We start from the raw sequence: 60945 nt of genomic DNA, 5'->3' as shown, positions 1-60945 counted from the left end.
ATAAAGAAATAAAAACACATCTTTTTCCTGAAAAATATTTTTATGACCTGTAAACAAACCAGAACTTTGTTCCTCATCAGTTCAGTTCAGTTCATTTCAGTCGCTCGGTCGTGTCCGACTCTTTGCAACCCCATGAATTGCAGCACACCAGGCCTCACTGTCCATCACCAACTCCCAGAGGTCACTCAAATTCATGTCCATCAAGTCGGTGATGCCATGCAGCCATCTCATCCTCTGTCTTCCCCTTCTCCTCCTGCCCCTAATCCTTCCCAGCATCGGAGTCTTTTCCAGTGAGTCAATCTTCGCCTGAGGTGGTCAAAGTATTGGAATTTCAGCTTTAGCATCAGTCCTTCCAAAGAACACCCAGGACTGATCTCCTTCAGAATGGACTGGTTGGATCTCCTTGCAGTCCAAGGGACTCTCAAGAGTCTTCTCCAACATCACAGTTCAAAAGCATCAATTTTTCAGCAGTCAGCTTTCTTCACAGTCCAAACTCACATCCATATATGACCACTGGAAAAACCAGAGCCTTGACTAGACGGACCTTTGTTGGCAAAGTAAGGTCTCTGCTTTTGAATATGCTATCTAGGTTGGTCATAACTTTCCTTCCAGGAGTAAGGGTCTTTTAATTTCATGGCTGCAGTCACCATCTGCAGTGATTTTGGAGTCCAAAAAATAAAGTCTGACACTGTTTCTACTGTTTCCCCCTCTATTTCCCATGAAATGATGAGACCAGATTCCATGGTCTTCGTTTTCTGAATGTTGAGCTTTAAGCCAACTTTTTCACTCTCCTCTTAAAGAAATTCAAAAAAGCAAAATGGCTGTCTGGGGAGGCCTTACAAATAGCTGTGAAAAGAAGAGAAATGAAAAGCAAAGGAGAAAATGAAAGATATAAGCATCTGAATGCAGAGTTCCAAAGAATAGCAAGAAGAGATAAGAAAGCCTTCCTCAGTGATCAGTGCAAAGAAATAGAGGAAAACAACAGAATGGGAAAGACTAGAGATCTCTTCAAGAAAATTAGAGATAACAAGGGAACATTTCATGTAAAGATGGGCTCAATAAAGGACAGAAATGGTATGGACCTAACAGAAGCAGAAGATACTAAGAAGAGGTGGCAAGAATACACAGAAAACTATACAAAAAAGAACTTCATGACCAAGATAATCAGGATGGTGTGATAACTCACCTAGAGCCAGACATCCTGGAATGTGAAGTCAAGTGGGCCTTAGAAAGCATCACTATGAACAAAGCTAGTGGAGGTGATGGAATTCCAGTTGAGCTATTTCAAATTCTGGAAGATGATTCTGTGAAAGTGCTGACTCAATATGCCAGCAAATTTGGAAAACTCAGCAGTGGCCACGGGACTGGAAAAGGTCAATTTTCATTCCAATCCCAAAGAAAGGCAATGCCAAAGAATGCTCAAACTACCGCACAATTGCACTCATCTCACATGCTAGTGAAGTAATGCTCAAAATTCTCCAAGCCAGGCTTCAGCAATACATGAACCATGATCTTCCAGATGTTCAAGCTGGTTTTAGAAAAAACAGAGGAACCAGAGATCTAATTGCCAACATCTGATGGATCATGAAAAAAGGCAAGAAAGTTCCAGGAAAAACATCTATTTCTGTTTTATTAACTATGCCAAAGCCTTTGACTGTGTGGATCACAATAAACTGTGGAAAATTCTTCAAGAGATGGTCATACCAGGCCACCTGACCTGTCTCTTGAGAAACCTGTATGCAGGTCAGGAAGCAACAGTTAGAACTGGACATGGAACAACAGACTGGTTCCAAATAGGAAAAGGAGTATGTCAAGGCTGTATATTGTCACCCAGCTTATTTAACTTCTATGCAGAGTACATCATGAGAAACGCTGGGCTGGAAGAAGCACATGCTGGAATGAAGAGTGCCGAGAGAAATATCAATAACCTCAGATATGCAGATGATACCACCCTTATGGCAGAAAGTGAGTAGGTTAGGATTGATACTTGGGTTTTTTAAATGTCTTAATATTTCGCCATTTAGTTACTTTGTAATTTGAGAAATCTAGATTTGAACAATCATTAAATAATGATAAAATGGATAAATACACTACCATTTAGTTTTCAACAAATATTCTTGCTCATACAATGCCAAATTATAGAGTAAATCTTATAATAGGCAAACTATATTTCATTTGGCTTTATTTACCATCAAATACTTGTACTATATTCACTAAAAAGCAAATTTATAAATACAAAAATGGATTTCTTTTATAGAAAAATAATCATAGTACCAAGCCATTTAAACATTCAGATTGCATCGAATTTGAAGATGAGGGAATTTGAACATTGGAAAATTTGTTGCTAATGAGGCAGATAACACCAATAGCTGTAGATAAAACCCCACAAAATTTAACATCAAAAAAATGAATTAAATATTTCCCAAAACTGGAGACAAAAACATTATGTTCTGCATAATAAATATTTTTGACCCACTTTCATTTTGAGAAGATCATGGCATCTGGTCCATCACTTCATGGGAAATAGATGGGGAAACAGTGGGAACAGTGTCAGACTTTATTTTTCTGGGCTCCAAAATCATGTCAGATGGTGAGTGCAGCCATGAAATTAAAAGACGCTGACTCCTTGGAAGGAAAGTTATGACCAACCTAGATAGCACATTCAAAAGTAGAGACCTTACTTTGCCAACAAAGGTCCGTCTAGTCAAGGCTATGGTTTTTCCTGTGGTCATGTATGGATGTGAGAGTTGGACTGTGAAGAAGGCTGAGTGCCGAAGAATTGATGCTTTTGAACTGTGGTGTTGGAGAAGATTCTTGGGAGTCCCTTTGACTGCAAGGAGATCCAACCAGTCCATTCTGAAGGAGATCAGCCCTGGGCTTTCTTTGGAAGGAATGATGGTAAAGCTGAAACTCCAGTACTTTGGCCACCTCATGCGAAGTGTTGACTCACTGGAAAAGACTCTGATGCTGGGAGGGATTGGGGGCAAGGGGAGAAGGGGACGACAGGATGAGATGGCTGGATGGCATCACTGACTCAATGGACATGAATCTGAGTGAACTCCGGGAGTTGGTGATGGACAGGGAGGCCTGGCATGCTGAGATTCACGGGGTTGCAAAGAGTTGGACATGACTGAGCGACTGATCTGATCTGATCTGATCTGTCTTCACCTGTAGAATAACATGAACATTGCTACTGCTGCTGCTAAGTCGCTACAATTGTGTCTGACACTGTGCGACCCCATAGACGGCAGCTCACCAGGCTTCCCCATCCCTAGGAGTCTCCAGGCAAGAACACTGGAGTGGGTAATGTGAACATTAGCTATTACTTAACATGTACCCCAGAGAAGGCAATGGCACCCCACTCCAGTACTCTTGCCTGGAAAATCCCATGGACGGAGGAGCCTGGTAGGCAGCAGTCCATGGGGTCGATAAGAGGCGGACACGACTGAGCGACTTCACTTTCACTTTTCACTTTCATGCATTGGGGAGGGAAATGGCAACCCACTCCAGTGTTCTTGCCTAGAGAATCCCAGGGATGAGGGAGCCTGGTGGGCTGCCATCTATATGGTCGCACAGCATCGGACACGACTGACTCGACTTCACAGCAGCAACATGTACCACAAGGTAAATTATTTCCTGCAACAGTCAGAACCTCCCAAATTCTACATTGCTCATCCATAGCAAGTTCCCCTGTATCTATCTTTGTTCAACAGTGTGACAGCAGAAGCATGGATTACATGCCCACACTGACTGATAACACCTATGTCTATGCCTTGAGATTTCACCAATTGGAGCACAAGCTTGGTCAGAAACACATGTAGGGTCAGCTCTCTCAACTGGCCTTTCACCTCTGCTTTTAGAGTAGCAGGTCCATGTTGGTATGTATGACTGGTTTCAGAGACATTATATCAGAAAAAGATAGCCAATGATCCAATAGCATTCAATATTCCCACACAGAAAGTTTCCACTGGTTTCACTATTTCATTTACTTCACACCCTTCAGACAAGAATCATAGAGAACTAAAACGCCAAATTTTATGAAGATTTCGTAGATCAAACCATTTGTGAACTTTAAGAGCCAACATAAACTTGAAAAATAAGGGCGAACTTTCAGACTCTCATGCAGGTGGGAAATAATTAAATTCAAAAACCCTAAAAATAAATTACCTGACATCATTTCTAGATATAAATTCAAAATATCAAACTGTGGGTAAATATAAGCCTATATTTTTAAGAAACATCCTAAGGATATCTAACCTGATTGATACAGTACAGTAAATATATCCAATATTGGGTTGACTGATTTGAATAACAACAGATTTCCACTTCTTTCTTGTGTTCTCCTTATTTTTCATTTCATTTCATTTTATTTTTTTATTTTATTTTTAACTTTACAATATTGTATTGATTTTGCCATATATCAACATGAATCCGTCACAGGTATGCACGTGTTCCCCATCCTGAACCCTCCTCCCTCCTCCCTCCTGTACCATCCCTCCAAGTCATCCCGGTGTCTTGTGTTCTCTTTAATTTATCTGAAGAAACAGATATTGGCATTCAATAAAATATGACAGCTGTAATTGAAAATCTTAAAATGTTTGAAAGTTGCCCTTTAAATGCATCAAAATCAAAATGATCTATTCCGTTAGCCATAGCAACAATTATAAAAGCAATTATTTAAAAATCATTACATGTTTAAATATAATGAGAATGTCTGAGCCCTATTTTACCTCAGAAATAAGTGCTAGTTAGGCAGAAACAAAAACAATAAAAAAGAATTGGATTTTGGCTCTTGTTGTTTGTTTGTTTGTTTTTCCTCTTACGAACTACATAGATCTGTGCACCTAAAGGCAAACAGTGCTCCAGTGCTTTATAATTTTTCTGCAAAATGCATAGCAATAAGAATTGAACAGGGAGGCCTGGCGTGCTGCAACTCATGGGGTGGCAAAGAGTCGGACACGACTGAGCGACTGAACTGAACTGAACTGAACGATTGAAATTACTTCTATGTCAGCTACACCATTTGTAGTCTTTTCAAAAGCACTTTTAAATGGCTTGGGATTCCTTCTTCTCCGAATCCCTATGCAAAAGTGTTTTTCTCCTTTTAAATAAAGGTAGTGCATTTTGGGGGGCTTTCCTGATAGCTCAGCTGCTAAGCAGGTAAAGAATCCACCAGCAATGCAGAAGATCCCAGTTGGATTCCTGTGTCAGGAAGATAACGTGAAGAAGGGATAGTCTACCTACTGCAGTATTATTAGGCTGGTGGTTCAGATGGTAAAGAATCTACCTGCAGTACGGGAGACCTGGGTTTGATCCCCTGGAGGAGGTCATGGCAACCCACTCCAGTATTCTTGCATGGAAAATCCTCATGGACAGAGGAGGCTGGCAGGCTACAGTCTATATGCTTAACCTCTTACCCACCAGGGAAGCTGTGGGGTTGCAAAGAGTTAGAACACAATTGAGGAACTAAGCATAGCACAATTTTTAGATCTTCTAGTGTGTCAGTTCAGTTGCTCACTCGTGTCTGACTCTTTGTGATCTCATGGACTGCAGCATGCCAGGCCTCCCTGTCCATCACAAACTCCCAGAGTTTACTCAAACTCATGTCCATTGAGTCAGTGATGCCATCTAACCGTCTCATTCTCGGTCGTCCCCTTCTCCTCCCACCTTCAATCTTTCCCAGCATCTGGGTCTTTTCAAGTGAGTCAGTTCTTGGCATCAGGTGGCCAAAATATTGGAGCTTCAGCTTCAGCATCAGTCCTACCAATGAATATTCAGGACTGGTTTCCTTTAGGATGGACTGATTGGATCTCCTTGCTGTCCAAGGGAGTCTCAAGAGTCTTCTCCAATAGCACAGTTCAAAAGCATCAATTCTTTGGCTCTCAGCTTTCTTTATAGTCCAAATCTCAGATCCATACAGGACTCCTGGAAAAACCATACGTTTGACTGGATAGACCTTTGTTGGCAAAGTAATGTCTCTGCTTTTTAATATGCTGTCTAGGTTGGTCATAACTTTCCTTCCAAGGAGCAAGCGACTTTAATTTCATGGCTGCAGTCACGATCTGCAGTGATTTTGGAGCCCCCCTAAAAAAGCCTGTCACTGTTTCCATTGTTTCCCCATCTGTTTGCCATGAAGCGATGGGACCGGATGCCATGATCTTAGTTTTCTGAATGTTGAGCTTTAAGCCAACTTTTTCACTCTCCTCTTTCACTTTTTTCAAGAGGCTTTTTAGTTCCTCTTCACTTTCTGCCATAAGTGGGTGTCGTCTGCATATCTCAGGTTATTGATATTTCTCCCAGCAATCTTGATTTCAGCTTGTGCTTCATCCAGGCCAGCGTTTCTCATGATGTACTTTGCATATAAGTTAAATAAGTAGGGTGACAATATACAGCCTGACATACTCCTCTCCTGATTTGAAACCAGTCTGTTTTTCCATGTCCAGTTCTAAATGCAGCTTCTTGACCTGCCTATAGATTTCTCAGGAGGCAGGTCGGGTGGTCTGGTGTTCCCATCTCTTTCTGAATTTTCCACAGTTTGTTGTGATCCGCACAGCCAAAGGCTTTGGCATAGTCAATAAAGCAGAAGTAAATGCTTTTCTGGAGGTCTCTTGCTTTTAAAAAAATATATATAAATTTATTTATTTTAATTGGAGGTTAATTACTTTACAATATTGTATTGGTTTTGCCATACATCAACATGAATCCGCCATAGGTATACACGTGTTCCCCATCCTGAACCCCACTCCCTCCTTCCCCGTACCATCCCTCTGGGTCGTCTCTGCACCAGCCCCAAGCATCCAGTATCATGTATTGAACCTGGACTGGTGACTCGTTTCATATATGATATTATATATGTTTCAATGCCATTTATAATAGCCAGGACATGGAAGCAACCTAGATGTCCATCAGCAGAAGAATGGATAAGAAAGATGTGGTACATATACACAATGGAGTATTACTCAGCCATTAAAAAGAATACATTTGAATCAGTTCTAATGAGGTAGATGAAACTGGAGCCTATTATACAGAGTGAACTAAGCCAGAAAGAAAAACACCAATACAGTATACTAACACATATATGTGGAATTTAGAAAGATGGTAACGATAACCCTGTACGTCAGACAGCAAAAGAGACACAGGTGTATAGAACAGTCTTTTGGTCTTTTGCTTTTTTGATGATCCAATGGATGTTGGAAACTTGATCTCTGCTTCCTCTGCCTTTCCTAAAGCCAGCTTGAACATCTGGAAGTTCTCAGTTCACGTACCATTGAAGCCTGGCTTGGAGAATTTTGAGCATTACTTTGCTAGCAAATGAGATGAGTGCAATTGTGCGGTAGTTTGAACAGTCCTTGGCATTGCCTTTCTTTGGGATTGGAATGAAACCTGACCTTTTCTAGTCCTGTGGCCACTGCTGAATTTTCCAAAATTGCTGGCATATTGAGTTCAGCACTTTCACAGCATCATCTTTCAGGGTTTGCAATAGCTCAACTGGAATTCCATCACTTCCACTAGCTTTGTTCATAGTGATGCTTTCTAAGGCCCACTTGACTTCACATTCCAAGATGTCTGGCTCTAGGCAAGTGATCTGGGTGCTTATCTGAGTCATGCAGATCTTTTTTATATAGTTCTTCTGTGTATTCTTGCCACCTCTTCTTAATACCTTCTGCTTCTGTTAGGCCCATACCATTTCTGTCCTTTATTGTACCCATCTTTGCATGAAATGTTCCCTTGGTACCTCTAATCTTCTTGAAGAGATCTCTACTCTTTCCCATTCTATTGTTTTCCTCTATTCTTTGCACTGGTCACTGAGGAAGGCTTTCTTATCTCTCCTTGCTATTCTTTGGAACTCTGCATTTAGATGAATACCTTTTTCCTTTTCTCTTTTGCCTTTAGCTTCTCTTCTTTTCTCAGCTATTTGTCAGGCCTCCTCAGAAAACCGTCTTGCCTCTTTGCATTTCTTTTTCTTGGGATGACCTTGACCACTGCCTCCTATACAGTGTCACAAAGCTCCATCCATAGTTCTTCAGGCACTCTCTTTATCAGATCTAATGGATCTTACAGTATACGGTAAAACTTTCTCAGAGGCATTTAAAAATGGAAAATGTAAATAACACAATTAGAGGTCCAGTTGTCCTTTTAATTGGAGCTCAAAGTCTCCTATTTTCTGGAGGTGGGTGATAAGCTAAACTCTCTTCAACTCGCCTAAGTGTGAGGATTTCCTGTTCAAACCTGAAGTGACACATTGACGACAAATCAATATTTTCCATTCTAGCTTCACTCTGAGCCTTCACAGGGCAGCCTGTGAAGGTCACAGACATTGCTTATCTTGACTGGGTTGTAAGTTTTTAAATTTCTCCTTTGGTTACCAGCTATAGCAGGTCTCTTTTTAGAAATTAACCTGATCTGCACACTAAAGAATGCACAACTTCCTGGCCAACAGAAGGTATGTGTCCCTCCTCTCCTGTCTCTCTGCTAGACCGTCTCACGTAGTGGGAACTAACAAATGTTAGAGGGGATGCAACTGAGCTATAGTAAATATACAACAAAATCAAAGTAGAACATTGTTTTCTTTTTTAATAATTTGGTATAAACAATAACCATAAAATACCAAATATTGGGTGATTTCTCCAAGTATTCAAATTATTGTCTGTAGAACGCTAGTCAAGTGAATACACACATGCATATTTGGGTGTGGATATAATATTAAGTGAACTTTATTGACCTCATGATAGGGAACAATTAGTTTTGGATTTTATAATCAGTAGATGGTAAGCTTTTTTGTATAATAATACATTTATACATATTTTGCTCAACATCTATAAACAGATTCTTGGAAAGGAATTCATTATATAGCAAAAGGCCAAACATAATTTCTCCTATATGTTTTAGGTTGAATTAAAAAACCCTAATTTTTTAATAAAATTAAAGATGAAGTAACTTCTTTTTTTTAATATATTTTATTTCATATTTTAACTTTACAATATTGTATTGGTTTTGCCATATATCTAAAGGCTAATTTAAACTTAATTGTCATATTAAAGTATTTTTTAAAAATCAAACATTGCATAAATGATATGTTATACTAATTAAAGGCTGATATAAATCAGAAATAGTACCATAGAAATGATGACTAAGATAATAATTAAAACTGATAATTACTGAGAACTTATAAATTTCAGGTTGAGTGCTCAGTGTTACACACCTTATATATTGCATAAACTTATTTCCATTTTATATTAATAATATAGGTTACCAGATAGTAAATAACTTTTTGAAGGTCACATTTTATAAATTTCAGTCATAATTAAATTCCAGATATTTCTGACTACTGCATCAATTGTCTGAATTATTAAATTATGTTATCTGGATTTTTTATAAGTAATTACCATCACTTATACGGCTAAAATGACCTTTACTAACTTGGACATCTCTCAGATCTTTCTGGAAGTTTGAACCAACAGTGTTCTTCCATAAGTGACCTATACATGTTTATCATTTTGTGGGTTCAGATATTAGCCATTAAATCAATTATCAACTACTTTTGTAAAATAAGTATTTTTTAGTCTTTCCTATTGTTTTATTTTTCATATTACTTTGTACTATATGTTTAATATGTCATTAACATTTTCCAATATATGAAGCATTTCCTCAGTTTTTAATGCTTTCTCAGAACTCCTCAACCATTTGAAATAAAGACCATTTGTTATCCCTTTCATCAATCAATGTAAGTCACCAAATAATGTAATTTAGTGTAGGAAATTATTGTATATGTCAACATTAATCTCTCCTCATCTTTAAAGAACTGTTTGTAACCATTATTAAATTTCAAAATTATCATAAATTTGGGTGAATCTCTCTTGGTAACAGAACATTTTAATTTGAACACAAGCACTATGATGGTTTTAAAATATTTCCATGGAATCTGACTTAATAAGGATATTATTGTTCATGAACTTCTTTATTCCTCCCTAATTTATTGCTTTTCACTGTTTCAATCAATAATATATGTGTCAAATATAGAATATCTTTTTCAAAAAAGCATTCTATCATGAAAAACTTGCTTAAAGTTGTGAGGAATTTACCAGGCTTTAAATTTGTTCAGCTTCAAAGTGAGCACTAAACGCTTTGCCCCGCCTGTGGCATTGTACTAGGGTGCTTATCTCACATACACCACTCAACTTCAGTTCACTTCAAGCACAGCCCTTGATCTCACTCAGCTGCAGAGATGAATAACCAAGGAGCAACCTATGCAGAACTGAAGGGAGTCAAGAACTCAAAGAGGCAGAAAAGAAAACCTAAGGTTTCTAAAAGTTCCATTTCAATGACTGAGCAGGAATTAACATATGTAGAATTAAATCTTCAAAATGCTCCTCAGAATCTTCATGGGAACGACAAGAATTACCGCTCCAAAGGTAAACACTTACTAGACACACATGCAACTGTTCCAGGATGTGCAGTGGGGTGCAGAGGTGTGGAGGAAGAGTAGGGGATAAGCTCGCGTATTTTTCACTTTGAGGAACAGAACTTGAAGCTGGATATGGGATTCTGATGTGAAATCGGAGGACTACTTTTATTCTGGCATTACTATAATTTGAAGTTTTTGATCAACAACGCATGTAGTCTCATATTTGCTGAAAACGCAATGGTATATTCTGAGAGAAAGACTACAGTGGTCAAAATGGGTTGGGGTCCAAGTTTATATCCATAACTCTGTGTTCGTGTGGGTTCTTGTGTATGTAAACTCTAAACAACTGTCCCCATCACTCCTTTCTCCATTTCCTTTTCTGTCCCTGCAGGTTCACCGTCACCTCCAGAGAAGTTCATTGCTGGGATCCTGGGAATCATCTGCCTTGTCTTGATGTCCACTGTGGTGACAATGATCATTGTTACTCCTTTAAGTACATTTTTTAAAAACTGTAAGGGAACTTATCACTTTACTGATGGTCAATGCTGCTAAACATTTCATAATATTATAGAATGTGCCTATCATTAAAATACATGCATTAGAACAAATGCAGTATATCTAATTTGTCAGAAATATATAACACAGGAGAATTACAGAGAGCATGTACATGTATATTCTGATTTCATAACTCAAAAGCATGCTTTAGGAGATTTAAAGATCTTTTTGAGAAATACAAATTAATTCTTGAGACTGTTTAAAGCAAATACTGTAAAACGTGGTGAAGTTTGTTCCGTTAGGTTTTTGAAATATTTTTTCCATCAAGTCTTCATTACCTAATTAATTTTTCTTGCTAAATCAGTTTTATTTCAGATTACTCTAATTCTAAACAATAAACTGAATTCTCAAGCTCATACACTAAAATCATTATGATTCATTTAAAGCAATATTAACTTTTTAATGATTAATTTTGTAGCTACTGTAATACAGGAACAGAATTACTCCTCTCTCATAACAAGGCTCCAGAAAGGTACATAATGATTTTCAAAGTTCTGATATGAATACAATTCATTTTTGTCTCTATCTTAGGCTAGTGAAAATAAGAATAGATTTGGGGATAGAACATAATTTATAATATCAGGCAATAAACATTCATATAAATGATTATAGGAGAGTGCTTCTCCCTATGCAATAATATGATCACCATATCCATTTTTGGCAATTGGCTGTAATTTCCTCCGTTTACAATATGATAAGAGACAATTAATTTTGCTATTCTAAAGTAGAAGTTTCATTTCTTGATTTTCAGGACATGTACAGAGTAGACATTTCTATGTATTTCCTTTATATGGGGACATATATTAAAGACAGACCCTCTCTATGAATGCATGAATGAGATTTGTTTTATATGTACCAGCCTTGAGGATGCATAGATATGTTATTATATATATATATATATATATATGTGTGTGTGTGTGTGTGTGTGTGTGTATACATATGTTTATATCTATGCATATATGTAAGTTAATTTTTATTTTCCAAATTCAAATTGTTTTTGAATAGTAATTCATAATCTTTCTTCAGAATGTCATTGTGGTCATTGTTCAAAAGACTGGTTTACATATTCCAACAACTGCTATTATACTAGTTTGGAAAAAAAATCGTGGAATGAGAGTTTGAAATCCTGTGCTACTAAGAATTCTACTCTGCTTTATATAGATAATGAAGAGGAAATGGTAAGCTATTAAATGTTTCCAACACTTTGCTAAAGGCTTCATTTAGTCAGCATTATATTTGTTAGGATTCACTTGTGCTTTTGTACATATTTGTAGCTTGTTTATTTTAAGGTCTGCTAGTATTCCATTAAACAATGGAATATAACTTTATGATACTTTATTTACATTTTTATATCATTCTTGCATGTGTGGTAATTTCTGGTTCTTGCTTTTCATAGAAAACCATACTTCTACAAATGCTATTAAATTCTAAAATGCACTGTGCTATCTAATTTTACCATACATCAAGGAAAATAAACATATAATTTTGCCTATAGATTTATGTAATTGCATATCAGATCATGGAATAGAAGTTTCAACTTCCCAGCAGCCCCACCCCTCTGTAATATCTTATCACTTCTCCACCTCCTTATTTGCTCACTGTCCTGACTTGTTATTATAGAATCTATTTGATTGCTTTTGAATCTTATACATGGAATCCCGTGTTCGTGCTTAGTCGTTCAATCATGTCTGACTCTTTGCACCCTCATTAACTTCAGCCTCTCAGGCTCCTGTGTCCATGGAATTTTCCAGGCAAGAATACTGAAGTGGGTTGCCATTTTCTACTCCAGGACATGGAATCATATACAGGTTGTCGCTGTTTCATCACTGCCATATGATATTTTGCACTTCCTCCAAATTTTTGCATTTGTGTGAAGTTTGTAAATTTCCACAGCTCATTGTGTGAATTCAACACTGAAGATCCATTCTTTCCAATCCTGCTGGGTGGAGATGGAGTCTTACACCCTCAGGGATAAAGAGGCTTCTTAGCTTCAGTAGTTTTAGTCAAGACATCCTCTTTGCTGGTCCCACACCCACCCCTATCACCCAACCCTAGTGTCCCTCAGTGGAGGAAACAGAGGCAATTTCTCTGACTGCTGCTTGTTAGTAAGTGTCCTGACGGATCTTGTAAGGCTAACCTGGTGTTGCCTACACAATTCTCTCAACACACAGGAGGAATGGCTTACCTGTGCCACCCCCAACAGCCAGGTTAGATATTGGGTGTTTGGGAATTAAGAGGCCTAGGTCACTTTCACCTGGTTGGTGGGGAGATACAAGATGCCCCTAATTGTCACTCCCTCACCTCCCACCTTGTTCTCTCATCACGGAGAAGTGATTAGCGATTACAGAGTGGGGCTGCTGGGAAGTCTCAAGCCACATCACCCTTCTCTTTCCACCTTTCAGAGTTCTCCTTTCTCATGTCTTTCACTAGTTCCCACATTTACAGTTGAACTTAGCAGGGAGGAGCAGAGAGAAATGAGTCTCTGACCCGTTGTCAGGTCCACTGGATTCCACCAATACAGAAACAGATGGCTTTGGGGTTTATCTAGTCAAAGAATGGTTTCAGGCTCGGAAAACCAAATCCAGCTCTCATGTCATTTATTTTCTCGTTTTCATTTCCTTAATTTCCCTCTAAAACTGAAATTCTGAGAAACATATAATAGTAGAGAAATCCATTGATATTGTCACAATATCCAGAAAAATGAATGTCATGGAATCTAAAGACTTATTTAAAGCCTTGCTATTTTAGTTTTGACATGAGGAAAAATGAAATAATATGAATCAGAAGTTTCTTCATTGCACGTATTCAGTTACTCCACCTTCTTAATCCTTAGGCTTAATGTTAGATGTGGATCACAGCTGTAAGTCTCCCCAAGTTGTTATGCAAGGTGTATTCTTTTGTGGGATCTCTACAACTAATTCATGTCTTTGTAAATATTCCCTTTATTAAATGGCTGTCAAAAAAAAAGGAATTTTCCTTATTAATATTAGAACACAGTGAAACTGATAAGTATAATGTTGAGTTGATTTTGAAATAAAGTACAGATATTGGTTAATATTTATGGCACTATTAAAACTTCGAACTTTCAACTCCTATGCTTTTTAGTGTTAGATTAGAATCTAACATGCTCAATTTGTTCAAAGAATGAAAGATGCTATGAAAGAACACATCCTTTGACTTGCATTTTAAAAATTAATAAAAACATTCCATAATGACTATTTAAGTGAAAATTCTTTATTTTGGGCTAGAAATTTCTGATGTCCCTATCAACTGTATCGTGGATTCAAGTCTCTCGTGAAGGCCGTGGTCATCCTTGGAAGTGGCTAAATGGTTCAACTTGCAATCTACAGTAAGTTTGTAAAAAGAATGCTATATAGAGGAGGAAAAATACAAAAAAGAAATATTTTTTAAAATAATACGAATACACTTGTTTTAGTTGAATTACAGAAAGCTGAAGGAAGATATTGAAAGTTAATAAAATGTTGATACCAATGTTGAAAAATAGACTACTCTGTAGCCTGATTTCCTAGTAATAAGCTCGTACTGAAATTTTATTAAAGACTTCATTACCCATTTTCAAAATATCTTGTATTACAGTTACATGGAAAATGCTATTGTTTCATGAATTGTCTTCATATAATATAAAAGAATTATGCATTTTTCCGTAACAGGATAACAGACAATATACCTGGTGAACATAACTGTGCTGTACAATCTTTATGGGACATTGGAGCAGAAGACTGTCAGTTTCCAAATATATATCATTGCAAGCGTAAGCTTGAGAATTAAAATATGAGTTTGGATGCTGTTGGGTAACGACCTTTTATGAAATGGAAATAATATTCTGGTTACATACATTTTAAAATGAATTATATTATTTTTTCTGATAATGATTGTTTTTCAAAAACAGTTGAAATATATTTGTGTGTGCTCATTCGTTCAGTTGTGTCTGACTCTTTGAGACCCCATGGACTATAGTCTGTCAGGCTTTTTGTCCCAGGAATTCTCCAGTCAAGAATACTGGAGTGATTCTATTCCCAGGTTTTTAAGGAATTTCCACTGTTCTGCATAGTGGCTGTTTCAGTTTGCATTCCCATCAACAGTGTAAGAGGGTTTCCTTTTTCTCCACACCCTCTCCAGCTATTGTTGTTTGTCGACTTTTTTATGGTGGCCATTCTGACCGGCAGAGACGATACCTCATTGTGTTTTTAATTTGCATTTCTCTAATAATGAGTGATACTGTGATATGAGAAAGCTACAAATCTTTTCGTGTTTTTTATGAGCCTTCTGTATATCGTCTTTGGAGAAATGTCTGTTTAGTTTTTGGCCCACTTTTTGATTGAGTTGTTCATTTTTCTGGTATTGAGCTGCATGAACTGCTTATATATTTTGGAGCTTAATTCTTTGTCAGTTGTTTCATTTGCTATTATTGTCTTCTATTCTGAAGACTGCCTTTCCACCTAGCTTATAGTTTCCTTCGTTGTGCAAAAGCTTTTAAGTTTAATAGGTCCCATTTGTATTTTTTTTTTTTTTATTTCCATTACTCTACAAGGGAGTCATAGAGAATCTTGCTGTGATTTATGTCAGAGGGTGTTATGCCTCTGTTTTCCTCTAAGAGTTTTAAGAGTTTCACTCCAGTACTCTTGTCTGGAAAATCCCATGGATGGAGGAGCCTGGGAGGCTGCAGTCCATGGGGTCGCTGAGAGTCGGACACGACTGAATGATTCCACTTCCACTTTACACTTTCATGCATTGGAGGAGGAAATGGCAACGTACTCCAGTGTTCTTGCCAGGAGAGTACCAGGGACGGCAGGGCCTGGTGGGCTGCCGTCTATGGAGTCTCACAGAGTTAGACACAACTGAAGTGACTTAGCAGCAGCAGTGTTAAATTTTGGAGAAGGCAATGGCACCCCACTCCAGTACTCTTGCCTGGAAAATCCCATGGATGGAGGAGCCTGGTAGGCTGCAGTCCATGGGGTCGCTAAGAGTCAGACACGACTGAATGACTCCACTTCCACTTTCCACTTTCATGCATTGGAGGAGGAAATGGCAACGTACTCCAGTGTTCTTGCCTGGAGAATCCCAGGGACGGTGGAGCCTGATGGGCTGCCGTCTATGGGGTCCCACAGAGTCGGACACAACTGAAGCAACTTAGCAGCAGCTAAGTTTAACAGTGTTAAATGTAGATCTTTAATCCATTTTGAGTTTATTTTTGTTTATGGTGTTAGAAAGTGCTCTAGTTTCATTCTGTTGCATATGGTTGACTGGTTTTGCCAGCGTTTGAATCAGTTCTAATGAGGTGGATGAAACTGAAGCCTATTATACAGCGGGAACTAAATCAGAAAGAGAACCATCAATACACTATATTAATGCACATATATGGACTTTAGAAAGAAGGTAATAATGATCCTATATGCAAGGCAACAAAAGAGACACAGATGTAAAGAACAGACTTTTGGAGTATGTGGGAGAAGGCAAGGGTGGGATGATTTGAGAGAATAGCATTGAAACATGTATATTCCCATATATAAAAGAGATGACCAGTGCAAGTTGGATGCATGAAGCAGTATTCTCAGAGCTGGTGCCCTGGAACAACCCAAGGGATGGGGGAGGGAGGAAGGTGAGAGCGGGGTTCTGAATGGGGGAACACATGTGCACCTATGGCTGATTCATGTCCATGTATGAGAAATATGCCACAATATTTTAAAGTAATTATTCTCCAATTAAACTAAATTAATTAATTTAAAAAAAAAAGACTACTTGAGTGGGCTATCATTTCATATTCCCTGGAGGACCTTCCTGACCCAGGGATCAAATCCTCATCTCCTGCACTGGCAGGCAGTCGCTTTACCACTAGTGCCACCTGGAAAACCCCACTGAAATATCATATACACATCCAGAATATAGGTATCGTTACTTTTGTCTCACTTTTTTTGCTCAACAGTATGTTTATGGCATTCAAACTTCTAAAAGGTTGCATATTGTGTGAGCCCATTTCTATGTTATATCAAAAATAGGAGTAGAGAGACCAAAAGTAGATGAGTGATTACTAAGAGTTCTGAAGAGACAGAATAGGAAAAGACTGCGAATTGATTAGTGATGAATGCTCTCTAGAGTTTGATAGTAGTGACGGTCGTAAACTGTGAATAATTTTAAAATCATGGAGTTATATATTTTAAATGGATAAATTTTATGTTCTGTAAATTACACCTCAATAAACTTTTAAAAAAATAACTGCTTTGGGACTGCATTTAATCTTTAAAATAATTTCTGAAGATAATCGTCTTACAATATTGACTCTTCCAGTCAAATTTCATGCTTTATCCTTCCAATCAATTAGGTTTTCTTTAAATTCTCCCTATTTTATTGATCAATTTTTATTTATTATTTTTTTGTGTGACACTGGTCAGCATGTGGTATCTTGATTCAGTGACCAGGGATCAAACGCCAACTCCCTGCACGGGGAAGCAAGTAATCCGAAACACTGGACCACCAGCGAAATCCCCCTAGAATATCTTATAGTTTCCAACATTGAAATTTCACACAAATATGGACATTTTATAGCCATGCTTTTGCAAATAGCAATTTTGTTTTTAAATTTGTAGTAATTGTTGCTGCTACAAATAGAATTGTGCCCAATGACTTCTCTGATTGTACATATTAATTTTATTATTTCAAATATATATTCCTGTGGATTGTTTATGTAAATAGATATTGCATCTCTGAATAATCACGTTTTATTTCTTCCCTCCAGGTGCAATAACTTTATCTTATTTTTCTTTTCTTTTTTTTTTTTCTTCTTGTTTTTGACTTATTTTTACCCAATTGGCTTTTATTTCCAATGTTGAATAGATGATACAGTAAAGGTCTTATAAGTATCCTTCCTATACTGGGGGAAAATATTTCAATATTTCATTGCTCAAATATGAGGTCTTCTTAAAGTTTTTTTCATATACTTTTCTAACATAAAAGCAATTCCATAGTATTCAAAAAATTCTTATAGGTTTTGTATGCAATCACTCATGTTACCATTTTAATATTTTTCTTTCAATGAAATGAGAAACATTTTAATGTTTTTGAAATATCTCTTTCCTTCAAATGTTGACCTGTTATGCATTCTTGAAATAAAACCACAAAAATCATTCTGTATTTTCTTCCTTTGAAAAATCACTGCATATATCATATTTAGATTAAGATGAATTTCTTCATCCATTTATCACAAAGAGTTTGGAGTGAGTCCATTGATATTATGTAACTTGACATGTTACAAGCCTTGTTATCAAGGCTCTTTGGAAGCCTCTGTTTTATGGTGAAAGACCTGGCATAGTTTTAAGTGTTATTATTCACTACTGTTACCATTAGAGCTCCTAGAATATTTTGTAGGAAGGTTTGTACAGTGAACCTAATATACTTAACACATGTTAAGCTTATACAGGTTTTGTTGTACTACATTTGTTAATTTGCATTTTCTAGACATTCTATTTCATATGGATTTTAAAAAGTTCTTATAATACAGCTTTATTGTCTGTTTAACATCCGTAATGTTAAATGTTAAATGTTAAAAACCATAATGGCTTTGTCAGGTTTCAGTTCAGTCACTCAGTCATGTCTGACTCTGCAACCCCATGGACTGCAGCACACCAGGCCTCCCTGTCCATCACCAAATCCCAGAGCTTGCTCAAACTCATGTCCATCGACTCAGTGACACCATCCAACCATCTCATCCTCTGTTGTGCCCTTCTCCTCCTGCCTTCAATCTTTCCCAGCATCAGGGTCTTTTCCAGTGAGTCAGTTCCTCCCATCAGGTGGCCAAAGTATTAGAGTTTCAGCTGCAGCATCAGTCCTTCCAATGAATATTCAGGACTGATTTTCCCCAGGATGGACAGGTTTGATCTCCTCCCAGCCCAAAGGACTCTCAAGAGTCTTCTCCATCACCACAGTTCAAAAGCATCAATTCTTCAGTGCTCAGCTTCTATATGGTCCAATTCTCACATCCATACATGACTACTGAAAAACCAAGCTTTGTGTAGACAGACCTTAAAGTAGTGTCTCTGATTTTAATATGCTGTCTAGTTTGGTCATAGCTTTCCTTCAAGGAACAAGCATCTTTCAACTTCATGGCTGCAGTCAAATCTGTAATTTGGAGTCCAAAAAAATAAAGTCTCTCACTGTTTCCATTGTTTCCCGATTTCTTTTTTTTTTTTTAATTTTATTTTATTTTTAAACTTTACATAATTGTATTAGTTTTGCCAAATATCAAAATGAATCCATCACAGGTATACATGTGCTCCCCATCCTGAACCCTCCTCCCTCCTCCCTCCCCATACCATCCCTCTGGGTCGTCCCAGTGCACTAGCCCCAAGCATCCAGTATCGTGCATTGAACCTGGACTGGCATCTCGTTTCATACATGATATTTTACATGTTTCAATGCCATTCTCCCAAATCTTCCCACCCTCTCCCTCTCCCACAGAGTCCATAAGACTGTTCCATACATCAGCGTCACTTTTGCTGTCTCGTACACAGGGTTATTGTTATCATCTTTCTAAATTCCATATATATGCATTAGCATACTGTATTGGTGTTTCCCGATTTCTTTGCCATAAACTGATGGGACTGGATACCATGATCTTCGCTTTCTGAATGTTAAGTTTTAAGCCAGGTTTTTTACTCTCCTATTTCATTTTCATCAAGAGGCTCTTTAGTTTTTCGCTTTCTGCCCTAAGGGTGGTGTCATCTGCATATCTGAGGTTATTGATATTTCTCCCAGCAATCTTGATTCCAGCTGTGCTTCATCCAGCCCGGCATTTCGCATGATGTGCTCTGCATGGAAGTTAAATAAACAGGGTGACAATATACAGCCTTGACATATTCCTTTCCCAATTTGGAACCAGTCCGCTCTTCCATGTCCGGTTCTAACTGTTGCTTCTTGACCTTCATACAGATTTCTCCAGAGGCAGGTCAGGCGGTCTGGTAATCCTATCTCTTGAATAATTTTCCACAGTTTGTTGTGATCTACACAGTCAAAGGCTTTGGCATAGTCAAAGCAGAAGGTGTTTTTCTGGAAGTCTCTTGCTTAGGCATATATAGCAAATTTGGGGGAAATGTTCATTTGAACTTAAAAAATAAGAATATTCTATGTTAGTGTATGTGTGCATGTTCATATACATACTGGTTACTTGTCTAGCTTAGATATTTCTATTGCCTACTGCTATATCTGCTTGCTTGATAAGTAGTAGAGATAAATTGTTTAAATTTCCATTTATGATTATTTATGCATGGTTTTCGAATCTGTGTTGACCTTGTGCTATTCAGTACATACATTTTTTAATTGCTAATAGCTTAGATACTCAATATATAATTGTTAAACAGGCTCCATCTTTTGCAACGTGGTTCTTGCTTTATACTGTGACAGTACATTAACTAAAGCAGTTTGTGTTCTTTACTTTCCAGTTCATGGCTTTTGATAAAATAATATGGCTCATTAAGTTAGCAGTTATTAAAATAACTGTTTTACATACATAGCTGTATTAATCAAAATATTTTAAAATATAAGCATTCTTAAAATTTAAATGGAAAGCTATTCCATATATATTTAATATGAATTTAGGATTTATATGCTCTATTTACATATATTATTTATATGTAAGTACATATAGTTAATATTTAAGTATAATGTTACTTTGAATTCTACATTATGTTGTTTTCTTAGCTTTCACAATAAATATTTTTAACTTTCTTTTATAAGAATTTATCAATTTAATATGTCTTAGTTCTATAGGTGGAGAAGGCAATGGCGACCCACTCCAGTACTCTTGCCTGGAAAAATCCCATGGATGGAGGAGCCTGGTAGGCTGCAGTCCATGGGATCGCTGTCGGACATGATTGAGTGATTTCACTTTCACTTTTCACTTTCATGCACTGGAGAAGGAAATGGCAACCCACTCCAGTGTTCTTGCTTGGAGAATTTCAGGAACAGGGGAGCCTCGTGGAGTGCTGTCTATGGGGTCCTGCAGAGTCTGACACCCCTGAGGCAACTCAGCAGTAGTTCTATAAGTGCCCTACATTTTACAGCATGCATTCTTTACTCAATAGTCCAGTAAGTTCATATTTTTGTACTTTTCTGAAACAACGAAAAAACATAATTTCTCTCTACTATTTTCACTGCTCATGCCATTTTTGCTGCCTTGAATTCTAATACAAACATATATGCACAATTTGATACTTTATCATTACTATTTTACCTGTCAATATCTATTTGGATATATCCACAAAAGTTCTTTTCTTCAATTCTTCTTTCCTTTCTGCATTTCCAAATTTTCAACTACAATAAGAGTTTCTTCATTATAAGACCTTAAAATGTTTCCTTTACACAGAGTTATTTCGTAATTTTGGCAATTTCCCTCCATTTAAAAAACTTCCGAGAAATGAATCCATCTAGCATCTTGTTAGAAGGATAATATTGCACTTACTATGGATATGTAATTTATCTATATTTCTTAGGTCACTAGGTACTGCCATTTTAGATTTTAGTCACAAACACATTTTATATAATAAACAGTAAATTCAAAATACTCTTAGTATTTTGAGTATTTATCTTGGCTCTAGGTGGACTAACCATTCTGCTGCTACTGCTGCTAAGTCACTTCAGTCGTGTCCGAATCTGTGCCACCCCATAGACGGCAGCCCACCAGGCTCCCCTGTCCCTGGGATTCTCCAGGCAAGAACACTGGAGTGGGTTGCCATTTCTTCTCCAATGCATGAAATGAAAAGTAAAAGTGAAGTCGCTCAGTCAGGTCCACCTCTTAGCAACCCCATGGACTGCAGCCTACCAGGTGGCAAAAATACCCAGAATACCTATGACTACAGCCATGTAAAAGAGGCTTAATCCTTGGAAAGAAAGTTATGTCCAACCTACATAGCGTATTCAAAAGTAGGGACATTACTTTGCCAACAAAGGTCTGTTTAATTAAGGCTATGGTTTTTCCTGTGGTCATGTATGGATGTAAGAGTTGGACTGTGAAGAAGGCTGAGTGCCGAAGAATTGATGCTTTTGAACTGTGGTGTTGGAGAAGACTCTTGAGAGTCCCTTGGACTGCAAGGAGATCCAACCAGTCCATTCTGAAGGAGATCAGCCCTGGGATTTCTTTGGAAGGAATGATGCTAAAGCTGAAACTCCAGTACTTTGGCCACCTCATGCGAAGAGTTGACTCATTGGAAAAGACTCTGATGCTGGGAGGGATTGAGGGCAGGAGGAGAAGGGGATGACAGAAGATGAGATGGCTGGATGGCATCACTGACTCGATGGATTTGAGTCTCAGTGAACTCTGGGAGTTGGTGATGGACAGGGAGGCCTGGCGTGCTCCGATTCATGGGGTCACAAAGAGTCGGACACGACTGAGCGACTGAACTGAACTGAACTGACCTGTACAGAAAACTGACCTGTTAATGACCCAGATAACCACAGTGGTGTGGTCATTCACTTAGAGCCAGACATTCTGAAGTGTGTAGTCAACTGGTCCTTAGGAAGCCTTACTAAAAACAAGGTAGTGGATGTGGTGTAATGCCAGCTGAACTATTCCAAATCCTAAAGAATAATGCTGTTAAAGTGCTGCACTCAATATACCAGCAAACTGGAAAACTCAGCAGTGGCCACAGGACTGGAAAAGGGCAGTTTTCATTCCAATCCCAGAGAAAGGCAATGCCAAATAATGTTCAAATTATCCTACAATTGCACTCATTTCACATGCTATCAAGATTATGCTCAAAATTCTTGAAGCTAAGCTTCAGCAGTACATGAACAGAAAACTTCCAGATATTCAGGCTGGATTCAGAGAAGGCAGATGATCACATTGCCAATATCCATTGAATCATAGAGAAAGCCAGGGAACTCCAGAAAAAAATCTACTTTTGCCTCATCAACTCTGCTAAAGCCTTTGACTGTGTGGATCACAGCCACCTGTGGAATATTCTTAAAGAGATGGGAATACCAGACCAATTTAGCTGCCTCCTGAGAAATCTGCATGCAGGTCAAGAAGCAACAGTAGAACAGGACGTGGAACAACAGAATGGCAGGTTGGTTCAAACTTTGGAAAGGAATACTTCAAGGCTGGATATTGTTACCCTGCTTATTTAAATTATATGCAGAGTACATCATATGAAGTGCTGGCTGGATGACTCACAAGATGCAATTAAGATTGCAGCGAGAGATATCAACAACCTCAGATAGCAGATGATACCACTTAATGACAGAAAGTGAAGAGGAACTAAAGAGCCTCTTGATGCAGGTGAAACAGGAGAATGAAAAAGATGGCTTAAAGTTCAACAATCAAAAAACAGAGATCATGGCATCCAATCCCATCACTTCATAGCAAATAGACGGAGAAAAAGTGGAAACAGTGTCAAATTTCATTTTCTTGGGCTCCAAAATCACTGTCTACAATGACTGCAGCCATGAAATTGAAAAGCGCTTGCTCCTTGGAAGTAAAGCTATGACAAAATTAGATAGCATATTAAAAAGCAGATATATCATTTTGCTGACAAACATCCATATAATCAAAGCTATGGTTTTCCAGTAGTCATGTATGGATTTGAGAGTTGAACCATAAAGGCTGAATGCCAAAGAATTGATGTTTTCCAGCTATGGTCCTGGAGAGAGTCCCTTGGACAGCAAGGAGATCAAGCCAGTCAACCCTAAAGGAAATAAACCCTGAGTATTCATGTGAAGGACTGATGCTGAAACCGAAGCTCCAATACTTTGGCCACCTGATGTAAAGAGCTGACTCATTGGAAAAGATCCTGATGCTGGAAAAGATTCAATGCAAGAGGAGAAGAGGGCCACAGAGGAATATGTGACTGGATGACCTCACTGACTCAATGGACATGTAGTCGTGGGTGTGCTCAGTATTTTCAGTCATGTCTGATTCCGTGACCCCATGGACAGTAGCCCCGCTAGGCTCCTCTCTCCATGGAATTTTCCAGGCAAGAATCCTGGAGCGGGTTGCCATTTCTTTTTCCAGGGGATCTTCCTCAGCCAGGGATTGAACCTAGGTCTGTTGCATCACAAGCAGATTCTTTACCATCTGAGCCACCAGGGAAGCCCGTCACTGGATGTGAATTAAACAAACTCAGGGAGATTGTAAAAGGGAAGCTTTGCCTGCTGAAGTCCACAGAGTCACAAAGAGTCAGACATGGCTTCACGACTGAACAACAACAATAAATTGGTATATAACTACAGATTTATATTCCATTTTTATAGATTTTAGAAAGCCAAAAATTAGATGGCAGTTAAAAAATTTTAAAATGTAGTAACTCTTCTGAATTAGGGACAAGTATCCTTAAATATGTACTGTTAAGGGAATTATGATTTCCTCCATTATAATAGAAATGACACAAGGAGATTATAAGTAAAAGAAATAAATAATGCCTAGATTTAGCAAACTTATCTAAAAGTAAAACTTAAACATTGAAGTACTCTTGACAAGGACTAGATGTTCAGCATTGAGGAATGAAGTGAAAGCAACTTAACAGCAGGGGGATCATGTCCTTTGTCCCCCTATATCTTTTAAAAAGTGAAATCAATTCTCAGAAGAACTCACCAAAGAACAAACTAACTGATACACTACATATCCAAAGTCTCCTATATTCTGGAGTTGTGAAGATAAACTATCTTCAAAATACCCAAGGGTAAGAATTTCCTGTTTCGGTGACACGGTGATAAGAATGTACTTTTTCCACTATTGTTTCACTCTGGGCCTTCACAGGGCAGTCTGTGAAGACCACAGACATTGTTTGATTTTCACAGTAACCTGGCCACTCACGAGAAGAGGCAGGACTCTGGCCTGTAGAAGGTATGTGTTTCCCTCTCCTTCCTAATACCTTATCTCATTTACCAGGAGATTACAAATGCCAATGTGGTTCAACTTAGGGACAATTGCTAAGCAAACAAACTAAAGAGATATTGGTATCTGTATTTGATATTTGGGTATTTTAATTTGGGGAGAAAATAAGAATAAAATATGAAGTATTGAGGAAGATTTCTTAAAATGTTCAAATTCTTGCCTGCAGACGTTTTCAAGGGAAAACTTTCATGTATAACTGAGTTTGTTAATCAATCCAATTTAAGATGAAGTATCAGAAGCATCAGGACAAGGGACAGTTAACATTGTATATTGTCATCAATAGACATATAATTAGATATAGTATTAAATATTTAACTCAGCCCTTAAAAATAGGTTCTTAAAATGGATTCATAGAATTGTGAATGGCCAATAAAATTCTTCACTGGTCTAATTAAAGTAAAAATCAGAATATGGTACCTCCAGTAAAATGCTGGATTACCTCAATTATATACTATCAAATGCTTTATAAAAACTTGGTCATAAATTTGAAAAAAGATAAAACACACTAACACAGAGATTTCTGTCTAATAAATTATATTGCCTAATATGAATAATACCATGGCAACTGTATTAAAATAAGAAATAAAATAAAAGTCAAATTTAATATTAGGTGTTTTACATGCTTTATATCATACATATTTTTATTCTCATTTTAGATTAGTAAATTCATTTGCTAAATACTAAATAATTTTTAAAGGTCATACATTGTAAATTTCAAAGCCAGAATTAATTGTAGATTGCACTGACTACAGAATCCATTGACTGAATTATTAAGGCACATTATTGACTTCTTATAATTGCTGATACAACTAAAGCTTCCCTCATTGACTTAACAGCCTCAGGATCTTCCTGGAAGTTTGTACCAACATTGTTCTTCCTTAAATGATGTACGCTTTTCCTTACCATTTTGTGATTTCCTATCTTAGCCATTGTCAATTGTCAATTACTCATGTAAAATAAGTATTTAATGTCATTTTAACATTGTTTTGTCTTTATATGATAAAAACTTTTGGAGAATTTAATATGTCATGTACCATTTTTAACATGTAAAATATTTCTTTAATTTTTTAATGATTTCTTTGAGCTCTACAATCACTCAAAATACAATTATTTGATGGCATCTCATTCCCTTTTCATTAATGAATGTCCCAATTAAAGTAGTTTAATGCAGAGTGTACCATATATGCCAATACTGTTATTCCCTCATCAGAGAAAGCTGTCTTTAACTTTTAATGGAGTTTAAACTTACCTATATAATTAGTGCATGTTTTTCCAATATGGACTTTAATTTGAACAAAGATATTATAACAATTTTCAAGTGTTTCTGTGAATTTTGACTTTCAATTCATCAGGATATTACTATTCATGAACATTTTCAGTAACCTGCTAATTTTCATTGTTCCAATAAACAAGTAACATTATGTCAGAGAATTATTTGTTTTTAACTGATTGATGACTGGTTTACAATATTGGTTTGATTTCTGTCATACATCAGCATAAATTAACCATAGGTGTACATATGTCCACTCCTTTGAGTTTCCCTCTCACCTCCCACCCATTCCCACCACTCTTGGTTATTAAACACCAAATAGTTTCTTTAAAACTACTTACTCTACCATGAAACAGTTGTCTAAAGGTCTACTAAAATGAGAACCAAACTTGGATTTGCTCAGCTGCTAAATGAGTGCTGTTAACTTATGTCACACATCACCCAGTTTAACCTTTTAAGGTTTCTTGTGATTTTATACACCATTTATTAACTACTTATGTGAAGTTTCCATAGAGCAACATCCTTGACATTAAACAGCCACAGAGATGAAGAACCGAAAGGAAAGCTACTCAGAACCGAGTCTGGTTAAGGACACCAAGAGACAGCAAATGAGAGGTAAGATCCTGAAAAGATCAATTTTAGCAGCTGAGCAGGAGAAAACCTACATGGGATTAAACTTTCAAATTGCCTTTCATTATGTCAATGGAATGACAGGAACTACCCCTGCAAGTGTAAAGCATTTACCCGCTTACATGTTTTTATTAATGAGACTTAGAGCTGGAGTTTGAAATACAATATTCTAATATGACATATGTGCTGTGCTGTGCTTAGTCGCTCAGTTGTGTCCAACTCTTTGCCACCCCATGGACTGTAGCCCACCAGGCTCCTCTGTCCATGGGGATTCTCCAGGCATGAATGCTGGAGAAGGTTGCCATGCCCTCCTCTAGGACTACCTACCCAGGCATCGCTATAATTTGTAGTCTTTGATCTACAACTTGTGAAGCCTTATATTCGCTGAAAAAGGAATGGTATATTCTGAGAGGAGGATTGCAATGGTAGATATTGTTTTGGGGTCCAAGTTGATGTCTTTGAATTCTCATGGATTTGGGATCTTTTGTTCTTCTAAAATAACTGTCTCCATCACTCCTTTCTCAGTGTTTCCTTTTCTCTCCCTGCAGATTCACCATCAGCTCGAGAGAAGCTCATTGTTGTGATCCTGGGAATCGTCTGTTTTGTCTTGATGTATACTATAGTGAGAGTGATAACTTCTATTCCACGTAAGTCAAGTTTTGAAAGATTATGATTGAACCTTTCATTTTAATGTTTTTCGGTGCCTCTAAAATGTCATATTATTATGGAATAGAACTCTTATTTTAATGTGTGCATTTAGCCTAAGTATTGAATGGTTATTGTGAGTTGAGCAAAATATAAATTACAGAATGATTGTAGGGAAAATTAAATATATACATAGATATTTTCTGATTTCATAACTCAAAGATATACTTTAACAAATTGAAACACCTTATTGAGAAAAACAAATTAATTCTTGAGATTTCTTGAACCAAGTATTGTAAGAGGTGGTGGAGTCTCTTCTCTAAGGTTTATTAAATATACACACCCCAGTCTTCATTACCTTATTAATTATTCTTAAAGCATTTTTTTCCAGATCATTCTAAATCCTAAAAACACCATGTTTAAACTAAAATCTAAAATTATTATGATTTATTTAAATCAATGTTAATATTTTAGAAGATTACTTCCATTTTTTTCTAGGTACCCAAATATCAGAACAGAATAAGTCCTCTCTGGTAACAAAGCTCCAGAAAGGTACATAATGATTTCCAACTTCTAATATAAATATAGTTTGTGTTTTGTCTCTCTCTTAGGCTAGTGAAGATAGAAACAGATTTTGGGGTAGAACATAAATTATAAAATCAGGCAACAAATATTCCTAAATAATCATTATAAGAGATGCTTTCTCCCTATGCAGCCATATGATCACCATATCCATTATAGGCAATTGACTCTAATTTTATCCTGCTATAAGATATAAAAAATATTGTTATTCGAAAACAGAGGTTTTTAGTATCATATCTAAGAAACCATTGCCTAATCTAGGATCACAACTTTCACCTATCCTATCTAAAGCATTTTTTTTTCTTCTTAATGTTTGTGCTTCATCCATTTTCAGTTAATTTTCACATGTGACATAAGGGAAATACGATATATCTTTCCATCCATTTATTTATCCTTTGATTTTTAACAATTTTGTTTTTAAAGTATATGTTTTGCACATATTAGTTAAATATATTTCTGGATATTAATTATTTTTGGTCTACTTTAAATGGAACATTTTTCTTGTTTTTATTTTTTCCAACTTTATTGAGCTATAATTGACATATAACACTGTGTATGTTGAAGGTATAAAATGCGTTCATTTTATACACATATATTGTAAAGTAATTACCACCAGCCACATAATTACCATTTCTTTCTTGTGGTGACAATATTTAAGATCTTCTCAGCAACATTCAAGTATTGAATACAATATTTTAAATTACAGTCACAATCCTGTATATTAGATACTCATCATGTATTTATTTTATAACTGAAATTATGTACCCTTTGAACATTTCTACTCCTTCTCTGCTCCCCAACACCTAGAACCTACTATTCTGCTCTCTGCTTCTATGAGTTCAGTTTTTTAGATTCCACAAATAAGTGACAGCATAAATACTTGTCTTTGTCTGACTTATTTCATTTAGTATAATGTCCTTAAAGTTCATCTATGTGGTTGCAAATGGCAGAATTTCCTTCTTTCTTGTGGCTGAGTATTGTATTGTATGTATGTGCATATATATGTGTGTGTGTGTACTGCACAACTTTTTTATCCATTCATCTGTCAGTGGACACCTAGGATGTTTCCATATCTTGGCTGTTGTGAATACTTCTGCAAAAATGCTATTTTCAGATTACTCATTGCTGGCATTGAGATCACAAGCTTTACCTTAAAAATCCAACTACCTTAGCATCCCTGAAGGCTTTTTCATGATGTAATTTGCGTCTTCCTTTATAGTCTTATCTCCCTAAAAAGCACAGGAATAAAACTCCTGAACATTAACTGACATCTTAAAATTTAATGTATGCCTTTTAGTCTGCCCCATGTTATGTTTTCCTAGAGCTAATGATGTACTGATATCCCTGAGAGCTCAGCTGGTAAAAAATCTGCCCATAATGCGGGAGACCCTGTTTTGATTCCTGGGTTGGGAAGGTCCCCTGGAGAAGGGATAGGCTACCCACTCCAGTATTATTGGGCTTCCCTTGTGGCTCAGCTGGTAAAGAATCCACCTGCAATTCAGGAGATCTGGGTTCAACCCCTGGGTTGGGAAGATCCCCTGGAGAAGGGAAAGGCTACCCACTCCAGAATTCTGGCCTGGAGAATTCCGTGGACTGTATAGGCCATGGGATCGCACATGGTCGGACACAACTGAGCTACTTTCACTTCACTTCAATAATGTACAGTAAAAGTTTTCCAGGGTGGATTACCAGAGCCTCCATTGGACAATGGAACGCAAGAAAATTCTGCATCTAAAATCATGACTTTCAAAAAGAAACCACTTAATAGAGGTATGTAGATAAAAGACTGAGACCAACAAGTATCTTCTCTGCTTCTCTCAGTCAATTGATAACCTGCTCAATTTGGACATTATTTTAGACTCAGCCAACTGTGAAGTCCAACTTTCATTTTATTTAATTTCAGAAAAAAATACTCATCTTTCCCAGTAGTTAGATTCTTCAGTATACATGATATATTCTTTTAAATCACCATTTCTCAAAATAATACTTTTTCTACCAAAAAATTCTACATCTCCTTTATCACATTCTCTAATCATTATTATATGCTCTCATATGGGTATGTAGATTAGGTGCTAGGTTAGTGTATCAATGCTAGGTTAAGATCAGCTCTGTACCTGTAGATTTGACTTAGTCTAGAGAATGCTTCCCTTGTGGCTCAGCTGGAAAAGAATCCACCTGCAATGCGGGAGACCTGGGTTTGATCCCTGGGTTGAGGAAATCCCCTGGAGAAGGGAAAGGCTACCCACTCCAGTATTCTGGCCTGGAGAATTCCATGTACTGTATAGCTCACAGGTCACAAAGAGTCAGACATGACTGAGTGACTTTCACTTTCTTTCTTTCAGAGAATACAAAGTTGTTTTCCCCTGTGAACTCCTACCTGTAGAGATTGTGAGAAAAAAACATCAATTTTCTAAGACATATTTCCTAGAGAATTTTAATAGTCTTATGCATAGATTTGGAGGGATGTAAGTCATCTCCCTAAGGCCAGGAACTTGGAAATGAAATCCAGCCATCTCACGAAATCAATGGTTTTACAAGGACTAGAAAGGATTCCTCAGTAGCTAAGTTCCAGAGCATTCCTTTCAAGATACACACTGAATGGTCTCCGGGGAATATCTTTGTTTTTAAGGAGAGAAATGTAAAAGTAAATGGTCGTGTTGTGGACAGAAATGTTACTATTTTTTGGATGAATTGAAGAACTTTGAAGAAAGTAAAAAAAGCTGCAAGGAAATGGACTCCACACTTCTTAAGATAGAAGATAAGGAAGAACTGGTGACGTATTTCTGTTTTCCATCTCACCCTGTGTTCATCTTATTCATCTGGCCATCTGGCCATTAGGTGTTGCCTAAATCATTTTTTTCTTTTTTAAGCTGTGCTGGGTCTTCCTCGCTACCCATGGGCTTTCTCTAACTGCGGTGACAGGGCTTCTTGTGGAGGTGACTTCCCTTGTTGTGGAGTATGGGCTCGAAAGCTCAGGCTCAGTAGTTGTAGTGCATAGGGTTAGCTGTCTGTTGCATGTGGAATCTTACTGGACTGGGGATCCAAGCTGTGTCCCCTGCTTTGGCAGACAGATTCTTAACAACTTGACCACTGGGGAAGTCCTGTTAGCTAAATCTGAATGCTTGATAATATTTGAGTGTCCATAGTTTACAGTTGTAAGTTGATTCAGATCTAGACAGTTCTCATCTTAAGGTCAGAAATACAAGTAGAAATGAAATTAGAATTTCATTTAATTCATCTAACTCATCCACAGTCAGAACTTTTCCAGTAGAGAAAATATAAAGGGAAACATGAAACAATTAGGAAAAAATTATGCTTAAAATATTTCATTTTATCAGAGATAATTATATTTTCATACTGATAATTTCATGGAAATGTAGCTTCCCTCTGGAAAAAAAAAAGTCATTTTACCTCCAACAAAATCAAGAAGTACAATACCACTGAGATTATGGTAAAAGGAAGACTTAGGATGAATTTAAAATAGAAGATCAATTAATTCAAACTCATATTAAATTTTAACTCATACTAACTTCCAAGAAAATTGAACTAAATATTTCATAATCCTTATCAATATCCTTGATTTGAATAGAGAAATAACTTACTATTATTCTTTCAAGAAATATGTTCTTACATTCCAAGTTAAGAAGAATCTTTTAATATTCTTTCACAGACACTAAGACTAACTCAATTATCTGTAATAGTACAATCACCCATATCTTTGGCTTTTAACAACTCATAAATAGTCATAAAAATATGAACTTGAAAACCATCAAGAAAACAGAGCAAATCTGAACCCGAAAAGAAGACCTTTGCAGATCTGAATTAACTTCCTTTTTATTCCAAGGGGCTTCCCTGGTGGCTCAGACAATAAAGAATCTGCCTGCAATGCAGAAGATCTGGGTTCGATCCCTCGGTCAGCAAGATCCCCTGGAGAAGGGAATGGCAACCCACTCCAGTATTCTTGCCTCGAGGATTCCATTCCAGTAGATTAAGGCTCAAATTCCATTCTAGTAGATTAAGGCTCAAATTCCAGTAGATTAAGGCTCAAAAATTAGCTTTAGAGTCTAGAAGCCCTAATCTTTTATGTAGGATATCTCCATCAAGAAATAAGACCATCTATGAAAACCATGAAATTGAATGTCAAATCTTATGAATAGATGGTATGTACATAATTTTTTTCTGGGTAGAGAGACTAAGTGTTTGCCATATTCTCTATGGTGAAAGAAATAAAGGAAAATAAAAACAAACTAAGGGTAAAAACTAATGCAGAATAGAGAAATACAGAATTTATAGTCAGAAACTCTCTCTTCAGTTCCCTTTTACACATTACTTTGCTTGTAATAAAATGTTATATTTTCTTTCCAACATATGTTAGGAAGATCACATGAGATAATATATGTACATTGCTGTTGTTTGTTGTTTAGTTGCTAAGTCATGTCGACTCTTCTGTGACCCCATGGACTGTAGCCTGCCAGTCTCCTCTGTCCATGGGATTTCTCAGGCAATAGTACTTGGGTGGGTGACCATTTCCTTTTCCAGGGAATCTTCCAGAACCAGAGATCAAACCCTCATCACCTTCATTAGCAGGCAGGTTCTTTACCACTAGCCATCAGGGAAATCCCAATATATGTGCATAAATGTGGTAAAAATTAAGTTACAAGATAAACATCAGTTACATTTGTACTTATCAAGTAATTTCCAGATACCTATGTAAACATCTCATCTGGTAGAATAAGGACCACTTCTTTAAGATGCTCACTTCACAAAAAATAAGTACAGTACTTTTGAAAAACAATTTAAATGACATTGGTAAAAACGTCACATCTCTCACACCTGGACCTCAGAATACCAACCAATTTTGCTCAGAATTTTTCCTTGAGCTACAAGTATCAGTTTTGAAAGTAAATTTAGATATTTTAGTCTGAAGATTAAATAAGATAGGTACAGACTTCCCTAGTGGTCCAATGGTTAAGACTTTACCTTTCAACACACAAGGTACAGATGTGATCCCTCGTCATGCAGCTAAGAGCCCACATACCTCTCGGCTAAAAATCCAAAGCATAAAACAGAAGCAATATTACAACACATTCAATAAAAGCTTTAACATCTTTGTGACCCCATGGACTGTAGCCTACCAGGCTCCTCTGTCAATGGGATTTTCCAGGCAATAGTACTGGAGTGGATTGCCATTTCCTTCTCCAGGGGATCTTCCTGACCCAGGGATCGAACCCGGGTCTCCTACATTGTAGACAGACGCTTAACCGTCTGAGCCACCAGGGAAGTCTCAAAACATGATCTACATCCAAAAAATCTTGAAAAAAAAAAGACAGGTCAGCTAAGACAGTGTTATTTTGTGTCTCATTTATGTTACTATATTTAATAAATATAACTAGGATTCTATTATTTTATCATTTGAACAGAATCAGGATGAAATTGATCATTATACTATTTGTTACTCAAAATAATAAAAATATTAAAAAGATTATTATTTCATTTCAGAATTATAAAAATACATTTTTCTCATAGAATATATCTCTTTTTGTTGCAGAACTTCATTCAAAGCAGACTATCATACTATTTCTATTGGATTGGATTATCTCGTAAAGGAACCAGAAATCAATGGACATGGGAAGATAAGTCAATGCCTTTTCTAAAATCGTAAGTCTCTAGAATAGATAGTAAATAATAAGTTCCATATTCTAGTTTACATTTTGAAAAGTATATAGGGAAATGCACACTTTCAATATATAGACAAATATGCATACATATGTAGGCATATACAGGTGGCTCAGTGGTAAAGAATCCACTGGTAATGCAGGAGACACAGGTTTGATCCCTGGATCAGGAAGATGCCCTGGAGAATGGCAATGCACTGCAATATTCTTGCCTGGGAAATCCCATGAACAGAGGAGGCTGGCAGGCTACTGTCCATGGGGTGGTAAAGAATAGGACATAACTTAGCGGCTGAGCACACACATGAGCATTGCATGTACATACAGACACACACATACAAAGAATTTAAGTTCAGAAAATGAGGATATATAGAGAGGGAGGCTTTGCAACTTGTTGCTATAATCCTTATAAAGTATGCATTACGAAAGGCTAGGCACCAAGGGATAGTTTCTTGTAAGGAAAGAAAAAATATATATATCTTAACTTTGAACCAATATTTCTTATGTTTGCATTCAGATACATTATTTATATGCTTTATTTTATTTTAAGTGATTGGACAGAGTCAAACGAAGGAAACTGTGCATATATTAAAGCAACAAAGATGTCTGCTTCTGACTGTTCCAGATTCAGGCGCTTCATTTGTGAGAAGTAGGTAGCTTGTCTTGCTACCTAATGAAACAACAACCAAAGACACATGCAACAACTTTTCCTTATAAAAACTCAGACCCTTGGAAGTCCAGTCTGTATACCTCTCATTTCAGAATGCTTTGTTATGGGCTGCACCTATATTTTAGGTTGATGGAGATACATTGTGGACCCTCCACTTCTGCCTCTTTCAAACATAAATCCCAGATCACACCAGTTATGAGCACAGGTTGGCAGAGTGAGAAAGTATCAGTGCTTCTCATGAAACTTAGGACTGTGTAGTCAATTTCTGCAACTCACACAGATTTAGTAAGTAATCTTTCAAACTGTTGTCACAGCCATGTACATTTTACCTGGGATTTAATGCCAAGAGTAAGTGAAGTCATTATTCTGTATCAATTGTATATGCATTTGTTTGATTTCTTACTTTTTATCAGAAAGACAGTATAGTAACAGAAAACAAATAGATCTGTGTTTGTGATCTTTACCACAACTAATAGCTTGAACGCTCTCTGGCAAGTCCAGACTTCTGGGTATGATTCCATATGGCAAAGTGGCTGTACCATTTTGCATTCTATTAGCAGTGTATGAGAATTCCATTTGCTAGTGTCCTACTAACTTTAATATTGAAAAAATTAAAAACTGATTTTAATAAAGGTGTAGTATAATAAAGGTATATTTGTATATCTCTAATGAATGTTGCCAGGAGAAATATCAATAACCTCAGATATGCAGCTACGATACCACCCTTATGGCAGAAAGTGAAGAGGAACTCAAAAGCCTCTTGATGAAAGTGAAAGAGGAGGTTGAAAAGTTGGCTTAAAGCTCAACATTCAGAATACTAAGATCATGGCATCTGGTCCCATCACTTCATGGGGAATAGATGGGGAAATAGTGGAAACAGTGTCAGACTTTATTTTTCTGGGCTCGAATACCACTGCAGATGGTGATTGCAGCCATGAAATTAAAAGACGCTTACTCCTTGGAAGGAAAGTTATGACCAACCTAGACAGCATATTCAAAAGCAGAGACCTTACTTTGCCAACCAAGGTCCGTCTAGTCAAGGCTATCGTTTTTCCAGTAGTCAGGTATGAATGTGAGAGTTGGACTGTGAAGAAAGCTGAGCGCCGAAGAATTGATGCTTTTGAACTGTGGTGTTGGAGAAGACTCTTGAGAGTCCCTTGGACTGCAAGGAGATCCAACCAGTCCATTCTGAAGGAGATCAGCCCTGGGATTTCTTTGGAAGGAATGATGGTAAAGCTGAAACTCCAGTACTCTGGCCATCTCATGCGAAGAGTTGATTCATTGGAAAAGACCCTGATGCTGGGAGGGATTGGGGGCAGGAGGAGAAGGGGACGACAGAGGATGAGATGGCTGGATGGCATCACCGACTTGATGGACATGAGTTTGAGTAAACTGCAGGAGGTGGTGATGGACAGGGAGGCCTGGCGTGCTTCAATTTATGGGGTTGCAAAGAGTTGGACACCACTGAATGACTGAACTGAACTGAACCAATAAATGATGTGCACCATCCTTTCATATGATCTCCTATGGTAAAGATTGATTAAATATCTTGCCTATTTTTATTGGGTTGTTCATTTTCTTATTATTGAGCTCTGAGAGTTCTCTCTTTATGTATTTTGCATGTTTACATTGATATCTATATTTCATTGCATTAATTTTGTATATAGAGCAAAGTATGGATTGAATTCTTTATAAAAATGTTTTGCAAAAAGATATCTAGTTATTTCAGCACCATTTTTTGAAAATTGTACTCTTCTGTTCAATTATCATGGCACTTTTGTGAAAAAATCTATTCACCACTTGTATCTATTTCTAAACTCTATCCTATTTCATTGATCTGAATATCTGCCTTCTTTCACCAATTACTTGATTATTATGAATTTATAGGAAGTTGTTAAGTGATGTGAGTTCTCCTGTATTGTCTTTTTCAAAATCGTTTTAACTTTTTTTTGCAAAGAATAAAAAACTTACTTAGCGGCCATTTTTTAATTATAATTCCATTACTAGTAAATAAAACCTTAGCTACTTGAAAAAAAACGGCTGATTCTAAAATAGGGGTAGGAAATACATAAGAAGAGCCTGGAGATTTTTGTAGTTCTAGAAAATGGAGAAGTGCTTAAAACTGTAGAGGTATGTCAGCTAGGTAAAGGAATTACCAATGGCCAAAGCTGGGACAATTTAAACAGCAAAAAGCACAGAAAATAAATAGTATTAATTATAACCCCAATATAAAATACCCATGAGTCCACAGTAGTATAAAATGATTGAATACTTTAGCAAATGAGGGAGATGAAACAATCTCCTGTGCAGAAAAACTCTAAATAAATAATGTAGATGCTCTTGCTTAAAGGGATGGGACTCCTTACTCCTTAAGTACTTACTGCACATAATGATTTCCTTCCAAAGAAATTATTACAGAGTCATATGGAAGAGGGAAAATAAGAGTAATCTTCGAGTGGAAAACCTGACAACCACCACCTCAGTGAGCAAAGGTCACATCAACAGTGAGGTCATGTTCACAGTTTGTTCCCTTGATATGATGTAATAAAATTTGCACTCTGTCATCCTCCCCTAATTTACAACTCCAATCTCCTCATGAGAAAAATGTCAGACATATCTCAATGAAGGATATTCTAAAATATACCTACGTAGCAGTTTTCAAAACTATCAAGATCATCAAAGACAAGGAAAGTCTGTAATAGCCAAGGGGAGCCTAAAGAGACATGATATCTAAATGTCATGTGGTAACCTGAAAGGGATTCTAGAATAGAAAAAGGACATAGGTAAAAGCAATTAAGAAGCATGAATAAACTATGGATTTTTGTTACTAAAAATACACTGATGTTGGTTTATTAATTACAACAAAAGTGCAATACAACTATATAATGAATTAAAGAGGAACTGATTTCAAAATATACGGAATTCTATATTATCTTCAAATTTTTCTCTAAATGTGCTAAAAAACAAAATTCATTTAAAAAAATTAAAATTAATATGCAACTTTCTACAAAATAAAAGCTTAATATGTTTCTTATTTTTTAACTTTTTTTTTAGTTGAAGGAAAATTGCTTTACAATGTTGTGCTGATCTCCTTTAGGATGGACTGGTTGGATGTGCTTGCAGTCCAAGGGACTCTCAAGAGTCTTCTCCAACACCACAGTTCAAAAGCATCATTTCTTCGGCAATCAGCCTTCTTCACAGTCCAACTCTCACATCCATACATGACCACAGGAAAAACCATAGCCTTGACTAGATGAACCTTTGTTGGCAAAGTAATGTCTCTGCTTTTGAATATGCTATCTAGGTTGGTCATAACTTTCCGTCCAAAGAGTAAGGGTCTTTTCATTTCATGGATGCAGTCACCATCTGCAGTGATTTTGGAGTCCAAAAAATAAAGTCTGACACTGTTTCCACGGTTTCCCTATCTATTTCCCATGAAATGATGGGACCGGATGCCATGATCTTCGTTTTCTGAATGTTGAGATTTAAGCCAACTTTTTCACTCTCCTCTTAAAGAAATGTAAAAAAGCAAAATGGCTATCTGAGGAGGCCTTACAAATAGCTGTAAAAGAAGAGAAGCAAAAAGCAAAGGAGAAAAGGAAAGATATAAGCATCTGAATAAAGAGTTCCAAAGAATAGCAAGAAGAGATAAGAAAGCCTTCCTCAGTGATCAATGCAAAGAAACAGAGGAAAACAACAGAATGGGAAAGACTAGAGATCTCGTCAAGAAAATTAGAGATACCAAGGGAACATTTCATGCAGAGATGGACTCGATAAAGGACAGAAATGGTATGGACCTAACAGAAGCAGAAGATATTAAGAAGAGATGGCAAGAATACACAGAAGAACAGTACAGAAAAGAACTTCACGACCAAGATAATCAGGATGGAGTGATCTCTCACCTAGAGCCAGACATCCTGGAATGTGAAGTCAAGTGGGCCTTAGAAAGCATCACTACAAACAAAGCTAGTGGAGGTGATGGATTTCCAGTTGAGCTATTCCAAATTCTGGAAGATGATGCTGTGAAAGTGCTGCACTCAATATGCCAGCAAACTTGGAAAACACAGCAGTGGCCACAGGACTGGAAAAGGTCAGTTTTCATTCCAATCCCAAAGAAAGGCAATGCCAAAGAATGCTCAAACTACCGCACAATTGCACTCATCTCACACGCTAGTAAAGTAATGCTCAAAATTCTCCAAGCCAGGCTTCAGCAGTACGTGAACCATGAACTTCTAGATGTTCAAGCTGGTTTTAGAAAAGGCAGAGGAACCGGAGATCAAATTGCCAGCATCCGATGGATCATCAAGAAAGCAAAAGAGTTCCAGAAAAACATCTATTTTTGTTTTATTAACTATGCCAAAGCCTTGACTATGTGGATCACAATAAACTGTGGAAAATTCTGAAAGAGATGGGAATACCACACCACCTCACCGGCCTCTTGAGAAACCTGTATGCAGGTCAAGAAGCAACATTTAGAACTGGACATGGAACAACAGACTGGTTCCAAATAGGAAAAGGAGTACGTCAGGCTGTATATTGTCACCCTGCTTATTTAACTTATATGCAGAGTACATCATGAGAAACGCTGAGCTGGAAGAAGTGCATGCTGGAATCAGGAGTGCCGAGACAAATATCAATAACCTCAGATATGCAGATGACACCACCCTTATGGCAGAAAGTGAATAGGTTAGGATTGATTTTGGGGTTTTTAAAATGACTTAATATTTCGCCATTTAGTTACTTTGTAATTTGAGAAATCTGGATTTGAACAATCATTAAATAATGATAAAATGGATAAATATACTACCATTTAATGTTCAACAAATATTCTCCCTCATACAATGCCAAATTATAGAGTAAATCTTATATAGCCAAACTATATTTCATTTGGCTTTATTCACCATCAAATACTTGTACTACATTCACTAAAAAGCAAATGTATAAATACAAAATGGATTTCTTTTGATAGAAAAATAATCATAGTGCCAAGCGATTTAAACTTTCAGATTGCATCGAATTTGAAGATGAGGGAATTTGAACATTGGAAAATTTATTGCTAATGAGGCAGGTAACACCAATAGCTGTGGAGAAAACCCCACAAAATTTAAAATCAAAAAAATGAATTAAATATTTCCCAAAACTGGAGACAAAAAGATTATGTTCTGCATAATAAATATTTTTGACCCACTTTCATTTTGATTCATTCTTCTCTTCACCTGTAGAATAACATGAACATTGCTACTGCTGCTGCTAAGTCGCTTCTGTCGTGTCCGACTCTGTGCGACCCCATAGATGGCAGCCCACCAGGCTTCCCCATCCCTGGGAGTCTGCATGCAAGAACACTGGAGTGGGTACTGTGAACATTAGATAGTACTTAACATGTACCCCAAGGTAAATTATTTCCTACAACAGTCAGAACCTCCCAAATTCTACATCGCTCATCCATAGCAAGTTCCCCTGTGTCTATCTTTGTTCAACAGTGTGACAGCAGAAGCATGAATTACATGCCACAGTGCCTGATGACACCTATGTCTGTGCCTTGAGATTTCACCAATTGGAGGACAAGCTTGGTCAGAAACACAGCTAGGACGAGCTCTCTCGACTGGCCTTTCACCTCTGCTTTTAGAGTAGGAGGTCCATGTTGATATGTATGACTGGTTTCAGAGACATAATATCAGAAAAAGATAGCCAATGATCCAATAGCATTTAATATTCCCACACAGAAAATTTCCACTGGTTTCAGAATTTCATTTACTTCACACCCTTCAGACAAGAATCATAGAGAACTAAAATGCCAAATTTTATGAAGATTTCATAGGTCAAACGATTTGTGAACTTTAGCAGCCAACATAAACTTGAAAAATAAAGGTGAACTTTCAGACTCTCATGTAGGTGGGAAATCACTAAATTCAAAAACCCTAAAAATAAATTACCTGACATCATTTCTAGATAAAAATTCAAAATATCAAACTGTGAGTAAACATCAGCCTATATTTTTAAGAAACATCCAACCTGATTGATACAGTACAGTAAAAATATCCAATATTGGGTTGACTGATTTGCATAACAGCAGATTTCCATTTCTTTCTTGTGTTCTCTTTAAATTATCTGAAGAAGCAGATACTGGCATTCAAAAAACTATGACAGCTGTAATTGAAAAATCTTAAAATGTTTGAAAGTTGCCCTTTAAATGCATCAAAATCAAAATGATCTATTCCGTTAGCCATAGCAACAATTATAAAAGCATTCTTTAAAAATCATTACATGTTTAAATATAATGAGAATGCTGAGCCCTATTTTACCCCAGAAGTGCTAGTTAAGCAGAAACAACAACAAAAAAGGATTGCATTTTGGCTCTTGTTTGTTGTTTGTTTATTTTTTTTCCCTCTTAAGAACTACATAGATCTGTGCACCTAAAGGGCCAACAGTGCTCCAGTGCTTTATAATTTTTCTTCAAAATGCATAGCAATAACAATTGAACAGGGAGGCCTTGCGTGCTGTGATTCACGGGGTCGCAAAGAGTGAGACACGACTGAGCGACTGAACTGAACTGAACTGAACGATTGAAATTACTTCTATGTCAGCTACACCATTTGTAGTCTTTTCAAAACCACTTTTAAATGTCTTGGGATTCCTTCTTCTCTGAATCCCTATGCAAAAGTGTTTTTCTCCTTTTAAATAAAGGTAGGCAATGGCACCCCACTCCAGTACTTTTGCCTGGAAAATCCCATGGACGGAGGAGCCTGGTGGGCTGCCGTCTATGGGGTCGCACAGAGTCAGACACGACTGAAGCGACTTAGAAGCAGCAGCAGCAGCAGCAGCGCATTTTTGGGGGCTTTCCTAATAGCTCAGCTGGTAAGCAGGTAAAGAATCCACCAGCAATGCAGAAGATCCCAGTTGGGTTCCTGGGTCAGGAAGATAACATGAAGAAGGGCTAGTCTACCTACTGCAGTATTATTAGGCTGGTGGTTCAGATGGTAAAGAATCTGCCTGCACTATGGCAGACCTGGGTTTGATGTTTGATCCCCTGGAGGAGGTCATGGGAACCCACTCCAGTATTAAAGCATGGGAAATCCTCAAGGACAGAGGAGGCTGGCAGGCTACAGTCTTTATGCTTTAACCTCTTACCCACCAAGGAAGCCTTGGGGTTGCAAAGAGTTGGAATACAATTGAGGAACTAAGCATAGCACAATTTTTAGATCTTCTAGTGGGTCAGTTCAGTTGCTCACTCGTGTCTGACTCTTTGTGATCTCATGGACTGCAGCACGCCAGGCCTCCCTGTCCATCACAAACTCCCAGAGTTTACTCAAACTCATGTCCATTGAGTCAGTGATGACATCCAACTGTCTCATCCACTGTCATCCCCTTCTCCTCCTGCCTTCAATCTTCCCCAGCATCAGGGTCTTTTCAAATGAGTCAGTTTTTTGCCTCAGGTGGCAGCATCAGTCTTACCAGTGAATATTCAGGACTAGTTTCCTTTAGGATGGACTGATTGGCTCTACTTGCTGTCCAAGGGACTCTCTCAAGAGTCTTCTCCAATAGCACAGTTCAAAAGCATCAATTCTTTGGCTCTCAGCTTTCTTTATAGTCCAAATCTCACATCCATACAGGACAACTGGAAAAACCATACCTTTGACTAGATGGACCTTTGTTGGCAAAGTAATGTCTCTGCTTTTTAATATGCTGTCTAGGTTGGTCATAACTTTCATTCCAAGGAGCAAGCAACTTTTAATTTCATGGCTGCAGTCACCATCTGCAGTGATTTTGGGGCCCCCCCCAAAAAAGCCTGTCACTGTTTCCATTGTTTCCCCATCTGTTTGCCATGAAGCTATGGGACCAGATGCCATGACCTTAGTTTTCTGAATGTTGAGCTTTAAGCCAACTTTTTCACTCTCCTCTTTTACTTTCATCAAGAGGCTTTTTAGTTCGTCTTCACTTTCTGCCATAAGGGTGGTGTCATCTGCATATCTGAGGTTATTGATATTTCTCCCAACAATCTTGATTCCAGCTTGTGCTTCATCCAGCCCAGCGTTTCTCATTATGTACTCTGCATATAAGTTAAATAAGTAGGGTGACAATATACAGCCTGACATACTCCTCTCCTGATTTGAAACCAGTCTGTTTTTCCATGTCCAGTTCTAAATGCAGCTTCTTGACCTGCATATAGATTTCTCAGGAGGCAGGTTGGGTGGTCTGGTGTTCCCATCTCTTTCTGAATTTTCCACAGTTTGTTGTGATCCACATAGCCAAAGGCTTTGGCATAGTCAATAAAGCAGAAATAAATGCTTTTCCACAGGTCTCTTTTTTTTTTAATATAAATTTATTTAATTGGAGGTTAATTACTTTATAATATTGTATTGGTTTTACAATACATCAACATGAATCCACCATAGGTATACAGGTGTTCCCAATCCTGACCCCTCCTTCTTCCTCCCTGCCAATATCATCCCTCTGGGTTGTCTCCACATCAGCCTCAAGCATCCAGTATCGTGCATCAGACCTAGACTGGTGACTCATTTCATATATGATATTATACATGTTTCAATGCCATTTATAATAGCCAGGACATGGAAGCAACCTAGATGTCCATCAGCAGATGAATGGATAAGAAAGCTGTGGTACATATACACAGTGGAGAACTACTCAGCCATTAAAAAGAATACATTTGAATCAGTTTTAATGAGGTGTATGAAACTGGAGCCTATTATACAGAATGAAGTAAGCCAGAAAGAAAAACACCAATATAGTATACTAATGCATATATGTGGAATTTAGAAAGATGGTAACGATAACGCTGTATGCGAGACAGCAAAAGAGACACAGATGTATAGAACAGTCTTTTGGTCTCTTGCTTTTTTGATGATCCAATGGATGTTGGAAAATTGATCTCTGCTTCCTCTGCCTTTCCTAAAGCCAGCTTGAACATCTGGAAGTTCTCAGTTCACATACCGTTGAAGCCTGGCTTGGAGAATTTTGAGCATTTCTTTGCTAGCAAATGAGATGAGTGCAGTAGTTTAAACAGTCCTTGGCATTGCCTTTCTTTGGGATTGGAATAAAACCTGACCTTTTCTAGTCCTGTGGCCACTTCTGAGTTTTCCAAAATTGCTGGCATATTGCGTGTAGCACTTTCACAACATCATCTTTCAGGATTTGCAATAGCTCAACTGGAATTCCATCACTTCCACTAGCTTTGTTCATAGTGATGCTTTCTAAGGCCCACTTGACTTCACATTCCAAGATGTCTGGCTCTAGGTAAGTGATCTGGGTGCTTATCTGGGTCATGAAGATCTTTTTTGTATAGTTCTGTGTTATCTTGCCACCTCTTCTTAATATCTTCTGCTTCTGTTAGGCCCATACCATTTCTGTCCTTTATTGTAACCATCTTTGCATGAAGTGTTCCCTTGGTACCTCTAACCTTCTTGAAGAGATCTCTACTCTTTGCCATTCTATTGTTTTCCTCTATCCTTTGCACTGGTCACTGAGGAAGGCTTTCTTATCTCTCCTTGCTATTCTTTGGAACTCTGCATTTAGATGAATACATCTTTCCTTTTCTCCTTTGCCTTTAGCTTCTCTTCTTTTCTCAGTTATTTGTAAGCCCTCCTCAGACACCATCTTGCCTTTTTGCATTTCTTTTTCTTGGGGATGACCTTGACCACTGCCTCCTATACAGTGTCACAAAGCTCCATCCATAGTTCTTCAGGCACTCTCTTTATCAGATCTAATGGATCTTACAGTATATGATAACACTTTCTCAGAGGCATTTAAAAATGGAAAATGTAAGTAACACAATTAGAGATCCAGTTGTGCTTTTAATTGGAGCCCAAAGTCTCCTATTTTCTGGAGGTGTGTGATAAGCTAAACTCTCTTCAACTAGGCTAAGTGTGAGGATTTCCTGTTCAAGCCTGAAGTGACACATTGACGACAAATCAATATTTTCCATTCTAGCTTCACTCTGAGCCTTCACAGGGCAGCCTGTGAAGGTCACAGACATTGCTTATTCTTGACCGGGTTTAAATTTTTAAATTTCTCCTTTCATTACCAGCCTAAGCAGGTCTCTTTTTAGAAATTAACCTGATCTGCACACTAAAGAATGCACAACTTCCTGGCCAACAGAAGGTATGTGTCCCTCCTCTCCTGTCTCTCTGCTAGACCGTCTCACTCAGTGGGAACTAACAAATGTTAGAGGGGATGCAACTGAGCAAATATTGGGTGATTTCTCCAAGTATTCAAATTATTGTCTGTAGAACGCTAGTCAAGTGAATACACACATGCATATTTGGGTGTGGATATAATATTAAGTGAAATTTATTGACCTCATGATAGGGAACAATTAGTTTCGGATTTTATAATCAGTAGATGGTAAGCTTTTGGTATAATAATATGTTTATATATATTTTGCTCAACATCTATAAACAGATTCTTGGAAAGGAATTCATTATATAGCAAAAGGCCAAGCATAATTCCTCCTATATGTTTTAGATTCAATAAAAAAAACCTAATTTTTTAATGAAATTAAAGATGAAGTAACTTTTTTTAAAATATATTTTATTTTATTCTTTAACTTTACAATATTGTATTGGTTTTGCCATATATCTAAAAGCTAATTTAAACTTAATTGTCATAATTAAAGTATTTTTTAAAATTCAAACATTGAATAAATGATATGTTATACTAATTAAAGGCTGATGTAAATCAGAAATAGTACCATAGAAATGATGACTAAGATAATAATTAAAACTGATAATTACTGAGAACTTATAAATTCCAGGTTGAGTGCTCAGTGTTACACATGTTATATATTGCATAAACTTATTTCCATTTATATTAATAATATAGGTTACCAGATAGTAAATAACTTTTTGAAGGTCACATTTTATAAATATCAGTCATAATTAATTTCCAGATATTTCTGACTACTGCATCAATTGTCTGATTTATTAAATTATGTTATCTGGATCTTTTATAAGTAATTACCATCACTTATACAGCTAAAATGACCTTTACTAACTTGGACATCTGTCAGATCTTTCTGGAAGTTTGAACCAACAATGTTCTTCCATAAGTGACCTATACGTGTTTATCATTTTGTGGGTTCAGATATTAGCCATTAAATCAATTATCAACTACTTTTGTAAAATAAGTATTTTTTAGTCTTTCCTATTTTGTTTATTTTTCATATTACTTGTTATATATGTTTAATGTGTCATTAACACTTTCCAGTATATGAAGCATTTCCTCAGTTTTTAACGCTTTCTCAGAACTCCTCAACCATTTGAAATAAAGACCATTTGTTATCCTTTTTCATCAATCAATGTAAGTCACCAAATAATGTAATTTAGTGTAGGAAATTATTGTATATGTCAACATTACTCTCTCCTCATCTTTAAAGAACTGTTTGTAACCATTATTAAATTTCAAAATTATCATAAATTTGGGTGAACCTCTCTTGTTAACAGAACATTTTAATTTGAACACAAGCACTATGATGGTTTTAAAATATTTCCATGGAATCTGACTTAATAAGGATATTATTGTTCATGAACTTCTTTATTGCTCCCTAATTTATTGCTTTTCACTGTTTGAATCAATAATATATGTGTCAAATATATAATATCTTTTTCAAAAAAGCATTCCATTGTGAAAAACATGTTTAAAGTTGTAAGGATTTACCAGGCTTTAAGTTTGTTCAACTGCAAAGTGAGCACTAAGCACTTTGCCCCGCCTGTGGCATTGTGCTCGGGTTCTTATCTCACACACACCACTCAACCTCAGTTCACTTCAAGCACAGTCCTTGATCTCACTCAGCTGCAGAGATGAATAACCAAGGAGCAACCTATGCAGAACTGAAGGGAGTCAAGAACTCAAAGAGGCAGAAAAGAAAACCTAAGGTTTCTAAAAGTTCCATTTCAATGACTGAGCAGGAATTAACATATGTAGAATTAAATCTTCAAAATGCTCCTCAGAATCTTCATGGGAACAAGAAGAATCAGCGCTCCAAAGGTAAATACTTACTAGACACACATGGAGCTGTTCTAGGAAGTGCAGTGGGGTGCAGAGGTGTGGAGGAAGAGTAGGGGATAAACTCGCATATTTTTGAATTTGAGGAACAGAACTTAAAGCTGGATATGGGATTCTGATGTGAAATCGGAGGACTACTTTTATTCTGGCATTACTATAATTTGAAGTCTTTGATCAACAACTCATGTAGTCTTTTATTTGCTGAAAACACAATGGTATATTCTGAGAGAAAGACTACAGTGGTCAAAATGGGTTGGGGTCCAAGTTTATATCCATAATTCTGTGTTCGTGTGGGTTCTTGTGTATGTAAACTCTGAACAACTGTCCCCATGACTGCTTTCTCAGTTTCCTTTTCTGTCCCTGCAGGTTCACCATCACCTTCAGAGAAGTTCATTGCTGGGATCCTGGGAATCATCTGCCTTGTCTTGATGTCCACTGTGGTGACAATGATCATTGTTACTCCCTTAAGTACATTTTTGAAAAACTGTAAGGGAACTTATCACTTTACTGAGAGTCAGTGCTGCTAAACATTTCATAATATTATAGAATGTGCCTATCATTAAAATACATGCATTTAGAATAAATGCAGTATGTTATATCTAATTTGTCAGAAATATACAACACAGGAGAATTACAGAGAGCATGTATATGTATATTCTGACTTCATGACTCAAAAGCATGCTCTAGGAGATTTAAAGATCTTATTGAGAAATACAAATTAATTCTTGAGATTGGTTAAAGCAAATACTGTAAGACGTGGTGAAGTTTGTTCCGTTAGGTTTTTGAAATATTTTTTCCATCAAGTCTTCATTACCTAATTAATTTTTCTTGCTAAATCAGTTTTATTTCAGATTACTCTAATTCTAAACAATAAAGTGAATTCTCAAGCTCATACACTAAAATCATTATGATTCATTTAAAGCAATATTAACTTTTTAATGATTAATTTTGTAGCTACTGTAATACAGGAACAGAATTACGCCTCTCTCACAACAAGGCTCCAGAAAGGTACATAATGATTTTCAAAGTTCTGATATGAATACAGTTCATTTTTGTCTCTATCTTAGGCTAGGGAAAATAAGAGTAGATTTGGGGATAGAATATAATTTATAAAATCAGGCAATAAACATTCATAAATAAATGATTATAGGAGACTACTTCTCCCTATGCAATAATATGATCACCATATCTATTGTTGGCAATTGGCTATAATTTCCTCCTGCTATATTATGATGAGACAAATAATTTTGCTATTCTAAAATAGAAATTTCTATACTGATGTATAGAACAGTCTTATGGACTCTGTGGGAGAGGGAGAGGGTGGGAAGATTTGGGAGAATGGCATTGAAACATGTAAAATATCATGTATGAAACGAGTTGCCAGTCCAGGTTCGATACACAATACTGGATGCTTGGGGCTAGTGCACTGGGATGAGCCAGAGGGATGGTATGGGGAGGGAGAAGGGAGGAGGGTTCAGGATGGGGAACTCATGTATACCTGTGGCGGATTCATTTTGATATTTGGCAAAACTAATACAATTATGTAAAGTTTAAAAATAAAATAAATTAAAAAAAAAAAGAAATTTCATTTCTTAATTTTCAACACATGTAAAGAGTATATATTTCTATATGTTTGCTTTATATGGGGACATATATTAGAGAAAGACCCTCTCTATGAATATATGAATGAGATTTGTTTTATGTATACCAGCCTTGAGGATGCATAGGTATGTTATTATATATATATATATGTGTGTGTATATATACATATGTTTATATCTATGCATGCTGCTGCTGCTAAGCGCTTCAGTCTTGTCCGACTCTGTGCAACCCATAGACGGCAGCCTACCAGGCTTCCTGTCCCTGGGATTCTCCAGGCAAGAACACTGGAGTGGGTTGCCATTTCCTTCTCCAGTGCATGAGAGTGAAAAGTGAAAGTGAAGTCGCTCAGTCGCGTCCGACTCTAGCGACCCCATGGACTGCAGCCTACCAGGCTCCTCCGTCCATGGGATTTTCTAGGCAAAAGTACTGGAGTGGGGTGCCAATGCCTTGTGTAAGTTAATTTTTATTTTTCAAAACCAAATTGTTTTTGAATAGTAATTCATAATCTTTCTTCAGAATGTCATTGTGGTCATTGTCCAAAAGACTGGCTTACATATTCCAACAACTGCTATTATACTAGTTTGGAAAAAAAATCGTGGAAGGAGAGTTTGATATCCTGTGCTACTAAGAATTCTACTCTGCTTTATATAGATAATGAAGAGGAAACGGTAAGATATTAAATGTTTCCAACACTTTGCTAAAGGCTTCATTTAGTCAACATTATATTTGTTAGGATTCACTTGTGCTTTTGTACATATTTGTAGCTTGTTTATTTTAAGGTCTGCTAGCATTCCATTAAACAATGGAATATAACTTTATGATACTTTATTTACATTTTTATACCGTTCATGCATGTGTGGTAATTTCTGGTTCTTGCTTTGCATAGAAAACCATGCTTCTACAAATGCTATTAAATTCTAAAATACATTGTGCTATCTAATTTTACCATACATCAAGTAAAATAAACATATGTTTTTGCCTGTAGAATTATGTAATTGTGTATCAGATCACGGAATAGAAGTTTCAACTTCCCAGCAGCCCCACCCCTCTATAATATCTTATCACTTCACCTCCTTATTTACTCACTGTCCTGACTTTTGATTTTATAGAATCTCTTTGATTGCTTTTGAATCATATACATGGAATCCTGTGTTCATGCTTAGTTGTTCATTCGTGTCTGACTCTTTGCAACCTCATTAACTTCAGCCTGTCAGGCTCCTGTGTCCATTAAATTTTCCAGGCAAGAATACTGAAGTAGTTTGCCATTTTCTACTCCAGGACATGAAATAATACAGATTGTCCCTGTCTCATCACTGCCATATGATATTTTGCACTTCCTCCAAATTTTTGCATTTATGTGAAGTTTGTAAATTTCCACAGCTCATTGTGTGAATTCAACATTTAAGATCCATTCTTTCCAACGCCGCTGGGTGGAGATGGAGTCTTACACCCTCAGGGATAAAGAGGCTTCTTAGCTTCAGTAGCTTTAGTCAAGACATCCCCTTTGCTGGTCCCACCCCCACCCCTATCACCCAACCCTAGTGTCTCTCAGTGGAGGAAACAGAGGCAATTTCTCTGACTGCTCCTTCTTAGTAAGTGTCCTGATGGATCACCTTGTAAGGCTTACCTGGTGTTGCCTACACGATTCTCTCAACACACAGGAGGAACGGATTACCTGTGCCACCCCCAACAGCCAGGTTAGGTTTGGGTGTTTGGGAAGTAAGAGGCCTAGGTCACTTTCACCTGGTTGGTGGGGAGATACAAGATGCCCCTAATTATCATTCCTTCACCTCCCACCTTGTTCTCTCATCAAGGAGAAGTGATTAGTGATTACAGAGGAGTGGGGCTGCTGGGAAGTCTCAAGCCACATCACCCTTCTCTTTTTCACCTTTCAGAGTTCTCCTTTCTCGTGTCTTTCACTAGTTCCATGTTACAGTTGAACTCAGCAGGGAGGAGCCCAGAGAAATGAGTCTCTGACCCCTTGTCTGGTCCACTGGATTCCACCAATACAGAAACAGATGGCTTTGGGGTTTATCTAGTCAGAGAATGGTGTCAGGCTCAGAAAACCAAATCCGGCTCTCATGTCACTTATTTTCTCAATTTCATTTCCTTAATTTCCCTCTAAAACTGAAATTCTGAGAAACATATAATAGTAGAGAAATCCATTGATATTGTCACAATATCCAGAAAAATGAATGTCATAGAATCTAAAGACTTATTTATAGCCTTGCTATGTTAGTTTTGTCATGAGGAAAAATGAAATTATATGAGTCAGAATTTTCCTCATTGCGCATATTGAATTATTCCACCTTCTTATCCCTTAGGCTTAATGTCAGATGTAGTTCACAGCTGTAAGTCTCCCCAAGTTGTTATGCAAGGTGTATTCTTTTGTGGGATCTCTACAACTACTTCATGTCTTTGTAAATATTCCCTTTATTAAATGGCTGTCAAAAAAAAAAAAAGGAATTTTCCTTATTAACAGTAGAACACAGTGAATATAATATATTGAGTATATTGTTGAGTTAATTTTGAATCAAAAGTACAGGTATTGGTTAATATTTATGGTGCTATTAAAACTTCGAACTTTCAACTCCTATGTTTTAGTGTTAGATTAGAATCTAACATGCTCAATTTGTTCAAAGAATGAAAGATTCTATGAAAGAACACATCCTTTGACTTGCATTTTAAAAATTAACGAAAACATTTCATAATGACTATTTAAGTGAAAATTCTTTATTTTGGGCTAGAAATTTCTGATGTCCCTATCAATTATATCGTGGATTCAAGTCTCTCGTGAAGGCCGTGGTCGTCCTTGGAAGTGGCTAAATGGTTCAACTTGCAAACTACAGTAAGTTTGTAAAAAGAATGCTATATAGAGGAGGAAAAATACAAAAAAGAAATATTTTTAAAATAACACGAATACATTTGTTTTAGTCGAATTATATTTTAGTCGAATTATAGAAAGATGAAGGAAGATATTGAAAGTTAATAAAATGTTGATACCAATGTTGAAAACTAGGCTACTCTGTAGCCAAATTCCTAGTAACCAGCTTTTACTGAAATTTTATTAAAGACTTCATTACCCATTTTCAAAATATCTTGTACTACAGTTACATGGAAAATGCTATTGTTTCATGAGTTGTCTTCATAGAATATAACAGAATTATCTATTTTTCCATAACAGGATAACAGACAAATTACCTGGTGAACATAACTGTGCTGTACAATCTTTATGGGACATAAGAGCAGAAGACTGTCAGTTTCCAAATGCATATCATTGCAAGAATAAGCTTGGAATTAAAACATGAGTTTGGATGCTGTTGGGTAACTTGACTTTTTATGAAATGGAAATAATATTCTGATTGCATACATTTTAAAATGAATCATATTATTTTTTCTGATAATGAATGTTTTTCAAAAACAGTTGAAATATAATTGTGTGTGCTCATTCGTTTAGTTGTGTCTGACTCTTTGAGACCCCATAGACTATAGGCTGTCAGGCTTCTCTGTCCAAGGAATTCTCCAGTCAAGAATACTGGAGTGGTTCTATTCCCAGATTTTTAAGGCATTTCCACACTGTTCTCCATAGTGGCTGTACCAGTTTGCATTCCCATCAACAGTGTAAGAGGGTTTCCTTTTTCTCCACACCCTGTCCAGCAATTGTTGTTTGTCGACTTTTTTATGGTGGCCATTCTGACCAGCAGAGAGGATACCTCATTCTATTTTTAATTTGCATTTCTCTAGTAATGAGTGATGTTGTGATATGAGAAAGCTACATATCTTTTCGTGTGTTTTATTAGCCCTCTCTATATCTTCTTTGGAGACATGTCTGTGAAAAGTTGTTGTTGAATCACGCGAATACACCGGGATTCTTGGCCCCCGGAGGAGAAGAATTCAATCCGGGGCCAGAGACGAGGCTTGATCGCTCAGAGCTTTTGTGTAATAAAGTTTTATTAAAGTATAAAGGAGATAGAGACAGCTTCTGACATAGGCATCAGAAGGGGGCAAAAAGAGTACCTGCTTGCTAGTGTTAACAATGAAGTTATATATTCCAAAGAATATCTGGAGATTGTAAAGACCTCATCAGACCCACTCCCATAATTTACATTTTAAGATAACACTGTCCTTGGGCAAGATACATCCTTGTAAAGACCAGGTCTACTCCCATAATTAACATTTTAAGATAACAGAAGGTTGAATCCAAAGACTGTCCTTATGCAGGATACATTATTGATATATAATCCTAAGGAATGTGGAGAAAGACAAAAAGTTTGTCCTTTCTTCCTCCTTGAGAATTCCAGACCCCTCTCTCCTTGGGGACCCCTAGACTCCCTATCAACCTACCTAGGAAATGACTCTCTCATCTGTTTAGTCCTTTGGTCCACTTTTTGATTGGGTTGTTCATTTCTCTGGTATTGAGCTGCATGAACTGCTTGTGTATTTTGGAGCTTAATTCTTTGTCAGCTGTTTCATTTGCTGTTATTGTCTTCCATTCTGAAGGCTGCCTTTCCACCTGGCTAATAGTTTCCTTCATTGTGCAATAGCTTTTAAGTTTACCTAGGTCCCATTTGTATTTTTGTTTTTATTTCCATTACTCTGCAAGGTGGGTCACAGAGAATCTTGCTGTGATTTATGTCAGAGGGTGTTATGCCTCTGTTTTCCTCTAAGAGTTTTAATAGTCTCTGGTGTTAAATTTAGATCTTTAATCCATTTCGAGTTTATTTTTATTTATGGTGTTAGAAAGTGTTCTAGTTTCATTCTTTTGCATATGGTTGACTAGTTTTCCCAGCATTTGAATCAGTTCTAAGGAGGTGGATGAAACTGGAGCCTGTTATACAGAGGGAACTAAATCAGAAAGAGAACCATCAATACACTATATTAATGCATATATATGGACTTTAGAAAGAAGGTAACAATGATCCTATATGCAAGGCAACAAAAGAGACACACATATAAAGAATAGACTTTTGGAGTATGTGGGAGAAGGTGAGGGTGGGATGATTTAAGAGAATAGCATTGAAACATGTATACTCCCATATATAAAAGAGATGACCAGTGCAAGTTGAATGCATGAAGCAGGACACTCAGAGCTGGTGCTCTGGGACAACCCAAGGGATGGGGGAGGGAGGAAGGTGAGAGTGGGGTTCTGGATGGGGGAACACATGTGTACCCATGGCTGATTCATGTCCATGTGTGAGAAAATACCACAATATTTTAAAGTAATTATCCTCCAATTAAAAAAAAAAAAAAAACTACTGGAGTGGGCTATCATTGCATATTCCCTGGAGGACCTTCCTGACCCAGGGATCAAATCCTCATCTCCTGCCCTGGCAGGCAGTCGCTTTACCACTAGTGCCACCTGGGAAACCCCATTGAAGTATCATATACACACCCAAAATATAGGTATCATTACTTTTGTGTCTCACTTTTTTTGCTCAACAGTATGTTTATGGCATCAAATTTCTAAAAGATTGAATACTGTGGAACCCATTTCCATGTAATATCAAAAATAAGAGTAGAGAGACCAAAAGTAGATTAGTGATTACTAAGGGTTGTGAAGAGATGGAACAGGAAAAGACTGCATATTGATTAGTGATGAATGCTTTCTAGAGTTTGATAGTAGTGACGGTTGTAAACTGTGAATATTTTAAAATCATAGATTTATATATTTTAAATGGATAAATTTTATGCTCTGTAAATTACACCTCAATAAAATTTTTAAAAAGTAACTGCTTTGGAACTGCATTTAATCTTTAAAATAATTTCTGAAGATAATCGTCTTACAATATTGACTCTTCCAGTCAATATCATGCTTTATCCTTCCAATCAATTAGGTTTTCTTTAAATTCTCCCTATTTTATTGATCAATTTTTATTTATTTATTTATTTGTGTGACACTGTTCGGCATGTGGTATCTTGATTCAGTGACCAGGGATCAAACGCCCACTCCGTGCACCAGGAAGAAAGTAATCTGAACCACTGGACCACCAGCGAAATCCCCCTATAATATTTTATAGTTTCCAACGTTGAAATTTCACACAAATATGGACATTTCATAGCCATGCTTTTGTAAACAGCTATTTTGTTTTTAAATTTGTAGTAATTGTTGCTGCTACAAATAGAATTGTGCCCAATGACTTCTCTGATTTTATGTATTAATTTTATCATTTCAAATATATATTCCTCTGGATTTTTTATGTAAATAAATAGTGCATCTCTGAATAATCACGTTTTATTTCTTCCCTCCAGGTGCAATAACTTTTTCTTGTTTTTCCTTTCTTTTTTTTTGTTTTTGTTTTTCTTGTTTTTGACTTATATTTACCCAATTGCCTTTTATTTCCAATGTTGAACAGATGATGTAATAAAGGTCTTATAAGTATCCTTCCTATACTGGGGGAAAATATTTCAATACTTCATGCTCAAATATGTGTTTTTTAAGGTTTTTCCATATACCTTTCTAACATGAAAGCAATTCCATAGTATTCATAATTTTCTTATAGGTTTTGTTTGCAATCAGTCATGTTACCATTTTACTATTTTTCTTTAAATGAAATGAGAAAATTCTTAATGTTTTTGAAACATCTCTTTCCTTCAAATGTTGACCAATTATGCATTCCTGAAATAAAAACCACAAAAATCATTCTCTATTTTCTTCCTTTGAAAAATCACTGCATATATTATATTTAGATTAAGATGATTTTCTTCATCCACTTATCACAAAGAGTTGGAACTGAGTCCATTGATATTATGTAACCTGACAGGTTTTGTTATCAAGGCTATATGGAAGCCTCTGTTTTATGGTGAAAGACATGGCATAGTTTTCAGTGTTATTATTCACTACTGTTATCATTAGGGCTTCTAGAATATTTTGTAGGAAGGTTTATACAGTAAACTTAATATATTTAACACATGTTAAGCTTATATAGGTTTATGGTTGTTGTACTACATTTGGTAATTTGCATTTTCCAGACATTCTATTTCATATGGATCGTAAAAAGTTTTTATAATACAGCTTTATTGTCTGTTTAACATCCGTAAAATCCATAATGGTTTTGTCAGGTTTCAGTTCAGTTCAGTCACTAAGTCGTGTCCGACTCTTTGCGACCCCATGGACTGCACTATGCCAAGCTTCCCTGTCCATCACCAACTCCAGAGCTTGGTCAAACTCACGTCCATCGACTCAGTGACACCATCCAACCATCTCATCCTCTGTTGTCCCCTTCTCCTCCGGCCTTCAATCTTTCCCAGTGTCAGGGTCTTTTCCAGTGAGTCAGTTCCTTCCATCAGGTGGCCAAAGTATTGAAGTTTCAGCTGCAGCATCAGTCCTTGCAATGAATATTCAGGACTGATTTTCCCCAGGACGGACTGGTTTGATCTCCTCCCAGCCCAAGGGACTCTCAAGAGTCTTCTCCGTCACCAGAGTTCAAAAGCATCAATTCTTCAGTGCTCAGCTTTCTATATGGTCCAACTCTCACATCCATACATAACTACTGAAAAACCAAGCTTTGACTAGATGGACCTTAAAGTAATGTCTCTGATTTTAATACGCTGTCTAGTTTGGTCATAGCTTTCCTTCCAAGGAACAAGCGTCTTTCAATTTCATGGCTGAGGTCAAATCTGCAATGATTTTGGAGTCCAAAAAAATAAAGTTTCTCAGTGTTTCCCCATTTTTTTGCCATAAACTGACGGGACTGGATACCATGATCTTCGCTTTTTGAATGTTAAGTTTTAAGGCAGCTTTTTCACTCTTCTATTTCATTTTCATCAAGAGGCTCTTTAGTTCTTCGATTTCTGTCGTAGGGTGGTGTCATCTGCATATCTGAGGTTATTGATATTTCTCCCAGCAATCTTGATTCCAGCTGTGCTTCATCCAGCCTGGCATTTCGCATGATGTGCTCTGCATGGAAGTTAAATAAACAGGGTGACAATATACAGCCTTGACATATTCCTTTCCCAATTTGGAACCAGTCCGCTCTTCCATGTCCGGTTCTAACTTGCTTCTTGACCTACATACAGATTTCTCAAGAGGTAGGTCAGATGGTCTGGTAATCCTAACTCTTGAATAATTTTCCACAGTTTGTTGTGATCTACACAGTCAAAGGCTTTGGCATAGTCAACAAAGCAGAAGGTGTTTTTCTAGAAGTCTCTTGTTTTTCCAATGATCCAACAGATGTTGGCAATTTTATCAATAACAAAGAATCAAATTGCCAACATCTATTGGATTGTCACGGAGAAGGCCCTGGCAACCCACTCCAGTGCTCTTGCCTGCAAAAATCCCATGAACAGAGGAGCCTGGGCTGAAGTTCATGGTGTCGCTAAGAGTCGGACCTGACTGAGCGACTTCACTTTCACTTCTCACTTTCATGTACTGGAGAAGGAAATGGCAACCCACTCCAGTGTTCTTGTCTGGAGAATCCCAGGGATGGAAAAGCCTGGCAGGCTGCCGTCTATGGGGTCACACAGAGTTGGACACAACTGATGTGACTTCGCAGCAGCAGGAGCGTTGGATTGTCATATTTATATAGATATAAAAGATTTGTGTTTTCTCTATTCTCCACATGTCGTTTATTACTTTTATTGTCTTTCAAATGAAGATAGCTTTGACCGTTTTATTCCTCTCTACTGTAATTTTTTTCATGATTTTTCATATTTGCTATTTTCTTCCTTTGTTTTTATGTCAATTACTTTAATTTCACCAAAATTGCTTTTTCATTTCAAGTTTCTTGTCAAGCATGCTCAGATTTCTTCTTTCTTTTTTTTTCATTTATAATGTATGCATTTAACTGAATTAAAATGTCAGAAGACAGAATCTTGTTGTTACATTTTTCTTTTAATTCATATAAAATTATGAAATTTGACTTTGATTTTTCCTTGGTTCATATGTTATTTAGAAATAGATTACTGAATACAGAACCCAATAAAGATGTTCAAAATTTTGGTTATTGACTTCTATTTTAGGTAAACTGCTTAGGGAAATTTTCATGAACCTGGAAATATTCTGTATGTCTATTACATATGGCTGATGTGACTATGAAATCAACCTGAAATGTTTATTTCTTCTACTTAATTAAAAATTAAATTTGAATATTCACATTTCAAGTGCCCACTTGCCAAACTTGGCTGGAGGCTAGTGTTGTGACACCATAGTTCTGTAGCTTTTTTAGTAATGTAACTGGACTTAGGCATATATAGTGAATTTTTGAGAAATGTTCATTTGAACTTAAAAAATAAGAATATTCTATGTTAGTGTACGGAAGGCAATGGCACCCCACTCCAGTATTCTTGCCTGGAATATCCCATGGATGGAGGAGCCTAGTAGGCTGCAGTTCCTGGGGTCGCTAAGAGTCAGACATGACTGAGCGACTTCACTTTCACTTTTCACTTTCATTTACTGGAGAAGGAAATGGCAACCCACTCCAGTGTTCTTGCCTGGAGAATTCCAGGGACAGGGGAGCCTGGTAGGCTGAAGTCTATGGGGTCGTGCAGAGTCAGACACACCTGAAGCGACTCAGCAGCAGTTCTATAAGTGCCCTACATTTTACAGCATGCATTCTTTACTCAATAGTCTAGTAAGTTCATATTTTTGTACTTTTCTGAAACAACAAAAAGACATAATTTCTCTCTACTGTTTTCACTGCTCAGGCCATTTTTGCTCCCTTCAATTCTAATACAGACATATATGCACAATTTGATACTTTATCATTACTATTTTACCTTTCAATATCTATTTGGATATATCCACATAAGTTATTTTCTTCAATTCTTCTTTCCTTTCTGCATATCCAAATTTTCAACTAGAATAAAAGTTTCTTCTATACAAGACCTTAAAATGTGTTCTTTACATAGAGTCATTTAGTAATTTTGGCAATCTCCCTCCATTTAAAAAACTTCCTTGAAAATGAATCCATCTAGCCATCATGTTAAAAGGGTATTTGCACTTACTATGGACCTCCAATTTATCTATCTCTCTTAGGTCACTAGGTACTTCCATTTTAGATATAGTCACAAATATGTATTTATGTAATAAACAGTAAATTCAAAATACTCTTAGATTTTGAGTATTTATCTTGGCTGTATGTGGATTAACCATAGATTTTATTAAAGTTAAATACCAGAAGAGTCAACATATTTGGGCATGTAACCAAGGACATGATGTGTACAAAATTATTTAATTGAAACCAGAAAAGTATATGATAACATGAATAATACATTTAACACTTGCCTTGTAGCTCAGCTGGTAAAGAATCCGCCTGTAGTACAAGAGACTTCAATTCAATCCGTGAATTGGGCAGATCACCTGAAGAAGGGAATGGCTACCCACTCCAGAATTTTTACCTGGAGAATTTCATGGACAGAGGAGGCTGGTAGAGTTGATGCATTTGCAAAATGTTGGACACAACTGAGTGACTTTCACTTTTCACTTCAAATTTTAAAAGTGAATATTACTGAATTTTACATTATTTGGCATCACTAATGAATGCTTCACTTGCTATAATTTAATGAAGTGGGTAATAGAATATTATTTATTTAGTTTATTAATATAAAATATAATAAAGATATCTCCATATAGGTTGCCATTAGCAATTGCTATAGAAAGTTCAAATATTAGTCTATATTACTAGGACATAATAGAGTTTGCAAATAGCTTACAAACAGCTTACAAATACCTGAGAAAAGAAGAGAAGTGAAAAGCAGAGGAGCAGGAAAAGATATACCCAACTGAATGCAGAGTTCCATAGATTAGAAGGAAAGAGAAAGCCTTCTTAAGTGAACAATACAAAGAAATAGAGGAAAACAATAGAATGGGAAAGACTAGAGATATCTTCAAGAAAACTGGCGATACCAAGGGAATACTTCATGCAAAGATAGACACAAGGGAGGACAAAAATGGCAAGGACCTAACAGAAGCAGAAGGAGAGGTGGCAAGAATACCCAGATAAACTGTACAGAAAAACTCTTAATCACCCAGATAACCACAATGGTGTGGTCACTCACCTAGAGCCAGACATTCTGAAGTGTGAAGTCAAGTGGGCCTTAGGAAGCCTTACTAAAAACAAAGCTAATGGATGTGGTGTAATTCTAGCTGCTCCTGCTGCTAAGTCACTTCAGTCGTGTCCGACTCTGTGCAACCCCATGGAGTGTAGCCACCAGGCTTCTCCATCCATGGGATTCTTCAGGCAAAAACACCGGAGTGGATTGCTATTTCCTTCTCAAATGCATGAAAGTGGAAAGTGAAAGTGAAGTTGCTCAGTCGTGTCTGACTCTTAGCAACCCCATGGACTGCAGCCTACTAGGCTCCTTCATCCATGGGATTTTCCGGGCAATAGTTCTGGAGTGGGGTGCCATTGCCTTCTCCCAATTCCAGCTGAGCTATCCCAAATCCTAAAGAATGATGCTGTTAAAGTGCTGCACTCAATATGCCAGCAAACTGGAAAACTCAGCAGTGGCCACAGAACTGTAAAAAGTCAGTTATCATTCCAATCCCAAAGAAAGGCAATGCTGAATAACATTCAAATTATCTTACAATTGCCCTGATTTCACATGCTATCAAGATTATGGGCAAAATCCTTGAAGCTAAGCTTCAGCTGTACATGAACAGAAAACTTCCAGATATTCAGGCTGGATTCAGAGAAGGCAGATGATCAAATTGCCAACATTCATTGAATCATAGAGAAAGCCAGGGAGTTCCAGAAAAAAATCTACTTTTGCCTCATCGACTCTGCTAAAGCCTTTGACTGTGTGGATCACAACCACCTGTGGAATATTCTTAAAGAGATGGGAATACCAGACCAATTTAGTTGCCTCCTGAGAAATCTGCATGCAGGTCAAGAGGCAACAGTAGAGCAGGACATGGAACATTGGAATGGTAAGTTGGTTCCAAATTGGCAAAGGAGTACATCAAAGCTGTATATTGTCACCCTGTTTATTTAACTCATATGCAGAGTACATCATATGAAATGCTGGGCTGCATGACTCACAAACTGGAATTAAGATTGCAGGGAGAGATATCAACAACCTCAGATAGCAGATGATACCACTTTAATGGCAGAAGGTGAAGAGGAACTAAAGAGCTTCTTGATGCAGGTGAAACAGGAGAATGAAAAGATGGCTTAAAATTCAACAATCAAAAAACACAGATCATGGCATCCAGTCCCATCACTTCATAACAAATAGATGGAGAAAAAGTGGAAACAGTGTCAAATTCCATTTTCTTCGGCTCCAAAATCACTGCGGACAATGACTGCGGCCATGAAATTAAAAAGTTCTTGCTCCTTGGAAGTAAAGCCATGACAAAATTAGATAGCATATTAAAAAGCAGAGAAATGACTTTGCCAACAAAGGTCCATATAATCAAAGCTATGACTTTTCCAGTGGTCATGTATGGATCTAAGATTTGGACCATAAAGGCTGAGAGCCAAAGAATTATGTTTTCCAGCTATGGTGCTGGAGAGAGTCCCTTGGACAGCAAGGAGATCAAGCCAGTCAACCCTCAAGGAAAAAAACCCTGAGTATTCATGTGAAAGACTGATGCTAAAACCGAAGCTCCAATACTTTGGCCACCTGGTGCAAAGAGCTGACTCATTGGAAAAGACCATGATGCTGGAAAAGATTCAATGCAAGAGGAGAAGAGGGCCACAGAGGATTAGATGGCTGGATGACCTCACTGACTCAATGGACATGTAGTCTTGTGTGTGCTCAGTCTCTTCAGTCATGTCCGACTGTGTAAACCCATGGACAGTAGCCCCACTAGGCTTCTCTCTCCATGGAATTTTCCAGGCAAGAATACTGGAGTGGGTTGCCATTTCTTTCTCCAGGGGATCTTCCTCAGCCAGGGATTGAACCTGGGTCTGTTGCATCACAGGCAGATTCTTTACCATCTGAGTCAGGGAAGCCCTTCAATGGACGTGAATTTGAGCAAACTCAGGGAAATAGTGAAGGACAGGGAAGCTTTGCCTGCTGGGGTCCACAGGGTCACAAAGAGTCAGACACAGCTTC

The 60945-nt window shown here is 37.1% G+C and overlaps 3 protein-coding genes across 5 annotated transcripts; all 3 read left to right on the top strand.

Moving 5' to 3' along the window:
- Positions 1 to 10225: 10225 nt before the first annotated feature.
- On the top strand, positions 10226 to 14749 carry LOC100336869 (NKG2-A/NKG2-B type II integral membrane protein). The gene is made up of 6 exons (NM_001319886.1): positions 10226 to 10412; positions 10797 to 10916; positions 11379 to 11432; positions 11987 to 12138; positions 14209 to 14309; positions 14632 to 14749. The coding sequence occupies exons 1-6, from the start codon at positions 10226 to 10228 to the stop codon at positions 14747 to 14749; spliced, it is 732 nt and encodes a 243-aa protein (NP_001306815.1).
- A 7941-nt stretch (positions 14750 to 22690) lies between these two features.
- Positions 22691 to 36310, top strand: LOC101905165 (killer cell lectin-like receptor 2). Of its 2 annotated transcripts, none has more exons than XM_059887066.1 (8): positions 22691 to 24809; positions 26635 to 26745; positions 27309 to 27407; positions 27904 to 27957; positions 29653 to 29757; positions 30617 to 30759; positions 33536 to 33645; positions 35387 to 36310. In XM_059887066.1, the coding sequence occupies exons 2-8, from the start codon at positions 26676 to 26678 to the stop codon at positions 35397 to 35399; spliced, it is 594 nt and encodes a 197-aa protein (XP_059743049.1). In that variant the 5' UTR covers positions 22691 to 24809; positions 26635 to 26675; the 3' UTR covers positions 35400 to 36310. The 2 variants fall into 2 exon arrangements, with proteins under 2 accessions (XP_059743049.1, XP_024848402.1); XM_024992634.2 differs by having other exon boundaries at positions 22701 to 24809; positions 34210 to 36310.
- Positions 36311 to 44349: 8039 nt separating this feature from the next.
- Positions 44350 to 51399, top strand: LOC100847738 (NKG2-A/NKG2-B type II integral membrane protein-like). 2 transcript variants are annotated; one of them, NM_001319888.1, is made up of 7 exons: positions 44350 to 44445; positions 46135 to 46329; positions 46714 to 46833; positions 47302 to 47355; positions 48466 to 48617; positions 50697 to 50797; positions 51134 to 51399. In NM_001319888.1, the coding sequence occupies exons 2-7, from the start codon at positions 46143 to 46145 to the stop codon at positions 51255 to 51257; spliced, it is 738 nt and encodes a 245-aa protein (NP_001306817.1). In that variant the 5' UTR covers positions 44350 to 44445; positions 46135 to 46142; the 3' UTR covers positions 51258 to 51399. The 2 variants fall into 2 exon arrangements, with proteins under 2 accessions (NP_001306817.1, XP_003586171.1); XM_003586123.6 differs by lacking the exon at positions 44350 to 44445 and having other exon boundaries at positions 46097 to 46329.
- Positions 51400 to 60945: the final 9546 nt, after the last annotated feature.

Source organism: Bos taurus, chromosome 5 (genome assembly GCF_002263795.3).
Source record: "Bos taurus isolate L1 Dominette 01449 registration number 42190680 breed Hereford chromosome 5, ARS-UCD2.0, whole genome shotgun sequence".
Taxonomy (NCBI): Eukaryota; Metazoa; Chordata; class Mammalia; order Artiodactyla; family Bovidae; genus Bos; species Bos taurus.
This window is presented reverse-complemented; position numbering and strand designations above follow the sequence as displayed.

Coding starts and splice junctions, on each gene's coding strand:
- LOC100847738 (NM_001319888.1), top strand. CDS start 46,143: ATGAATAACCAAGGAGCAACCTATGCAGAACTGAAGGGAGTCAAGAAC. Junction 46,330..46,713: donor GAAGAATCAGCGCTCCAAAG/GTAAATACTTAC, acceptor CTGTCCCTGCAG/GTTCACCATCACCTTCAGAG. Junction 48,618..50,696: donor TAGATAATGAAGAGGAAACG/GTAAGATATTAA, acceptor ATTTTGGGCTAG/AAATTTCTGATGTCCCTATC.
- LOC100336869 (NM_001319886.1), top strand. CDS start 10,226: ATGAATAACCAAGGAGCAACCTATGCAGAACTGAAGGGAGTCAAGAAC. Junction 10,413..10,796: donor CAAGAATTACCGCTCCAAAG/GTAAACACTTAC, acceptor CTGTCCCTGCAG/GTTCACCGTCACCTCCAGAG. Junction 14,310..14,631: donor GGTTCAACTTGCAATCTACA/GTAAGTTTGTAA, acceptor TTTCCGTAACAG/GATAACAGACAATATACCTG.
- LOC101905165 (XM_024992634.2), top strand. CDS start 26,676: ATGAAGAACCGAAAGGAAAGCTACTCAGAACCGAGTCTGGTTAAGGAC. Junction 30,760..33,535: donor TAGAAGATAAGGAAGAACTG/GTGACGTATTTC, acceptor TTTTTGTTGCAG/AACTTCATTCAAAGCAGACT. Junction 33,646..34,209: donor TCAATGCCTTTTCTAAAATC/GTAAGTCTCTAG, acceptor TTTTATTTTAAG/TGATTGGACAGAGTCAAACG.